Source organism: Urtica dioica, chromosome 1 (assembly GCF_054948205.1).
Source record: "Urtica dioica subsp. dioica isolate 48M chromosome 1, U.dioica_male_clone48M_v1_H2, whole genome shotgun sequence".
Classification (NCBI taxonomy): domain Eukaryota; kingdom Viridiplantae; phylum Streptophyta; class Magnoliopsida; order Rosales; family Urticaceae; genus Urtica; species Urtica dioica.
The window spans coordinates 54,429,987-54,502,075 of record NC_142756.1 but is presented as its reverse complement, the minus strand read 5'-3'; the positions used below and the strand labels follow the sequence as shown (position 1 = coordinate 54,502,075).

General features: G+C 42.3%; 4 long non-coding RNA genes across 4 annotated transcripts; all 4 read left to right on the top strand.

Annotated features, from left to right (window-relative positions):
- The first annotated feature begins 18,947 nt into the window (after nucleotides 1–18,947).
- LOC149408131 (uncharacterized) lies at nucleotides 18,948–24,004 on the top strand. The gene is made up of 3 exons (XR_016301676.1): nucleotides 18,948–19,253; nucleotides 20,497–20,620; nucleotides 23,818–24,004. It is a non-coding gene; the product is annotated as an uncharacterized LOC149408131 (long non-coding RNA).
- Nucleotides 24,005–25,793: 1,789 nt separating this feature from the next.
- On the top strand, nucleotides 25,794–28,642 carry LOC149408130 (uncharacterized). Its single transcript, XR_016301669.1, has 3 exons — nucleotides 25,794–26,162; nucleotides 27,406–27,529; nucleotides 28,540–28,642. It is a non-coding gene; the product is annotated as an uncharacterized LOC149408130 (long non-coding RNA).
- Nucleotides 28,643–30,302: 1,660 nt separating this feature from the next.
- Nucleotides 30,303–43,445, top strand: LOC149408129 (uncharacterized). The gene is made up of 3 exons (XR_016301655.1): nucleotides 30,303–30,884; nucleotides 32,128–32,251; nucleotides 43,259–43,445. It is a non-coding gene; the product is annotated as an uncharacterized LOC149408129 (long non-coding RNA).
- Nucleotides 43,446–57,648: 14,203 nt separating this feature from the next.
- On the top strand, nucleotides 57,649–59,651 carry LOC149408128 (uncharacterized). Its single transcript, XR_016301797.1, has 4 exons — nucleotides 57,649–57,995; nucleotides 58,436–58,574; nucleotides 59,171–59,229; nucleotides 59,433–59,651. It is a non-coding gene; the product is annotated as an uncharacterized LOC149408128 (long non-coding RNA).
- Nucleotides 59,652–72,089: the final 12,438 nt, after the last annotated feature.

The window sequence follows — 72,089 nt, the reverse complement described above, 5'->3', positions numbered from 1 at the left end:
GAGGAGCGAGCTCGATTCGAGGAGCGAGCTCGTCTCCTGGAGATGCGTAGGTTTGACGCGAGGAGTGCCAACCGCCTTTGCGGAGTCGGAGCCCGTCTCGAGGAGCGAGCTCGACTCGAGGGGCGAGCTCGACTCGAGGAGCGAGCTCGAGTTGGGGAGCGAGCTCGACTCAAGGAGCGAACTGGACTCAAGTAGCGAACTCGACTTGAGGGACGAGCTCGACTCGAGGAGCGAGATCGACTTGGGGAGCGAGCTCGACTCGAGGAGCGAATCTGGACTCAAGGAGCGAACTCGACTTGAGGGGCGAGCTCGATTCGAGGAGCGAGCTCGACTTGAGGGGCGAACTCGACTCGAAGAGCGAACTTGAGCTCGACTCAATGAGCGAACTCGAATTGAGGATCGAGCTCGACTCGAGGAGCGAACTCAACTCGAGGAGCGAATTGGACTCAGGGAGCGAGCTCGATTTGAGGAGTGAAATTGAGCTCGACTCAAGGAGCGAACTCGACTTGAGGAGCGAACTGCGCTCGAGGAGCGAGCTCGACTCGAATAGCGAACTTGAGCTCGACTCAAGGAGCGAACTCGACTTGAGGAGCGAACTGTGCTCGAGGAGCGAGCTCGACTGGAGGAGCGAGCTCGTCTCGAAGAGCGAACTTGAGCTCGACCTCAAGGAGCGAACTCGACTTGTGGAGCGAACTGCGCTCGAGGAGCGAGCTCGACTGGAGGAGCGAGCTCGACTCGAAGAGCGAACTTGAGCTCGACTCATGGAGCGAACTCGACTTGAGGAGCAAACTGCGCTCGAGGAGCGAGCTCGACTGGAGGAGCGAGCTCGTCTCGAAGAGCGAACTCGACTTGAGGAGCGAACTTGAGCTCGACTCAAGGAGCGAACTCGACTTGAGGAGCGAACTGCGCTTCGAGGAGCGAGCTCGACTGGAGGAGCGAGCTCATCTCGAAGAGCGAACTTGAGCTCGACTCGAGGATCGAACTCGACTTGAGGAGCGAGCTGCGCTCGAGGAGCAAGCTCGACTGGAGGAGCGAGCTCGACTCGAAGAGCGAACTTGAGCTCGACTCAAGAAGCGAACTCGACTTGAGGAGCGAACTTGAGCTCGACTCAAGGAGCGAACTCGACTTGAGGAGCGAACTTGAGCTCGACTCATGGAGCGAACTCGAGTTGAGGAGCAAACTGCGCTCGAGGAGCGAGCTCGACTGGAGGAGCGAGCTCGGCTCGAAGAGCGAACTCGACTTGAGGGACGAGCTCGACTCGAGGAGCGAGCTCGACTTGGGGAGCGAGCTCGACTCGAGGAGCGAATCTGGACTCAAGGAGCGAACTAGACTTGAGGGGCGAGCTCGATTCGAGGAGCGAGCTCGACTTGAGGGGCGAACTCGACTCGAAGAGCGAACTTGAGCTCGACTCAATGAGCGAACTCGAATTGAGGATCGAGCTCGACTCGAGGAGCGAACTCAACTCGAGGAGCGAATTGGACTCAGGGAGCGAGCTCGATTTGAGGAGTGAAATTGAGCTCGACTCAAGGAGCGAACTCGACTTGAGGAGCGAACTGCGCTCGAGGAGCGAGCTCGACTGGAGGAGCGAGCTTGACTCGAATAGCGAACTTGAGCTCGACTCAAGGAGCGAACTCGACTTGAGGAGCGAACTGCGCTCGAGGAGCGAGCTCGATTAGAGGAGCGAGCTCGTCTCGAAGAGCAAACTTGAGCTCGACTCAAGGAGCGAACTCGACTTGTGGAGCGAACTGCGCTCGAGGAGCGAGCTCGACTGGAGGAGCGAGCTCGACTCGAAGAGCGAACTTGAGTTCGACTCATGGAACGAACTCGACTTGAGGAGCAAATTGCGCTCGAGGAGCGAGCTCGACTGGAGGAGCGAGCTCGTCTCGAAGAGCGAACTTGAGCTCGACTCAAGGAGCGAACTCGACTTGAGGAGCGAACTTGAGCTCGACTCAAGGAGCGAACTCGACTTGAGGAGCGAACTGCGCTTCGAGGAGCGAGCTCGACTGGAGGAGCGAGCTCGTCTCGAAGAGCGAACTTGAGCTCGACTCAAGGATCGAACTCGACTTGAGGAGCGAGCTGCGCTCGAGGAGCAAGCTCGACTGGAGGAGCGAGCTCGACTCGAAGAGCGAACTTGAGCTCGACTCAAGGAGCGAACTCGACTTGAGGAGCGAACTTGAGCTCGACTCAAGGAGCGAACTCGACTTGAGGAGCGAACTTGAGGTCGACTCATGGAGCGAACTCGAGTTTAGGAGCAAACTGCGCTCGAGGAGCGAGCTCGACTGGAGGAGCGAGCTCGTCTCGAAGAGCGAACTTGAGCTCGACTCAAGGAGCGAACTCGACTTGAGGAGCGAACTGCGCTTCGAGGAGCGAGCTCGACTGGAGGAGCGAGCTCGTCTCGAAGAGCGAACTTGAGCTCGACTCAAGGATTGAACTCGACTTGAGGAGCGAGCTGCGCTCGAGGAGTGAGCTCGACTGGAGGAGCGAGCTCGACTCGAAGAGCTGTTGTCAATGGTGCCCACAAGAAGAGTTGTAGTCTTTATTTTGAACATTTGATGTAATAAAGTCTCATGAAGACTCTTGCTTGTAATTGCCTATTCATTCATTAATAAAGTTGAAACGTTCATTCAATCTTCCTTGTCTGAAGCTTTATGATAAAACCATAGTCTTTTAGTCCATAAACAAACTTAACAACTTACGAAGAGACAAATGTAGATTTGCATGAACAAACTCTTCGTAGTTTGCTTAAAACGATATATTCGCAATCTTAGGGTCAAAGGACTATTGACCTCAGTATGATTGTTAGAAGAATCTATGATGTCTGGTTATGAGGCATTGAGAGTTAGGAACTCTATAGTTCTTCTAGGTATCTTCCGAAGGTACTGAATTGACCAGTGCACTTCTAGAGACAAGATAAGAACAAACCATTTAACCTCTTATGTCTCGAAGTCAGTATGTATGAATTGCATCATGCTTACCTTAATCCTGAAATGAGACATGCCATTTCACACCTTAGTATTCTCATTTGAGAAAGTCAAAGTTCGGACTCACTATGTGATTCCGAACAAGGCCTATTGGTGAAGTACTAAGTTGTGAGTCTGTCATGAGTAACTTTGTGAAGTTCTCATAGATATGGAATTCATGTACAAGATTGCTGAAATGCAATGTATGTCACCTCATGCTTTGTTCCTTGGAGTGTGAATAAATGAACTGGCCAGTGTCCAAATTGAGTCTTGACTCTTTTGGATGAAACAATGTGACTTGTTAGCTCCTCGTCAATACATAGTTTCTAACTTATTCACAAGCGACAAAGGAGTTGAGGAAATAACAGCTAGAAGGGTAAAATGGTAATTTAGTAAATCCCGACTAGCTGATGACATTCATGAAGGGTAAACATAGATAATATTCAGTGGATCCGCTCATCATAATTAGGTCGAATTCTTGAGTAGAAAATAAATTCATTTGAACCGAGAGATTTTCAGTGTCAGCTCTTTAGTGGAGTCAGTTGGCATTAAGCTAAACTTGGAAAAGGTTTGTGAACTTTTGAGTCCAAGTGTTTAGCTAAAGCTTTGTTCATTTGGGTCCATGAGGTCACTGTCACGAATCACATCGATAGGAATAGTTAAACTGGAAGCTAAGCCAAAACAAGAACGAAAATAGTTAAAAGGGTATTTTTGTCTTTTGAGACAAAGGATGAAATGAATGTCAATAAATTTTTTGACAAGGTCATTTTGTGACATGTTTCACTCGGCCATGACTTGATCATTGGGCCTTGTGAATTAATTTCATTTCATGAGAATTTTATGGAAAATTCTTAATGGGCTTTTCTTATGTTGTTATGAACAAATGAAGAAAAATCTAGAAGGCTTTCTAGAAGTCATAGGCGCCCAAATACCCAAAGAGAGAGAATTTATTTTGTGCATAAATCTATTTAGATACTTGCCAAAAGAAAAAGAGGAAACAAATTGCATAAGGATGCATATAGAATTTCGGCCATAAGAGTAAAAGGCAAGCCAAGGAACAAAAAAGGAAACAAATCCTAGCCTTCTAGAAGGCTGCCTTGGGCGCCTAAGAGGAATGGGAAATAAGGGTTATTTTGCTCATGAATATGTGATATGCTATAGAAGAGGAAACTACCTTATTGAAGGTGAGACCTCTCCTATAAATAGGAGCCTCATTTCCTCACAATTCATTCATCCAAGTTTAAGAGATTTGAGAGACTCTCTCTCTAGAACTTGGCCGAAGTCCTCTTCTCTCTCTCTCTAGTTTATTTTCGGTTTTCTCTTGTCTTGGCACCTAGGTCCTCACTCGACCTAGTCTTTAGCTCTGCGACTTTGAGACTCGTTCTTAAGTCGTAGTGTTTAAAAGTGCCCACTCACTGATTCCTTCTTTTCGAGTGATTTAGTGATAGAAACTTTCGTGGTTGCTCGAGTTGCCGAGGAAAGAAAGAGAGACGTGCTGCGAGGGGAGACGAGCGTTGCAACTTTCCAAAAGCTTCTACAAGGTTCAAGCTTCAAGAAAGGTTAGTAACTTTAATAGCTCATATTAGTTTTTATTTACATGCACATGCTCTTGTCTAGGTTAGTAAAAACTAGTTTTACTTAAAAAGAAAATTTTTAAAATTCCGCCGCTTAACGAAGCGTTAAACTTTTTCTCAAACCCTAGATCGATTCCAACAAATGGTATCAGAGCTATGGTCAAAGGAATGCATGTGCATGTTTTTAAATTATGAGCTTGAAAATCGTTTTCAAAAGTTTACTAATTTTGTGACAAGTTAGAATTGTAATCTTAGATTTTTTTTAATTTATTGCTCATGCCTTTAAATTAAAAACCATGTTGATTTTCTATGAGTTTGGGATGATGTTAAAACACATTAGAATCAGTTCTAAAAGTTTTTAATTTTTTATATTGAAAAACGTGTTTTAAAGGTTTGAGAATTTTCGAGTAAATTTTGTGACTAGTTTTATTTTCTTGCTAGTTTCGTTTATTTACTTGAATCGTTTTATGCATGTTGTTATTTCTTTTATTCTATGTTATTACCCTGCTAATAAAACACAAATAAAAGCTTTAAACAACTTCATAAAACGTTCCGTTACACTCGATTCTTTTTCGCACCTAAAAGGACGAAGCTTTAATTTATTTCTTTTTCTTCGAGCTGGAATGTAAACCCGCATTAAAAGCGGCATAACTCTCTGCTCAGAAGTCTAAATTTAATGATTCTTGAATCAAATTAAAGCTCTGTCTGTCCTCTATCCAATGCCACCGATTTCGGCTCAAAAGGACATCGGAGCCGCCAGTTATGGCGATTTTACTCCGAGGTGCGCGGCTGTCTGAAACTCCAGTTTTTTAGAAATCCGGATTTTCGAACCCCACTACCATGAGTTATAGAACTCTAATGAGAAAATTTTCTTGAGCAAAAATGTTTTTCATATGATTATAAACATGATGTGTAAAGATTAAAAGTTTTGATTTTTGAAAGATTAATTGAAATTGTTTTTTTTACAAAACTAGTTTGAATTTTGAAAAACCGTTTTCAGTTTCAAACTTGAAAATATTTTGTCATCCAAATCAAATAAGTTTTCAAAATGTTTTCAAAACTATATCTATATCACATATGTTCAAAATCTATATGCTCTTGAAAATTTGAGTGGGAGGTCTCCTTGTAGACAAGCCGAAAAATAAAAGGATGTGTAATCTCAAACTTTCAAGTGTTCGAGTGAGTTGAAGTTCACACTTCCCTCACGCACTTTCCCGAAATAGAAAATAGGAAAAGATCGAGTATGTCCCTTGTGCCTTTATGCACTAATACTGCTCTGAACATGTCGATCTAGGATTCTCTTCTAGTTGTCCGCTCTGTCGCTCTCTAACTAGGAAATTTGTTTCCGAACTTATAAGAGTCGATGAACCAACTCCAAAAACTAAGTGGGAGGGTTATATTCGTTGTTTGTAACCCGCGATCCCCAACACTAGTGAAAGATGCAATAACGTGGGACTAAGAGCCGCTCTTGCGACCCTCACTCAAATGTGAGTACTCCAAGGCGTTATTGCTTCGATCATTGCTCAATGAGCTACGTCCGAGAGTGATGCAATGATGGCAAGGCCTCCCCTTGGGGGATTGTTTTTCAAAGCTGATCTTTTGGACTAAGTGGTTGATTGCACACTTAGGCTCAATCCCTAGTATCCTTCCTTAAGGCTCTGCGAAAGGATGTGAGTGATCAAACCAATTTACAAGGTGGCTAGTCAAAATGATGTACTGACATCTTGGCTTAGCATTAATGATGTGTCATTTACTTATAAAAGGAGATTTTTTGCGGCCTTCTCTTGAGGGAGTAAATTATCGTTTGGTTTATAACACCTTTGGGTTTTACAAAAGTCTTAATGAAACTTAAATCCTAAACCAAAGACTAATCATAAACTTGTTTCAACTTAAATAGGCAACATGTCTCTCAAACATCTCTCAATCTTTCTTTCCTCGATCAAACTCGAAAACGAAAACTACGTAGATTCGAAACGTAACCTCGACATAATACCTACCGTTAACAAGCACAAATGGGTACTCACCACCCCGTGTCCTCCTCTGACGAATGATGATTCAACTCAAGAGGACAATGACGCCTTAGCGGCCTGGCTTCGATCCGATGAGATTGTGAGGTGCTATATCTTGGCATCTATGAACAATATGCTGAAAGAGCAACATCATGACTTCGAGACTGCCGCTGACATGCTCTACAATCTCCTTGAGATATTTGGAGGGCAAAGGCGTCAAACAAGGCTACAAGCAGTCCGACAGTTTATGAACTGTCATATGCAGGCTAGGACTCCTGTTGGAGACTTCATGATACGGATCATTAGTTTTCTGAATAAAATGGAAATCCTAGGATCTGAGACTGATGGGAAGAATATCATAGATATGATCTTAGAAACTCTCCCCGCATCTCTTGATACCTCCAAGATGAACTACTCCAAAACAAGCTAGAGTACACTGTTACCAAGCTTATGGAGGAACTTCACACTGCTGTAGGTCTCACTAAGAAAAAGAGGAATCAAGGAGAGGCACATGCTACTGAGCAAAAAGCCTCCGCCTCTGGAACTGTGAAGAGACCTTACAAAGCCGATAAAAAGAACTGTCCTGCCTATCTCAAAGCAAAGGAACATAGTATTGTACTAGTTACTGAAGAATGCTTAGTAGCTGATAATGTATCAACGTGGATTCTTGACTCCGCTGCTACTAACCATATTTGTTGTTCCTTGAATGGTTTCAAGAAAACCAAAAGCTTAGAGGAAGGCGAGTTCTGTTTCAAATGGGGTGATGGGAGCCTGGTGTCCGCGAAGGCTGTGGGATCCGTGACGCTGTCTTTTGAAGACCGCACTTTAAACTTGAATAATGTTTATTTTGTTCCTACCTTTGGGAAGAACTTAATATCCGTTGCTCGCCTTCGTGAGCAAGATTATTGTTTAAAGTTCATTAAGAATGGAATTCGTATTTCGTTTCCTGATAATTCTTTTGTCACTGATGCATGTATGAAGAATGCTCTTTTCTACATCTATCCCACTAAACCTTCTCTTTTAGACACCGAAATAGATAATGATCTAATTAGGGAACCGAAGAGGATCAAACTTTCTGAATCCTCCGATCTAACAAAATCAACATACCTCTGGCACTTAAGACTTGGTCATATCAGTCTAGATAGGATTAAGAGACTTATGAGGGATGGTCCACTCCAAGCCTCTGCAATAGGTTCACTACCTACTTGTGAATCCTGCATAGAAGGAAAAATGACTAAGCGACCTTTCTCCGATAAGGGTCGAAGAGCCACTGAGTTGCTGGAACTAATACATTCTGATGTATGTGGTCCGCTCAACCAACAGGCACGTGGAGGATACGAATACTTCGTTACCTTCACTGATGATTACTCAAGATATGGGTTTGTCTATTTGCTTAAACACAAATCCGAGACCTTTAACGTATTTAAGGTCTTTAGGGCTTTAGTGGAAAAGCAAACTGGCAAAGTGATCAAAACCCTTCGATCTGATCGAGGTGGTGAGTATATGTCTGGAGAGTTCGATGACTTTCTTAAAGAAGAAGGTATCGCTTCTCAGCTTACCGCACCTGGCACACCTCAACAAAACGGAGTGTCAGAGAGAAGAAACCGAACTCTTATGGAGATGGTTAGATCAATGATGAGTTACTCATCACTCCCGCTTTCCTTTTGGGGATATGCCCTCGAAACAGCCGCCTACATTCTGAACCAAGTTCCGTCCAAGACGGTTCCTGGTACTCCTTATGAACGATGGACTGGCCGTAAAGTGAATCTTGGCCGCATCCGAATTTGGGGTTGCCCTGCACACGTGCTGAGGCAAAAGACTAGCAAGTTGGCTAGTAGGTCAGAATTGTGCCTGTTTGTAGGATATCCGAAGGAAACCAAAGGTTTTACTTTCTATAGTCCCGAGGACGATAAGACTTTCGTTAGCACGAATGCTTGTTTCCTTGAGGAGGACTTTATGAAGGATGCGAAACCTAGAAGCAAAATTGTGCTTGAAGAAAAGTTGGGTGAGGAAGCTTCTACCTCATCTGTAAGAACTGTTCTTACCCCAACTGAAACACAACCTAACTCATCAGAATCTCGTCAAGTAGTACTTAGACGTAGTGGGAGGGCTATTCAAAAGCCTGACAGGTACATGTCTTATGGAGACTCTCTTGTAGCCGTCTCCGACATGGATGACCCTGTTTCCTATAGCCAGGCGATGGCTTGTTCTGAATCAAACCTTTGGCTTGACGCCATGAAAGTTGAAATGCACTCGATGTATGTCAACAAAGTCTGGAAACTTGTAGACCTTCCTGAAGGGATTAAACCCGTAGGGTGTAAGTGGATATACAAGAAGAAAAGGGGTCCTGATGGGAACGTCGAGACGTTCAAAGCACGACTTGTGGCGAAGGGTTATACCCAACAAGAAGGGATTGACTATGAAGAAACCTTCTCACCAGTCGCGATGCTTAAATCCATCCGCATACTCCTATCCATAGCTGCAGCTCTCGACTATGAGATCTGGCAAATGGATGTCAAGACAGCCTTTCTGAATGGCAATCTTGACGAGCGCATTTACATGGCTCAACCAGACGGTTTCGTGGATAAAAGTCAAGAGACCAAGGTTTGTGAGTTGCTTAAATCCATTTATGGACTAAAGCAAGCATCTAGGTCATGGAATATTAGATTCGATGAAACTGTAAAGAGCTTCGGCTTTGAACAGTCAATAGATGAGCCTTGTGTTTACAAGTTAATACACGAAGGCAAAGTTGTGTTTCTGGTACTATATGTCGATGATATACTACTCATTGGTAATGACGTGGGTAAGTTATCTGAGGTTAAGGTCTGGCTGGCAAAGCAATTCGATATGAAGGATCTAGGAGAAGCTGCATACATTCTGGGAATCCAAATCTTTCGAGATAGGAAAAACCGGACCCTGTCGCTCTCTCAAGCATCTTATATTGATAAGGTGATGGATCGCTTCTCGATGCAAGACTGCGAGAGGGGTCAAACACCCTTTAGGCATGGAGTTTCACTCTCTAAGGACCAGTCTCCCAAGACTGCACAAGAGATTGAAGACATGAGGAAAATTCCTTACGCCTCTGCCGTGGGAAGCCTCATGTATGCTATGCTTTGCACCCGACCTGATATATGTTTCGCCGTTGGCGTAGTTAGTCGTTTCCAATCCAACCCTGGACCCGAGCACTGGATTTCTGTTAAGCATGTTCTTAAGTATCTTCGAAGAACTAGGAACTTGATGCTTACATACTCAGGTACTGACCTGACTATGACGGGATACACCGACTCCGATTTTCAAGCGGATAAGGATTCCAGGAAATCCACTTCGGGATCTGTGTTCATCCTTAATGATGGAGCTGTCGTGTGGAGGAGTATTAAGCAATCTTGCATTGCTGACTCTACAATGGAGGCAGAATATGTGGCTGCTTGTGAAGCATCCAAAGAGGCTGTATGGCTTAAGAAATTCCTTAAGTATTTGGAAGTTGTTCCAAACGTCGACGAGCCCATGACCCTTTATTGTGATAATAGTGGGGCTGTCGCTAACTCAAAGGAACCTAGAAGCCATAAGCGCTCTAAGCATATTGAGAGGAAATACCATTTGATTCGAGAGATCGTGCAGCGCGGAGACGTGGAAGTGAAGAAGATCTCAACGGTGGACAACCTCGCAGATCCATTCACCAAGGCCCTAGCGAACAAGGTCTTCGACCAACATCGTGAGGGATTAGGCATGAAGGACTACACACACCTTCTTTGAGTCAAGTGGGAGTTTGTTGTCAATGGTGCCCACAAGAAGAGTTGTAGTCTTTATTTTGAACATTTGATGTAATAAAGTCTCATGAAGACTCTTGCTTGTAATTGCCTATTCATTCATTAATAAAGTTGAAACGTTCATTCAATCTTCCTTGTCTGAAGCTTTATGATAAAACCATAGTCTTTTAGTCCATAAAAAAACTTAACAACTTACGAAGAGACAAATGTAGATTTGCATGAACAAACTCTTCGTAGTTTGCTTAAAACGATATATTCGCAATCTTAGGGTCAAAGGACTATTGACCTCAGTATGATTGTTAGAAGAATCTATGATGTCTGGTTATGAGGCATTGAGAGTTAGGAACTCTATAGTTCTTCTAGGTATCTTCCGAAGGTACTGAATTGACCAGTGCACTTCTAGAGACAAGATAAGAACAAACCATTTAACCTCTTATGTCTCGAAGTCACTATGTATGAATTGCATCATGCTTACCTTAATCCTGAAATGAGACATGCCATTTCACACCTTAGTATTCTCATTTGAGAAAGTCAAAGTTCGGACTCACTATGTGATTCCGAACAAGGCCTATTGGTGAAGTACTAAGTTGTGAGTCTGTCATGAGTAACTTTGTGAAGTTCTCATAGATATGGAATTCATGTACAAGATTGCTGAAATGCAATGTATGTCACCTCATGCTTTGTTCCTTGGAGTGTGAATAAATGAACTGGCCAGTGTCCAAATTGAGTATTGACTCTTTTGGATGAAACAATGTGACTTGTTAGCTCCTCGTCAATACATAGTTTCTAACTTATTCACAAGCGACAAAGGAGTTGAGGAAATAACAGCTAGAAGGGTAAAATGGTAATTTAGTAAATCCCGACTAGCTGATGACATTCATGAAGGGTAAACATAGATAATATTCAGTGGATCCGCTCATCATAATTAGGTCGAATTCTTGAGTAGAAAATAAATTCATTTGAACCGAGAGATTTTCAGTGTCAGCTCTTTAGTGGAGTCAGTTGGCATTAAGCTAAACTTGGAAAAGGTTTGTGAACTTTTGAGTCCAAGTGTTTAGCTAAAGCTTTGTTCATTTGGGTCCATGAGGTCACTGTCACGAATCACATCGATAGGAATAGTTAAACTGGAAGCTAAGCCAAAACAAGAACGAAAATAGTTAAAAGGGTATTTTTGTCTTTTGAGACAAAGGATGAAATGAATGTCAATAAATTTTTTGACAAGGTCATTTTGTGACATGTTTCACTCGGCCATGACTTGATCATTGGGCCTTGTGAATTAATTTCATTTCATGAGAATTTTATGGAAAATTCTTAATGGGCTTTTCTTATGTTGTTATGAACAAATGAAGAAAAATCTAGAAGGCTTTCTAGAAGTCATAGGCGCCCAAATACCCAAAGAGAGAGAATTTATTTTGTGCATAAATGTATTTAGATAGTTGCCAAAAGAAAAAGAGGAAACAAATTGCATAAGGATGCATATAGAATTTCGGCCATAAGAGTAAAAGGCAAGCCAAGGAACAAAAAAGGAAACAAATCCCAGCCTTCTAGAAGGCTGCCTTGGGCGCCTAAGAGGAATGGGAAATAAGGGTTATTTTGCTCATGAATATGTGATATTCTATAGAAGAGGAAACTACCTTATTGAAGGTGAGACCTCTCCTATAAATAGGAGCCTCATTTCCTCACAATTCATTCATCCAAGTTTAAGAGATTTGAGAGACTCTCTCTCTAGAACTTGGCCGAAGTCCTCTTCTCTCTCTCTCTCGTTTATTTTCGGTTTTCTCTTGTCTTGGCACCTAGGTCCTCACTCGACCTAGTCTTTAGCTCTGCGACTTTGAGACTCGTTCTTAAGTTGTAGTGTTTAAAAGTGCCCACTCACTGATTCCTTCTTTTCGAGTGATTTAGTGATAGAAACTTTCGTGGTTGCTCGAGTTGCCGAGGAAAGAAAGAGAGACGTGCTGCGAGGGGAGACGAGCGTTGCAACTTTCCAAAAGCTTCTACAAGGTTCAAGCTTCAAGAAAGGTTAGTAACTTTAATAGCTCATATTAGTTTTTATTTACATGCACATGCTCTTGTCTAGGTTAGTAAAAACTAGTTTTACTTAAAAAGAAAATTTTTAAAATTCCGCCGCTTAACGAAGCGTTAAACTTTTTCTCAAACCCTAGATCGATTCCAACAAGAGCGAACTTGAGCTCGACTCAAGGAGTGAACTCGATTTGAGGAGCGAACTGCGCTCGAGGAGCGAGCTCGACTGGAGGAGCGAGCTCGACTCGAGGAGCGAGCTCGACTTGGGGAGCGAGCTCGACTCGAGGAGCGAATTTGGACTCAAGGAGCGAACTCGACTTGAGGGGCGAGCTCGATTCGAGGAGCGAGCTCGACTTGAGGGGCAAACTCGACTCGAGGAGCGAACTCAACTCGAGGAGCGAACTCAACTCGAGGAGAGAATTAGACTCAGGGAGCGAGTTCGATTTGAGGAGCGAAATTGAGCTCGACTCAAGGAGCGAACTTGACTTGAGGAGCGAACTGCGCTCGAGGAGCGAGCTCGACTGGAGGAGCGAGCTCGACTCGAATAGCGAACTTGAGATCGACTCAAGGAGCGAACTCGACTTGAATAGCGAACTGCGCTCGAGGAGCAAGCTCGACTGGAGGAGCAAGCTCGTCTCGAAGAGCGAACTTGAGCTCGACTCAAGGAGCGAACTCGACTTGTGGAGCTAACTGCGCTCGAGGAGCGAGCTCGACTGGAGGAGCGAGCTCGACTCGAAGAGCGAACTTGAGCTCGACTCATGGAGCGAACTCGACTCGAGGAACAAACTGCGCTCGAGGAGCGAGCTCGACTGGAGGAGCGAGCTCGTCTCGAAGAGAAAACTTGAGCTCGACTCAAGGAGCGAACTCGACTAGAGGAGCGAACTTGAGCTCGACTCAAGGAGAGAACTCGACTGGAGGAGCGAACTGCGCTTCGAGGAGCAAGCTCGGTTGGAGGAGCGAGCTCGTCTCGAAGAGCGAACTTGAGCACGACTCAAGGATCGAACTCGACTTGAGGAGCAAGCTGCGCTCGAGTAGCGAGCTCGACTGGAGGAGGGAGCTCGACTCGAAGAGCGAACTTGAGTTCGACTCAAGGAGCGAACTCGACTTGAGGAGCGAACTGCGCTCGAGGAGCGAGCTCGACTGGAGGAGCGAGCTCGACTCGAAGAGCGAACTTGAGGTCGACTCAATGAGCAAACTCGACTTGAGGAGCGAATTGCGCTCGAGGGGCGAGCTCGACTGGAGGAGCGAGCTCGTCTCGAAGAGTGAACTTCAGCTCGACTCAAGGAGCGAACTCGACTTGAGGAGCGAACTGCACTCGAGGAGCGAGCTCGACTGGAGGAGCGAGCTCGACTCGAAGAGCGAACTTGAGTTCGACTCAAGGAGCGAACTCGACTTGAGGAGCGAACTGTGCCCTAGGAGCGAGCTCGACTGGAGGAGCGAGCTCGTCACGAAGAGCGAACTTGAGCTCAACTCAAGGAGCGAACTCGACTTGAGGAGCGAACTGCGCTCGAGGTGCGAGCTCGACTGGGGGAGCGAGCTCGTCTCGAAGAGCGAACTTGAGCTCGACTCAAGGAGCGAACTCGACTTGAGGAGCGAACTGCGCTCGAGGAGCGAGCTCGACTGGAGGAGCGAGCTCGACTCGAAGAGCGAACTTGAGCTCGACTCAAGGAGCGAACTCGACTTGAGGAGCGAACTGCGCTCGAGGGGCGAGCTCGACTGTAGGAGCGAGCTCGTCTCGAAGAGCGAACTTGAGCTCGACTCAAGGAGCGAACTCGACTTGAGGAGCGAACTTGAGCTCGACTCAAGGAGCGAACTCGACTGGAGGAGCGAGCTCGACTCGAAGAGCGAACTTGAGCTCGACTCATGGAGCGAACTCGACTTGAGGAGCAATACGCGCTCGAGGAGCGAGCTCGACTGGAGGAGCGAGCTCGTCTCGAAGAGCGAACTTGAGCTCGACTCAAGGAGCGAACTCGACTTGAGGAGCGAACTTGAGCTCGAGGAGCGAACTCGACTGGAGGAGCGAACTCGACTGGAGGAGCGAGCTCGTCTTGAAGAGCGAACTTGAGCTCGACTCAAGGAGCGAACTCGACTTCAGGAGCGAACTGCACTCGAGGAGCGAGCTCTGTTTTGAATGGTGCCCACAAGAAGAGTAGTAGTGTCTATTTGTGTACATTTGATGAAATATAGTCTTACGAAGACTCTTGCTTGTAATTGCTTATTCATTAATAAAGTTGAAACGTTCATTCATTCTTTCTTTGTTTGTTTGAAGCTTTATGATAAAACCTTAGTCTTTTAGTCCATAAACAAACTTAACAACTTACGAAGAGACAAATGTAGATTTGCATGAACAAACTCTTCGTAGTTTGCTTAAAACGATATATTCGCAATTTTAGGGTGAAAGGACTATTGACCTCAGTACGATTATTAGAAGAATCTATGATGTCTGGTTATGAGGCATTGAGAGTTAGAGACTCTATAGTTCTTCTAGGTATCTTCCGATGGTACTGAATTGACCAGTGCACTTCTAGAGACAAGATAAGAACAAACCATTTAACCTCTTATGTCTCGAAGTCACTATGTATGAATTGCATCATGCTTACCTTAATCCTGAAATGAGACATGCCATTTCACACCTTAGTATTCTCATTTGAGAAAGTCAGAGTTCGGACTCACTATGTGATTCCGAACAGGGCCTATTGGTGAAGTACTAAGTTGTGAGTATGTCATGAGTAACTTTGTGAAGTTCTCATAGATATGGAATTCATGTACAAGATTGCTGAAATGCAATGTATGTCACCTCGTGCTTTGTTCCTTGGAGTGTGAATAAATGAACTGGCCAGTGTCCAAATTGAGTCCCGACTCTTTTGGATGAAACAATGTGACTTGTTAGCTCCTCGTCAATACATTGTTTCTAACTTATTCACAAGCGACAAAGGAGTTGAGGAAATAACAGCTAGAAGGGTAAAATGGTAATTTAGTAAATCCCGACTAGCTGATGACATTCATGAAGGGTAAACATAGATAATATTCAGTGGATCCGCTCATCATAATTAGGTCGAATTCTTGAGTAGAAAATAAATTCATTTGAACCGAGAGATTTTCAGTGTCAGCTCTTTAGTGGAGTCAGTTGGCATTAAGCTAAACTTGGAAAAGGTTTGTGAAATTTTGAGTCCAAGTGTTTAGCTCTAGCTTTGTTCATTTGGGTCCATGAGGTCACTGTCACGAATCACATCGATAGGAATAGTTAAACTGGAAGCTAAGTCAAAACGAGAACGAAAATAGTTAAAAGGGTATTTTTCTCTTTTGAGACAGAGGATGAAATGAATGTCAATAAATTTTTTGACAAGTTCATTTGATGACTTAATGTCACTCGGCCATGACTTGATCATTGGGCCTTGTGAATTAATTTCATTTCATAAGAATTTTATTGAAAATTCTTAATGGGCCTTTTTTCATGTTCTCATGAATAAATGAAGAAGCTTCTAGAAGCTCCTTCTAGAGACATGTTGGCCACCCAACATACCTAAGGAAAGAGAGTTTATTTTATGCCTAAATGTATTTAGATACTTGCCAAAAGAAAAAGAGGAAAAAAATTTGCATATGCATGCATAAGGGAATCGGCCATGTTGAGAAAAAAGGCAAGCCATGAACAAAATTGGAAACAAATCAAGGCTTCTAGAAGCCTTGTGTTGGCCGAGTGTCTCAAAGGGAAAAAGTGGAAATTGGCTCATGAATATGTGATATTCTATAGAAGAGGAAACTACCTTATTGAAGGTGAGACCTCTCCTATAAATAGGAGCCTCATTTCCTCACAATTCATTCATCCAAGTTTAAGAGATTTGAGAGACTCTCTCTCTAGAACTTGTGGCCGAAAATCCTCTCTCTCTCTCTCTAGTTTATTTTCGATTTTTCTTGTCTTGGCACCTTGGTCCTCACTCGACCTAGTGTTTAGCTCTGCGACTTCAATACTTGTTCTTAAGTCGTAGTGTTTAAAAGTGCTCACTCACTGATTCCTTTTATTTCGAGTGATTTAGTGATAGAAACTATCGTGGTTGCTCGAGGTGCCGAGGAAAGAAAGAGAGACGTGCTGCGAGGGGAGACGAGCGTTGCAAACTTTCCAAAATCTTCTTCAAAGTTCAAGCTTCAAGAAAGGTTAGTAAACTCTTAGCTCATATTGATTTTTAATTACATGTACTTGCTTCTTTGTCTAGGTTAGTAATAACTGTTTTTACTTGAAAAGAAATTTTTTAAAATTCTGCCGCTTCCCGAAGCGTTTAATCTTTTTCTTAAACCCTAGATCAATTCCAACAAGCTCGACTCGAAGAGCGAGCTTGAGCTCAACTCAAGGAGCGAACTCGACTTGAGGAGCGAACTGTGCTCGAGGTGCGAGCTCGACTGGGGGAGCGAGCTTGTCTCGAAGAGCGAACTTGAGCTCGACTCAAGGAGCGAACTCGACTTGAGGAGCGAACTGCGCTCGAGGAGCGAGCTCGACTGGGGGAGCGAGCTCGTCTCGAAGAGCGAACTTGAGCTCGATTCAAGGAGCGAACTCGACTTGAGGAGCGAACTGCGCTCGAGGAGCAAGCTCGACTGGAAGAGCGAGCTTGACTCGAAGAGCAAACTTGAGCTCGACTCAAGGAGCGAACTCGACTTGAGGAGCGAACTTGAGCTCGACTCAAGGAGCGAACTCGACTTGAGGAGCGAACTGGGCTCGAGGAGCGAGCTCGACTCGATGCCGGCCTCGTTGAGCTTGCTCTGGTGAGCGACCGAGCTCGCCGAGTTAGGTCGACCTAAGCCTCTTCCTGGAAGTGGGGAGCTTAAGGTTTTTACCTCTCTTTTTTTTTCTTTTTTTTTTGGCTGTGAATTCTTGTACGTCCATGATGAATAAAAACTTTTTTTTTCAAGTGGGTAAAAGAGACCGCAAACTTTATTTTTTATTTATTTTTGCTGACAGGTAACATCCTTGAACAGTGGCACATAGGCCTTTATTGAATAAGGGAAAACAGAGCAATAAAAGGGGGGGGGGGGGCTTGATCACTGATGGTATTGCCTCAAGTGTTCGGCGTTCCACGGGTGCCGGATTGGAGTTCCGTCCGTGTGCTCGATGTAGTAGGTCCCGTCGTTTATGACTTGTCGGACTTTGTACGGTCCTTCCCAATTTGGGCCTAGGACTCCGGCGCCTTGCACTTGGGTGTTTTGGAACACGCGTCTGAGTACAAGGCTGCCGACGGCGAAGATCCGCCTTTTGACTTTGGCGTTGTAGTATCTCACGACCTTTCGTTTTTGTGCAGCGAGTCTGGTGAGAATCTCGGATCTTTTCTCGTCGATTAGATCCAATTTGAGGCGCATGGCTTCCTCATTTTCTTTTTCGTCAAAAGTGTCAACCCGATAGGTGGGGACTTCTACTTCCACGGGGACCACCGCTTCAACCCCAAAAGCTAGGGAGAAGGGGGTCTCTCCGGTGGCGTTTCAAACGGTCATTCGATAGGCCCATAAGAATGTCTTGCTTATCCCTAGTTGGGCGCAGATCTCTCTAACCCTCGCGTTGTCGATTTGCGCACCGTTATCGGTCACGATTGACGCGGGGATGCCGTGGCGGCATATTATGGACTTCTATATGAAGTTCGTAGTGTTGGCCTCGGTGATCCTGGCCAGAGGCTCGGCTTCGACCCACTTGGTAAAGTAGTCGATAGCGATGATGGCGTATTCGTATTGTCTCGGAGCTTTGGGAAGCTTTCCGATAATATCTACGGCCCATTTTGTGAAGGGGCGTGGAACAACGATGCTACTTAGGGGAGATGGCGGCTGTCGTGGAACGTTGGAGAAACGTTGACACTTGTCGCACTTTCTCGCCCAGTCGTAGGCGTCTTTTTTCATTGTTTGCCAGAAATAGCCTTGCCGAAGCGCTTTTAGCGCGAGGGACCTTCCAACGGCGTGGTTTCCGCAAAGGCCTTCTGTAAGGACAAGCTTCTGCGTCACTCGTATTTGGAGATTTGGAAGTAAATAACGAGTTTCCGTTGTTACAACTAAATTTTCGAGTGAATTATACTCCAATGGATTTATCGAATTAATTTTAAATATATTAAGGTTATGGAAATCTCGGAATAAATAAAGGAATTATCGAGTTTAACTCGATTAATAAATTAATTCCGAGGAAACATTCCGGAAATTAATTTAAGAAATAAATTATGAAGGACGAGAATTAATTCCGAGAAACCTTAAATATATTTAAATTATTCGAGAACGAACGAGAAAATTCTCGGTTCGAATCATATAATTATAATCCGTTCGGTGATGGATTTAATTAAATAATTATATGAAAAGGACGTGGTTGTAACAATTTTAAGGGACCCATTTGAAAGGAAACAAGAAAAAGATGTTGGATTGTAATTAAAAGGATAAGTTTGAGCTTGCCTCGTCATCACACATGTGTCATGGTTTACCCTTGCCAACACAACACATAACTTGGTCAATTACTTTGCCATTAAGTTTTCATGGCCGAGTAAAACTAAGTGCATCCACCAAAAGAAAAACAAAACCCACCAGCCCAAAAGAGCGAGCAAACCCACGCGAAAAAAAAAAGAAAGAAAGCACACGAGCGAGAGAAAGAAAGGAAAAAGAAGAAGAAGGAGAGATAGCCGAGAGACAGAGCTCGGGGAAGAGAAAGGCCGAGAGAGAGCAGAAGAGAGCTAGAGAGCGAGTGAGCGAGACTGAGAAGGAGACCGACCGAGGGAGAGGAACGTGACCACCAGCACCAGCCCGTAACCCCAGCTCCGTGCGCGCGCCATCCAGCCAGCCACCGAGCCCTAGCGCCACCTGCGCGCGGACGAGAAGGAGCGAGCGCCGCCGAGGACGCCGGACTGAGAGGAATCGCCGGTGAGAGGAGGAGGGATTTCATCTGGGTGATTCGATTCTTCAGGCTAGGTAAAGGGATTCTTCACCCCAATTTTAATTGAATCTGATTTAGGGTTCTGTTATTTGGAATTGGGGCTTTTGGTTGTGAGTTAGGATTTCGGTGATGATTCCTCTGATTATGGTGGTGTTCTTGGTTTTGGACGGGTTTGGTTGTGGATTAAGTCTTGGCCGTGTGGTTTTGGTTCTGGCCGTGTGACTGAGATTAGTTCTTTTGGGTTTCTTTGGACGAGTTATTGTTATTTTTTGTGATATTGTTGCGAGTTGTGTTTAGTGTTAATCTCGGTCTAGGTGGGCGGCATAGGTCTCGGGGCAGCGGTTCGGGACGGCGAGGGCGCTGTCCAAGAGTGTCAGAGCTGCTGCGCGGGTGACGACGGAGCAGGGCTGGTCAGCGAGGTTCATCGGCTCGGTTGGGACGAGCTGTTGGGCCGAGGACGGCAACAACGCTGTGGCGGCTCTCAGGGGGCTGTTTATGGCAGTCTCTGCCCGGTGTTAGCGAGTCGAAATTTCCCGAGTCTCGACTCGTGCTAGTGCGAACCTATAATTATTTTTGTTGGGTCGTTCTAGATTATGAGAATTGCGATATAATATCAATATGTATGTTTTGTAATTAAGCTCGTTTAATATAAGTTAGTAAGAAAAATAAATTAATATGTGTCATTATTAAACTCGTTGATTATTCACGTAATTATTTAGTATATTTATCTTAATTACGTATTAAAAATCGAGTTCGACTATAAGCTCGACTCTTTTAATTTGGAAAAAGAATATCAACAAGAAATGTTTTATTTACGTTCTCAAACGTTATAACTTGTCAATAAAAAGAGACAAGTCATAAAATATTTTCTAAACCACATTTGAGAAGTGTCGGTTTGAGTTATTTTCATATAACTTACGTATTCTATAGATTGTTAGTAAGAGTTTCTTTATACGTTCTTTTCTTTTAGTTTCGACCTTCGGGAACCTATCCTAAGCAATGGGCTTTGTCCCGTCAAAAGAATAGGTGGTCGAATAGCGGGGTGTTTCTTAGCCTAGATCAGGGAAGTTGTTAAGTTCTTAGGCGTCGATTCTTTCCCGTCTCTGTTCTGTCATGTATTCCCTGATGTTTGTTTTTTTAGACGCTCTGAGTAGCGTGACTAGGAGAACGTTTTGAATACGTTTTATATGAGCTCTCTTTTCAGTAGAAGTAGGTACATTAGTAGATCAATGGACGAGATACTGAGTATGCTCGATGTTCGATCTTTCTCTTCGATAGATAAGTCCAGAGTGCTATCAGGATTAGCAGGAGAAGCTTACGAGGACTGGGTTATACGTGAAGTTAAGAAGAATCCTTTTATCTGGAAGAGAAGAATTCAGGATTCGAAAGAATCGTTATCCGGGTAAGTGGATTTTAGGCACCTACAATATCGAGAAATATTATATATATCTTTATATATATACATATATTGTACGTGCATTTTCTATATGCTTTCTAGTAAGCAAGAGTAAGATAAACCAAAAGACAATTCACTATCAAGATTAAGGGCTTTAAGCCGCTAACGAATTGGGAAACGGAATTAGTCCGGCTAACAAAAATGGCTAGAGGTAACTAGGAACCCGAGCCTTTGCTATGTGTTTAGTTAGCCACCTTCCAGAGATCCAGTCCTAGTGAACTGGATTATGAGAGACTGAAGTTAAGACTCGTATTCAAAAGCGATAATATTATGATAGGATCTTTGGGAGTCGCATCTCAAGATCTTATAAGTCACGAGTTAATAAGCGAAAAGAATATATGGTAAGATCGGGATTAAACCCGAATTAAGCAGTCTCTCATGTTAAGTTAATTAAAGAGAAAACATAGAATGGTACCGCCTCCGACATATACCCCTTGTTAGCAGGTACCTATTATGCTTCGTGCTGGTACCACATGGGGATTAGGCAGGAGACTGTGCACCCTCATGTCTGGCGCCAATAAGACATGTGTCGTGCGGATATCATTAAGGGATCCCGAGAAGGAAATGTATTGTATGATGGGAATTGCCGGGACCTAAGCTGGCATATTCTCAAGTAAGAGGAGTTATCGGGACCTAAGCTGGTAATTCCATAGATTATGATAAAAGAATGTTATGATGTGAATCACCGGGACCTAAGCTGGTGAATTCTTAAGTAAGATGAATCTCTCGGGACCTAAGCTGAGTGATTCCTAAGCAGGATGAATCTATCGGGACCTAAGCCGATTGATTCTCAAGTAAGGTGGATTTATCGGTGTTGTCAATGGTGCCCACAAGAAGAGTTGTAGTCTTTATTTTGTACATTTGATGTAATAAAGTCTCATGAAGACTCTAGCTTGTAATTGCCTATCTATTCATTAATAAAGTTGAAACGTTCATTCAATCTTCCTTGTCTGAAGCTTTATGATAAAACCTTAGTCTTTTAGTCCATAAACAAACTTAACAACTTACGAAGAGACAAATGTAGATTTGCATGAACAAACTCTTCGTAGTTTGCTTAAAACGATATATTCGCAATCTTAGGGTCAAAGGACTATTGACCTCAGTATGATTGTTAGAAGAATCTATGATGTCTGGTTATGAGGCATTGAGAGTTGGAGACTCTATAGTTCTTCTAGGTATCTTCCGAAGGTACTGAATTGACCAGTGCACTTCTAGAGACAAAATAAGAACAAACCATTTAACCTCTTATGTCTCGAAGTCACTATGTATGAATTGCATCATGCTTACCTTAATCCTGAAATGAGACATGCCATTTCACACCTTAGTATTCTCATTTGAGAAAGTCAATGTTCGGACTCACTATGTGATTCCGAACAAGGCCTACTGGTGAAGTACTAAGTTGTGAGTCTGTCATGAGTAACTTTGTGAAGTTCTCATAGATATGGAATTCATGTACAAGATTGCTGGAATGCAATGTATGTCACCTCATGCTTTGTTCCTTGGAGTGTGAATAAATGAACTGGCCAGTGTCCAAATTGAGTCCTGACTCTTTTGGATGAAACAATGTGACTTGTTAGCTCCTCGTCAATACATTGTTTCTAACTTATTCACAAGCGACAAAGGAGTTGAGGAAATAACAGCTAGAAGGGTAAAATGGTAATTTAGTAAATCCCGACTAGCTGATGACATTCATGAAGGGTAAACATAGATAATATTCAGTGGATCCGCTCATCATAATTAGGTCGAATTCTTGAGTAGAAAATAAATTCATTTGAACCGAGAGATTTTCAGTGTCAGCTCTTTAGTGGAGTCAGTTGGCATTAAGCTAAACTTGGAAAAGGTTTGTGAACTTTTGAGTCCAAGTGTTTAGCTCAAGCTTTGTTCATTTGGGTCCATGAGGTCACTGTCACGAATCACATCGATAGGAATAGTTAAACTGGAAGCTAAGTCAAAACAAGAACGAAAATTGTCGAAAGGGTATTTTTGTCTTTTGAGACATAAGGATGAAATGGATGTCAATAAATTTTGACAAGTTCATTTGATGACTTAATGTCACTCGGCCATAATATGATTAACTGGGCCTTGTGAATTAATTTCATTTCATAAGAATTTTATTGAAAATTCTTAATGGGCCTTTCTCATGTTGTCATGAACAAATGAAGAAGCTTCTAGAAGCTCCTTCTAGAGAGACTTGGGCGCCTACCCTAATAGAGAAATAGGAGAGTTTATTTTGTGCATAAATGTATTTAGATACTTGCCAAAAGAAAAAGAGGAAACAAATTTCCTCCAAGAGGAAAGTGGGAATCGGCCAAGTGAGAGACAAGGCAAGGCCTTGAACAAAATTGGAAACAAATCAAGGCTTCTAGAAGCCTTGAGTTGGCCGAGTGTCTCAAAGGGAAAAAAGAGGAAATTGCTCATGAATATGTGATATTCTATAGAAGAGGAAACTACCTTATTGAAGGTGAGACCTCTCCTATAAATAGGAGCCTCATTTCCTCACATTTCATTCATCCAAGTTTAAGAGATTTGAGAGACTCTCTCTCTAGAACTTGGCCGAAAATCCTCTCTCTCTCTCTCTCTAGTTTATTTTCGATTATTTCTTGTCTTGGCACCTAGGTCCTCACTCGACCTAGTGTTTAGCTCTGCGACTTCGAGACTCGTTCTTAAGTCGTAGTGTTTAAAAATGCCCACTCACTGATTCCTTCTTTTCGAGTGATTTAGTGATAGAAACTTTCATGGTTGCTCGAGGTGCCGAGGAAAGAAAGAGAGACGTGCTGCGAGGGGAGACGAGCGTTGCAACTTTCCAAAAGCTTCTACAAGGTTCAAGCTTCAAGAAAGGTTAGTAAACTTCATAACTCATATTGGTTTTTAATTACATGTACTTGCACTTGTCTAGGTTAGTAAAAACTGTTTTACTTGTAAAAGAAAAATTTTAAAATTCCGCCGCTTAACGAAGCGTTAATTATTTTCTCAAACCCTAGATCGATTCCAACAATCGGGACCTAAGACGATACTTCCGCAAGTTATGAAAAGATATGATCTCATGTTATGTATTGTTTATGTGTTATGTGTATTGTGCATTAGATATGTAGATATCCGCTTACTGAGTCTTTCGACTCACAGTTATTATCTTGATATTGTAGATAAAGGAAGGGCTAAAGAAGATTGAGCAGAGCATCAGCGAAACCGGTAAGTAAGTAGGCGTGTGTATGTACGGCTGCCGACCTGTGGCTAAGTCAAGGGCGAATGAGTCTGTTTTGTTTTTAAAAAGAGACGAGTCTTTTTGTTTGTAAAGTTTTAAATAGTATGTTGTAGAAAAAACGAAAAATTCGCCCATAGTTTTGAGACGTTTATGTAAATATTTTAAAAGTTTTCTAGAAAATGTTTTCCGGAAGCGCTTCCACCAAGGTTTTTATGAATTTTATTTATGTTAAGTAAGATACGAAGATCTCTGCCGCGGCTCGTAGGCGAGCTAAGACTCGCGGGTCGTGACAGAATTTTTGGTATCAGAGCCTAGGTTGAGCCGTTTCTGTAGACTTGTGGTCGTACATACACTAACTTACTTACTTATAAGTCAGCTGATGTTTAAGATAGCCTTATCTATAATATCTTGTTGAGTCTTTGTGAAAGATAGCGGTTACATTAGGATAACCGTATGCTTACCCAATCCTACTCTTAGGTGAAGTAAGGATTAAGAATGGGACCTAAGAAGCGAACGCAGACGGATCTTTCACAAGAAATGACTGAAATTAGCAGGGCTTTAGAGCCTCAAGCAGAAGATGCTCGTCGAAGAGATGCTCAAATAGAAGAGCAGAACAGGTATCACGCAACTTATTGCGCGAATGAATGAGCAACAACCTCCACAGGGTCAACGAGACCCTGAACCCCAGGTGCATCGACCAGAACAAACTGGAGGACAAGGTGAGAACATGCCAAATGTGAATGTGAATTTAGGTGGTCTGAATGTGCAAGCGCCACCACAAGCTCCAGCTATGGCACCAGATGAGGTTCCGCTGTTCCAGATTCCGATAATGGCACCGACTGTCGGGGAGCCTGTATATGAGCGTTTTCGTAAGAAGAAACCACCGACTTTCGATGGAGATGCTGATCCTTCCCTTGCGGAAAATTGGATTAAAAGGATCCAACAGATCTTCACGTACATGCAACTTACAGATGCTGAGAGGGTTGCATGTGCTGTGAACCAGTTGGAACTTGAAGCTCGAAGCTGGTGGGAGGTAATCGCAGTTTATGATGAAGTGAATTCCTGGTTAGTTATATCTAACCGTTAGGAAGTGACTATTTCAAGTCACCACTGTAGTTTGAGTATGATACGTGTGTGGACTTTAAGACCAGAATCAGTTTGTTATTCATCAAGCGATGACACGTTTAGAAGAAGGTATATCCTCTCTTGTTTTCTGAACATGGAAAATTATCTGGAAGCTCGATAGTGTGATGCAGAAAGAGTACCCTGCTTTGCTTTAAGTTTCGAGGACGAAACTAACTTAAGGGGGTAGGGATTGTAAGGACAAGCTTCTGCGTCACTCGTATTTGGAGATTTGGAAGTAAATAACGAGTTTCCGTTGTTACAACTAAATTCTCGAGTGAATTATACTCCAATGGATTTATCGAATTAATTTTAAATATATTAAGGTTATGGAAATCTCGGAATAAATAAAGGAATTATCGAGTTTAACTCGATTAATAAATTAATTCCGAGGAAACATTCCGGAAATTAATTTAAGAAATAAATTATGAAGGACGAGAATTAATTCCGAGAAACCTTAAATATATTTAAATTATTCGAGAACGAACGAGAAAATTCTCGGTTCGAATCATATAATTATAATCCGTTCGGTGATGGATTTAATTAAATAATTATATGAAAAGGACGTGGTTGTAACAATTTTAAGGGACCCATTTGAAAGGAAACAAGAAAAAGATGTTGGATTGTAATTAAAAGGATAAGTTTGAGCTTGCCTCGTCATCACAGATGTGTCATGGTTTACCCTTGCCAACCCAACACATAACTTGGTCAATTACTTTACCATTAAGTTTTCATGGCCGAGTAAAACTAAGTGCATCCACTAAAAGAAAAACAAAACCCACCATCCCAAAAGAGCGAGCAAACCCACGCGGAAAAAAAAAGAAAGAAAGCACACGAGCGAGAGAAAGAAAGGAAAAAGAAGAAGAAGGAGAGATAGCCGAGAGAGAGAGCTCGGGGAAGAGAAAGGCCGAGAGAGAGAAGAAGAGAGCTAGAGAGCGAGTGAGCGAGACTGAGAAGGAGAGCGACCGAGGGAGAGGACGCGTGACCACCAGCACCAGCCCGTGACCCCAGCTCCGTGCGCGCGCCATCCAGCCAGCCACCGAGCACTAGCACCACCTGCGCGCGGACGAGAAGGAGCGAGCGCCGCCGAGGACGCCGGACTGAGAGGAATCGCCGGTGAGAGGAGGAGGGATTTCATCTGGGTGATTCGATTCTTCAGGCTAGGTAAAGGGATTCTTCACCCCAATTTTAATTGAATCTGATTTAGGGTTCTGTTATTTGGAATTGGGGCTTTTGGTTGTGAGTTAGGATTTCGGTGATGATTCCTCTGATTATGGTGGTGTTCTTTGTTTTGGACGGGTTTGGTTGTGGATTAAGTCTTGGCCGTGTGGTTTTGGTTCTGGCCGTGTGACTGAGATTAGTTCTTTTGGGTTTCTTTGGACAAGTTATTGTTATTGTTTGTGATATTGTTGCGAGTTGTGTCGAGTGTTAGACTCGGTCTAGGTGGGCGGCATAGGTCTCGGGGCAGCGGTTCGGGACGGCGAGGGCGCTGTCCAAGAGTGTCGGAGCTGCTGCGCGGGTGACGACGGAGCAGGGCTGGTCAGCGAGGTTCATCGGCTCGGTTGGGACGAGCTGTTGGGCCGGGGACGGCAACGACGCTGTGGCGGCTCTCAGGGGGCTGTTTATGGCAGTCTCTGCCCGGTGTTAGCGAGTCCAAATTTCCCGAGTCTCGACTCGTGCTAGTGCTAACCTATAATTATTTTTGTTGGGTCGTTCTAGATTATGAGAGTTGCGATATAATATCAATATGTATGTTTTGTAATTAAGCTCGTTTAATATAAGTTAGTAAGAAAAATAAATTAATATGTATCATTATTAAACTCGTTGATTATTCACGTAATTATTTAGTATATTTATCTTAATTACGTATTAAAAATCGAGTTCTACTATAAGCTCAACTCTTTTAATTTGAAAAAAGAATATCAACAAGAAATGTTTTATTTACGTTCTCAAACGTTATAACTTGTCAATAAAAAGAGACAAGTCATAAAATATTTTCTAAACCACATTTGAGAAGTGTCGGTTTGAGTTATTTTCATATAACTTACGTATTCTATAGATTGTTAGTAAGAGTTTCTTTATACGTTATTTTCTTTTAGTTTCGACCTTCGGGAACCTATCCTAAGCAATGGGCTTTGTCCCGTCAAAAGAATAGGTGGTCGAATAGCGGGGTGTTTCTTAGCCTAGATCAGGGAAGTTGTTAAGTTCTTAGGCGTCGATTCTTTCCCGTCTCTGTTCTGTCATGTATTCCCTGATGTTTGTTTTTTTAGACGCTCTGAGTAGCGTGACTAGGAGAACGTTTTGAATACGTTTTATATGAGCTCTCTTTTCAGTAGAAGTAGGTACATTAGTAGATCAATGGACGAGATACTGAGTATGCTCGATGTTCGATCTTTCTCTTCCATAGATAAGTCCAGAGTGCTATCAGGATTAGCAGGAGAAGCTTACGAGGACTGGGTTATACGTGAAGTTAAGAAGAATCCTTTTATCTGGGAGAGAAGAATTCAGGATTCGAAAGAATCGTTATCCGGGTAAGTGGATTTTAGGCACCTACAATATCGAGAAATATTATATATATCTTTATATATATACATATATTGTACGTGCATTTTCTATATGCTTTCTAGTAAGCAAGAGTAAGATAAACCAAAAGACAATTCACTATCAAGATTAAGGGCTTTAAGCCGCTAACGAATTGGGAAACGGAATTAGTCCGGCTAACAAAAATGGCTAGAGGTAACTAGGAACCCGAGCCTTTGCTATGTGTTTAGTTAGCCACCTTCCAGAGATCCAGTCCTAGTGAACTGGATTATGAGAGACTGAAGTTAAGACTCGTATTCAAAAGCGAGAATATTATGATAGGATCTTTGGGAGTCGCATCTCAAGATCTTATAAGTCACGAGTTAATAAGCGAAAAGAATATATGGTAAGATCGGGATTAAACCCGAATTAAGCAGTCTCTCATGTTAAGTTAATTAAAGAGAAAACATAGAATGGTACCGCCTCCGACATATACCCCTTGTTAGCAGGTACCTATTATGCTTCGTGCTGGTACCACATGGGGATTAGGCAGGAGACTGTGCACCCTCCTGTCTGGCGCCAATAAGACATGTGTCGTGCGGATATCATTAAGGGATCCCGAGCAGGAAATGTATTGTATGATGGGAATTGCCGGGACCTAAGCTGGCATATTCTCAAGTAAGAGGAGTTATCGGGACCTAAGCTGGTAATTCCATAGATTATGATAAAAGAATGTTATGATGTGAATCACCGGGACCTAAGCTGGTGAATTCTTAAGTAAGATGAATCTCTCGGGACCTAAGCTGAGTGATTCCTAAGCAGGATGAATCTATCGGGACCTAAGCCGATTGATTCTCAAGTAAGGTGGATTTATCGGGACCTAAGACGATACTTCCGCAAGTTATGAAAAGATATGATCTCATGTTATGTATTGTTTATGTGTTATGTGTATTGTGCATTAGATATGTAGATATCCGCTTACTGAGTCTTTCGACTCACAGTTATTATCTTGATATTGTAGATAAAGGAAGGGCTAAAGAAGATTGAGCAGAGCATCAGCGAAACCGGTAAGTAAGCAGGCGTGTGTATGTACGGCTGCCGACCTGTGGCTAAGTCAAGGGCGAATGAGTCTGTTTTGTTTTTAAAAAGAGACGTGTCTTTTTGTTTGTAAAGTTTTAAATAGTATGTTGTAGAACAAACGAAAAATTCGCCCATAGTTTTGAGACGTTTATGTAAATATTTTAAAAGTTTTCTAGAAAATGTTTTCCGGAAGCGCTTCCACCAAGGTTTTTATGAATTTTATTTATGTTAAGTAAGATACGAAGATCTCTGCCGCGGCTCGTAGGCGAGCTAAGACTCGCGGGTCGTGACAGAATTTTTGGTATCAGAGCCCAGGTTGAGCCGTTTCTGTAGACTTGTGGTCGTACATACACTAACTTACTTACTTATAAGTCAGCTGATGTTTAAGATATCCTTATCTATAATATCTTGTTGAGTCTTTGTGAAAGATAGCGGTTACATTAGGATAACCGTATGCTTACCCAATCCTACTCTTAGGTGAAGTAAGGATTAAGAATGGGACCTAAGAAGCGAACGCAGACGGATCTTTCACAAGAAATGACTGAAATTAGCAGGGCTTTAGAGCGTCAAGCAGAAGATGCTCGTCGAAGAGATGCTCAAATAGAAGAGCAGAACAGGTATCACGCAACTTATTGCGCGAATGAATGAGCAACAACCTCCACAGGGTCAACGAGACCCTGAACCCCAGGTGCATCGACCAGAACAAACTGGAGGACAAGGTGAGAACATGCCAAATGTGAATGTGAATTTAGGTGGTCTGAATGTGCAAGCGCCACCACAAGCTCCAGCTATGGCACCAGATGAGGTTCCGCTGTTCCAGATTCCGATAATGGCACCGACTGTCGGGGAGCCTGTATATGAGCGTTTTCGTAAGCAGAAACCACCGACTTTCGATGGAGATGCTGATCCTTCCCTTGCCGAAAATTGGATTAAAAGGATCCAACAGATCTTCACGTACATGCAACTTACAGATGCTGAGAGGGTTGCATGTGCTGTGAACCAGCTGGAACTTGAAGCTCGAAGCTGGTGGGAGGTAATCGCAGTTTATGATGAAGTGAATTCCTGGTTAGTTATATCTAACCGTTAGGAAGTGACTATTTCAAGTCACCACTGTAGTTTGAGTATGATACGTGTGTGGACTTTAAGACCAGAATCAGTTTGTTATTCATCAAGCGATGACACGTTTAGAAGAAGGTATATCCTCTCTTGTTTTCTGAACATGGAAAATTATCTGGAAGCTCGATAGTGTGATGCAGAAAGAGTACCCTGCTTTGCTTTAAGTTTCGAGGACGAAACTAACTTAAGGGGGTAGGGATTGTAAGGACAAGCTTTTGCGTCACTCATATTTGGAGATTTGGAAGTAAATAACGAGTTTCCGTTGTTACAACTAAATTCTCGAGTGAATTATACTCCAATGGATTTATCGAATTAATTTTAAATATATTAAGGTTATGGAAATCTCGGAATAAATAAAGGAATTATCGAGTTTAACTCGATTAATAAATTAATTCCGAGGAAACATTCCGGAAATTAATTTAAGAAATAAATTATGAAGGACGAGAATTAATTCCGAGAAACCTTAAATATATTTAAATTATTCGAGAACGAACGAGAAAATTCTCGGTTCGAATCATATAATTATAATCCGTTCGGTGATGGATTTAATTAAATAATTATATGAAAAGGACGTGGTTGTAACAATTTTAAGGGACCCATTTGAAAGAAAACAAGAAAAAGATGTTGGATTGTAATTAAAAGGATAAGTTTGAGCTTGCCTCGTCATCACACATGTGTCATGGTTTACCCTTGCCAACCCAACACATAACTTGGTCAATTACTTTGCCATTAAGTTTTCATGGCCGAGTAAAACTAAGTGCATCCACCAAAACAAAAACAAAACCCACCAGCCCAAAAGAGCGAGCAAACCCACGCGGAAAAAAAAAGAAAGAAAGCACACGAGCGAGAGAAAGAAAGGAAAAAGAAGAAGAAGGAGAGATAGCCGAGAGAGAGAGCTCGGGGAAGAGAAAGGCCGAGAGAGAGCATAAGAGAGCTAGAGAGCGAGTGAGCGAGACTGAGAAGGAGAGCGACCGAGGGAGAGGACGCGTGACCACCAGCACCAGCCCGTGACCCCAGCTCCGTGCGCGCGCCATCCAGCCAGCCACCGAGCCCTAGCGCCACCTGCGCGCGGACGAGAAGGAGCGAGCGCCGCCGAGGACGCCGGACTGAGAGGAATCGCCGGTGAGAGGAGGAGGGATTTCATCTGGGTGATTCGATTCTTCAGGCTAGGTAAAGGGATTCTTCACCCCAATTTTAATTGAATCTGATTTAGGGTTCTGTTATTTGGAATTGGGGCTTTTGGTTGTGAGTTAGGATTTCGGTGATGATTCCTCTGATTATGGTGGTGTTCTTGGTTTTGGACGGGTTTGGTTGTGGATTAAGTCTTGGCCGTGTGGTTTTGGTTCTGGCCGTGTGACTGAGATTAGTTCTTTTGGGTTTCTTTGGACAAGTTATTGTTATTGTTTGTGATATTGTTGCGAGTTGTGTCGAGTGTTAGACTCGGTCTAGGTGGGCGGCATAGGTCTCGGGGCAGCGGTTCGGGACGGCGAAGGCGCTGTCCAAGAGTGTCGGAGCTGCTGCGCGGGTGACGACGGAGCAGGGCTGGTCAGCGAGGTTCATCGGCTCGGTTGGGACAAGCTGTTGGGCCGGGGACGGCAACGACGATGTGGAGGCTCTCAGGGGGCTGTTTATGGCAGTCTCTGCCCGGTGTTAGCGAGTCGAAATTTCCCGAGTCTCGACTCGTGCTAGTGCTAACCTATAATTATTTTTGTTGGGTCGTTCTAGATTATGAGAGTTGCGATATAATATCAATATGTATGTTTTGTAATTAAGCTCGTTTAATATAAGTTAGTAAGAAAAATAAATTAATATGTATCATTATTAAACTCGTTGATTATTCACGTAATTATTTAGTATATTTATCTTAATTACGTATTAAAAATCGAGTTCGACTATAAGCTCGACTCTTTTAATTTGGAAAAAGAATATCAACAAGAAATGTTTTATTTACGTTCTCAAACGTTATAACTTGTCAATAAAAAGAGACAAGTCATAAAATATTTTCTAAACCACATTTGAGAAGTGTCGGTTTGAGTTATTTTCATATAACTTACGTATTCTATAGATTGTTAGTAAGAGTTTCTTTATACGTTTTTTTCTTTTAGTTTCGACCTTCGGGAACCTATCCTAAGCAATGGGCTTTGTCCCGTCAAAAGAATAGGTGGTCGAATAGCGGGGTGTTTCTTAGCCTAGATCAGGGAAGTTGTTAAGTTCTTAGGCGTCGATTCTTTCCCGTCTCTGTTCTGTCATGTATTCCCTGATGTTTGTTTTTTTAGACGCTCTGAGTAGCGTGACTAGGAGAACGTTTTGAATACGTTTTATATGATCTCTCTTTTCAGTAGAAGTAGGTACATTAGTAGATCAATTGACGAGATACTGAGTATGCTCGATGTTCGATCTTTCTCTTCCATAGATAAGTCCAGAGTGCTATCAGGATTAGCAGGAGAAGCTTACGAGGACTGGGTTATACGTGAAGTTAAGAAGAATCCTTTTATCTGGAAGAGAAGAATTCAGGATTCGAAAGAATCGTTATCCGGGTAAGTGGATTTTAGGCACCTACAATATCGAGAAATATTATATATATCTTTATATATATACATATATTGTACGTGCATTTTCTATATGCTTTCTAGTAAGCAAGAGTAAGATAAACCAAAAGACAATTCACTATCAAGATTAAGGGCTTTAAGCCGCTAACGAATTGGGAAACGGAATTAGTCCGGCTAACAAAAATGGCTAGAGGTAACTAGGAACCCGAGCCTTTGCTATGTGTTTAGTTAGCCACCTTCCAGAGATCCAGTCCTAGTGAACTGGATTATGAGAGACTGAAGTTAAGACTCGTATTCAAAAGCGAGAATATTATGATAGGATCTTTGGGAGTCGCATCTCAAGATCTTATAAGTCACGAGTTAATAAGCGAAAAGTGTTGGAAATGATATAGGGTTTAAGAAAAAGATTAAACGCTTCGGGAAGCGGCGGAATTTTAAAAAATTTCTTTTCAAGTAAAAACAGTTTTTACTAACCTAGACAAAGAGCAAGTACATGTAATTAAAACCTATTATGAGTATAGAAGTTTACTAACCTTTCTTGAAGCTTGAACTTTGTAGAAGCTTTTGGAAAGTTTGCAACGCTCGTCTCCTCGCAGCACGTCTCTCTTTCTTTCCTCAGCACCTCGAGCAACCACGATAGTTTCTATCACTAAATCACTCGAAATAAAAGGAATCAGTGAGTGGGCACTTTTAAACACTACGACTTAAGAACGAGTCTTGAAGTCGCAGAGCTAAACTCTAGGTCAAATGAGGACCTAGGTGCCAAAACAAAATCGAAAATAAACTAGAGAGAGAGAGAGGAGTTCGGCCAAAGTTCTAGAGAGAGAGTCTCTCAAATCTCTTAAACTTGGATGAATGAAATGTGAGGAATGAGGCTCCTATTTATAGGAGGAGGATTACCTTCAAAAGGTAGTTTCCTCTTTTCCTATTGCCTTGCACGTCCAACATGCCTCATGAAGGCTTAAGATTTGTTTCCTCATTTGATTTCCTCTTAGTCGGCCGAAAATGCACTTTCCTTCTTAAGGAAATTTGTTTCCCCTTTTTTCTTTTGGCAAGTATCTTCATACATCAATGCACAAAATAAACTCTCTTTCCCACTATGGCATGAACGAAATTCAGCCTTATTTTCTTTGGGTTGGACGAAATTTGAGCTTCTAGAAGGAGCTTCTAGATGTTTCTTCATTTGTTCATGACAACATAAGAAAAGCCCATTAAGAATTTTCAAGTAAAATTCTATGAAATAAAATTAATCCTCAAGGCCCAATTACACTAATATGGCTGAGTAATATTTATTTCATTTGTCATCATATGACAATGTCAAAAAAATTTATTGACATTTTTTTCGTCCTATGTCCAAAAAGACAAAAATACCCTTTTGACAATTTTCGTAAAACTGTCTCATTCTTGTTTTGACTTAGCTTTCAGTTTAACTATTCCTACTCGATGTGATTCGTGACAGTGACCTCATGGACCCAAATGAACAAAGCTTGAGCTAAACACTTGGACTCAAAAGTTCACAAACCTTTTCCAAGTTTAGTTTAATGCCAACTGACTCCACTAAAGAGTTGACACTGAAAATCTCTCGGTTCAAATGAATTTATTTTCTACTCAAGAATTCACCTAATTATAATGAGCGGATCCACTGAATATTATCTATGTTTACCCTTCATGAATGTCATCAGCTAGTCGGGATTTACTAAATTACCATTTTACCCTTCTAGCTGTTATTTCCTCAACTCCTTTGTCGCTTGTGAATAAGTTAGAAACAATGTATTGACGAGGAGCTAACAAGTCACATTGTTTCATCCAAAAGAGTCAGGACTCAATTTGGACACTGGCCAGTTCATTTATTCACACTCCAAGGAACAAAGCATGAGGTGACATACATTGCATTTCAGCAATCTTGTACATGAATACCATATCTATGAGAACTTCACAAAGTTACTCATGACAGACTCACAACTTAGTACTTCACCAATAGGCCTTGTTCGGAATCACATAGTGAGTCCGAACTTTGACTTTCTCAAATGAGAATACTAAGGTGTGAAATGGCATGTCTCATTTCAGGATTAAGGTAAGCATGATGCAATTCATACATAGTGACTTCGAGACATAAGAGGTTAAATGGTTTGTTCTTATATTGTCTCTAGAAGTGCACTGGTCAATTCAGTACCTTCGGAAGATACCTAGAAGAACTATAGAGTCCCCAACTCTCAATGCCTTATAACCAGACATCATAGATTCTTCTAACAATCATACTGAGGTCAATAGTCCTTTGACCCTAAGATTGCGAATATATCGTTTTAAGCAAACTACGAAGAGTTTGTTCATGCAAATCTACATTTGTCTCTTCGTAAGTTGTTAAGTTTGTTTATGGACTAAAAGACTAAGGTTTTATCATAAAGCTTCAAACAAAGAAAGAATGAATGAACGTTTCAACTTTATTAATGAATAGATAGGCAATTACAAGCAAGAGTCTTCATGAGACTTTATTACATCAAATGTACAAAATAAAGACTACAACTCTTCTTGTGGGCACCATTGACAACAAACTCCCACTTGACTCAAAGAAGGTGTGTGTAGTCCTTCATGCCTAATCCCTCACGATGTTGGTCGAAGACATTGTTCGCTAGGGCCTTGGTGAATGGATCTGCGAGGTTGTCCACCGTTGAGATCTTCTTCACTTCCACGTCTCCGCGCTGCACGATCTCTCGAATCAAATGGTATTTCCTCTCAATATGCTTAGAGCGCTTATGGCTTCTAGGTTCCTTTGAGTTAGCGACAGTCCCACTATTATCACAATAAAGGGTCATTGGTTCGTCGACGTTTGGAACAACTTCCAAATACTTAAGGAACTTTTTAAGCCATACAGCCTCTTTGGATGCTTCACAAGCAGCCACATATTCTGCTTCCATTGTGGAGTCAGCAATGCAAGATTGCTTAATACTTCTCCACACAACAGCTCCACCATTAAGGATGAACACAGATCCCGAAGTGGATTTCCTGGAATCCTTATCCGCTTGAAAATCGGAGTCGGTATATCCCGTCATAGTCAGGTCAGTACCTGAGTATGTAAGCATCAAGTTCCTAGTTCTTCGAAGATACTTAAGAACATGCTTAACAGCAATCCAGTGCTCGGGTCCAGGGTTGGATTGGAAACAACTAACTATGCCAACGGCGAAACATATATCAGGTCTAGTGCAAAGCATAGCATACATGAGGCTTCCTACGGCAGAGGCGTAAGGAATCTTCCTCATGTCTTCAATCTCTTGTGCAGTCTTGGGAGACTGGTCCTTAGAGAGTGAAACTCCATGCCTAAAGGGTGTTTGACCCCTCTTGCAGTCTTGCATCGAGAAGCGATCCATCACCTTATCAATATAAGATGCTTGAGAGAGAGACAGGGTCCGGTTTTTCCTATCTCGAAAGATTTGGATTCCCAGAATGTATGCGGCTTCTCCTAGATCCTTCATATCGAATTGCTTTGCCAGCCAGACCTTAACCTCAGATAACTTACCCACGTCATTACCAATGAGTAGTATATCATCGACATATAGTACCAGAAACACAACTTTGCCTTCGTGTATTAACTTGTAAACACAAGGCTCATCTATTGACTGTTCAAAGCCGAAGCTCTTTACAGTTTCATCGAATCTAATATTCCATGACCTAGATGCATGCTTTAGTCCATAAATGGATTTAAGCAACTCACAAACCTTGGTCTCTTGACCTTTATCCACGAAACCGTCTGGTTGAGCCATGTAAATGCGCTCGTCAAGATTGCCATTCAGAAAGGCTGTCTTGACATCCATTTGCCAGATCTCATAGTCGAGAACTGCAGCTATGGATAGGAGTATGCGGATGGATTTAAGCATCGCGACTGGCGAGAAGGTTTTTTCATAGTCAATCCCTTCTTGTTGGGTATAACCCTTCGCCACAAGTCGTGCTTTGAACGTCTCGACGTTCCCATCAGGACCCCTTTTCTTCTTGTATATCCACTTACACCCTACGGGTTTAATCCCTTCAGGAAGGTCTACAAGTTTCCAGACTTTGTTGACATACATCGAGTGCATTTCAACTTTCATGGCGTCAAGCCAAAGGTTTGATTCAGAACAAGCCATCGCTTGGCTATAGGAAACAGGGTCATCCATGTCGGAGACGGCTACAAGAGAGTCTCCATAAGACATGTACCTGTCAGGCTTTTGAGTAGCCCTCCCACTACGTCTAAGTACTACTTGACGAGATTCTGATGAGTTAGGTTGTGTTTCAGTTGGGGTAAGAACAGTTCTTACAGATGAGGTAGAAGCTTCCTCACCCAACTTTTCTTCAAGCACAATTTTGCTTCTAGGTTTTGCATCTTTCATAAAGTCCTCCTCAAGGAAACGAGCATTCGTGCTAACGAAAGTCTTATCGTCCTCGGGACTATAGAAAGTAAAACCTTTGGTTTCCTTTGGATATCCCACAAACAGGCACAATTCTGACCTACTAGCCAACTTGCTAGTCTTTTGCCTTAGCACATGTGCAGGGCAACCCCAAATTCGGATGTGGCCCAAACTTACTTTACGGCCAATCCATCTTTCATAAGGAGTATCAGGAACCGTTTTAGATGGAACTTGGTTTAGAATGTAAGCGGCTGTTTCGAGGGCATATCCCCAAAAGGAAAGCGGGAGTGATGAGTAACTCATCATCGATCTAACCATCTCCATAAGAGTTCGGTTTCTTCTCTCTGACACTCCGTTTTGTTGAGGTGTGCCAGGTGCGGTAAGCTGAGAAGCGATACCTTCTTCTTTAAGAAAGTCATCGAACTCTCCAGACATATACTCACCACCTCGATCAGATCGAAGGGTTTTGATCACTTTGCCAGTTTGCTTTTCCACTAAAGCCCTAAAGACCTTAAATACGTTAAAGGTCTCGGATTTGTGTTTGAGCAAATAGACAAACCCATATCGTGAGTAATCATCAGTGAAGGTAACGAAGTATTCGTATCCTCCACGTGCCTGTTGGATGAGCGGACCACATACATCAGAATGTATTATTTCCAGCAACTCAGTGGCTCTTCGACCTTTATCAGAGAAAGGTCGCTTAGTCATTTTTCCTTCTATGCAGGATTCACAAGTAGGTAGTGAACCTATTGTAGAGGCTTGGAGTAGACCATCCCTCACAAGTCTCTTAATCCTTTCTAGACTGATATGACCAAGTCTTAAGTGCCATAGGTGTGTTGATTTTGTTAGATCGGAGGATTCAGAAAGTTTGATCCTCTTTGGCTCCCTAATTAGATCATTATCTATTTCGGTGTCTAAAAGAGAAGGTTGGGTTGGATAGATGTAGAAAAGAGCATTCTTCATACATGCATCAGTGACAAAAGAATTATCAGGAAACGAAATACGAATTCCATTCTTAATGAACTTTAAACAATAATCTTGCTCACGAAGACGAGCAACGGATATTAAGTTCTTCCCAAAGGTAGGAACAAAATATACATTATTCAAGTTTAAAGTGCGGTCTTCAAAAGAAAGCGTCACGGATCCCACAGCCTTTGCAGACACCAGGCTCCCATCACCCCATTTGAAACAGAACTCGCCTTCCTCTAAGCTTTTGGTTTTCTTGAAACCATTCAAGGAACAACAAATATGGTTAGTAGCAGCGGAGTCAAGAATCCACGTTGATACATTATCAGCTACTAAGCATGCTTCGGTAACTAGTACAATACTATGTTCCTTTGCTTTGAGATTGGCAGGACAGTTCTTTTTATCGGCCTTGTAAGGTCTCTTCTTAGTTCCAGAGGCGGAGGCTCTTTGCTCAGTAGCATGTGCCTCTCCTTGATTCCTCTTTCTCTTAGTGAGACCTTCAGCAGTGTGAAACTCCTTCATAAGCTTGGTAACAGTGTACTCTAGCTTGTTTATGGAGTAGTTCATCTTGGCGGTATCAAGAGATGCGGGGAGAGTTTCTAAGATCATATCTATGATATTCTTCCCATCAATCTCAGATCCTAGGATTTCCATTTTATTCAGAAAACTAATGATCAGTATCATGAAGTCTCCAACAGGAGTCCTAGCCTGCATATGACAGTTCATAAACTGTCGGACTGCTTGTAGCCTTGTTTGACGCCTTTGCCCTCCAAACATCTCAAGGAGATTGTAGAGCATGTCAGCGGCAGTCTCGAAGTCACGATGTTGCTCTTTCAGCATATTGTTCATAGATGCCAAGATATAGCACCTCACAATCTCATCGGATCGAAGCCAGGCCGCTAAGGCGTCATTGTCCTCTTGAGTTGAATCATCATTCGTCAGAGGAGGACACGGGGTGGTGAGTACCCATTTGTGCTTGTTAACGGTAGGTATTATGTCGAGGTTACGTTTCGAGTCTATGTAGTTTTCGTTTTCGAGTTTGTTCGAGGAAAGAATGAAAGAGAGAGAGTTGGGAGACATATTGCCTATAAAAGTTGAAACAAGTTTATGATTAGTCTTTGGTTTAGGATTTAAGTTTGTTTAAGACTTTATAAAATCCAAAGGTGTTATGAACGAAATGACACTTTACTCCTTCGAGGGAAGGCCGCAACGAGTCTCCTTTCATAAGTAAATGACTCATCATTAATGCATAGCCAAGATGTCAATACATCAATTTTGACTAGCCACCTTGTAAATTGGTTTGATCACTCACATCCTTTCGCAGGGCCTCGAGGGAGGATTACTAGGGATTGAGTCTAAGTGTGTAACCAACCACTTAGTCCAAAAGATTGACTTTGAAAAACAATCCGCCGAGGGGAGGTCTTGTCATCATCGTCTCACTCTCGGACGTAGCTCATTGAGCAATGATCAGAGCAAAGCGCCCTTGAGTACTCTCATTTAAGAGAGGGCCACGAGGGTGACTCTTAGTCCGGCGACACTTGCACTTTTCATTAGTGTTGGGGATCGTGGGTTACAAACAACAAGTATAACCCTCCCACTTAGTTTTTGGAGTTGGTTCATCGACTCTTTTAACTTCGGAAACAAATTTCCTAGTTAGAGAGCGACAGAGCGGACAACTAGAAGAGAATCCTAGATCGACATGTTCAGAGCAGTATTAGTGCATAAAGGCACAAGGTACATACTCGATCTTTTCCTATTTTCTATTTCGGGAAAGTGCGTGATGGAAGTGTGAACTTCAACTCACTCGAACACTTGAAAGTTTGAGATTACACATCCTTTTATTTTTCGGCTTGTCTACAAGGAGACCTCCCACTCAAATTTTCAAGAGTATATAGATTTTGAACATATGTGATATAGATATAGTTTTGAAAACATTTTGAAAACTTATTTGATATGGGTGACAAAATATTTTTCAAGTTTGAAAGTGAAAACGGTTTTTCAAAATTCAAACTAGTTTTGTAAAAACTCAATTTCAATTAATCTTTCAAAAATCAAAACTTTTAATCTTTACACATCATGTTTATAATCATATGAAAAACATTTTTTCTAAAGAAAATTTTCTCATTAGAGTTCTATAACTCATGGTAGTGGGGTTTGAAAATCCGGATTTCTAAAAAACTGGAGTTTCAGACAGCCGCGCACCTCGGAGTAAAATCGCCATATCTGGCGGCTCCGATGTCCTTTTGAGCCGAAACCGGTGGCATTGGACAGAGGACAGACAGAGCTATAATTGGATTCAAGAATCATTAAATTTAGATTTCTGAGCAGAGAGTTATGCCACTTTTAATGTGGGTTTACTCCAGCTCGAAGAAAAAGAAGTAAATTAAAGCTTGGTCCTTTTTAGGTGCGAAAAAGAATCGAGTGTAACGGAACGTTTTATGAAAGTTGTTAAAGCTTTTATTTGTGTTTTTATTAGCAAGGTAATAACAAGGCATAAAAGAAATAACAACAAGCGTAAAACGATTCAAGTAAAAATAAGAAACTAGCAAGATAACAAAACTAGTCACAAAATTTTACTCGAAATTTCTCAAACCTTTAAAACACGTTTTTCAATATAAAAAATTAAAAACTTTTAGAACTGATTCTAATGTGTTTTAAAAACATCCCAAAATCATAGAAAAACAACATGGTTTTTAATTTAAAGGCATGAGCAATAAATTAAAAAAAAAATCTAAGATTACAATTCTAACTTGTCACAAAATTAGTAAACTTTCGAAAACGATTTTCAAGCTCATAATTTTAAAAACATGTACATGCATCTCTTTGACCATAACTCTGATACCATTTGTTGGAAATGATCTAGGGTTTAAGAAAAAGATTAAACGCTTCGGGAAGCGGCGGAATTTTAAAAAATTTCTTTTCAAGTAAAAACAGTTTTTACTAACCTAGACAAAGAGCAAGTACATGTAATTAAAACCTTTTATGAGTATAGAAGTTTACTAACCTTTCTTGAAGCTTGAACTTTGTAGAAGCTTTTGGAAAGTTTGCAACGCTCGTCTCCTCGCAGCACGTCTCTCTTTCTTTCCTCAGCACCTCGAGCAACCACGATAGTTTCTATCACTAAATCACTCGAAATAAAAGGAATCAGTGAGTGGGCACTTTTAAACACTACGACTTAAGAACCAGTCTTGAAGTCGCAGAGCTAAACTCTAGGTCAAATGAGGACCTAGGTGCCAAAACAAAATCGAAAATAAACTAGAGAGAGAGAGAAAGGAGTTCGGCCAAAGTTCTAGAGAGAGAGTCTCTCAAATCTCTTAAACTTGGATGAATGAAATGTGAGGAATGAGGCTCCTATTTATAGGAGGAGGATTACCTTCAAAAGGTAGTTTCCTCTTTTCCTATTGCCTTGCACGTCCAACATGCCTCATGAAGGCTTAGGATTTGTTTCCTCATTTGATTTCCTCTTAGTTGGCCGAAAATGCACTTTACTTCTTAAGGAAATTTGTTTCCCCTTTTTCTTTTGGCAAGTATCTTCATACATCAATGCACAAAATAAACTCTCTTTCCCACTATGGCATGAACAAAATTCAGCCTTATTTTCCTTGGGTTGGACGAAATTTGAGCTTCTAGAAGGAGCTTCTAGATGTTTCTTCATTTGTTCATGACAACATAAGAAAAGCCCATTAAGAATTTTCAAGTAAAATTCTATGAAATAAAATTAATCCTCAAGGCCCAATTACACTAATATGGCTGAGTAATATTTATTTCATTTGACATCATATGACAATGTCAAAAAAATTTATTGATATTTTTTTCGTCCTATGTCCAAAAAGACAAAAATACCCTTTTGACAATTTTCGTAAAACTGTCTCGTTCTTGTTTTGACTTAGCTTTCAGTTTAACTATTCCTACTCGATGTGATTCGTGACAGTGACCTCATGGACCCAAATGAACAAAGCTTGAGCTAAACACTTGGACTCAAAAGTTCACAAACCTTTTCCAAGTTTAGCTTAATGCCAACTGACTCCACTAAAGAGTTGACACTGAAAATCTCTCGGTTCAAATGAATTTATTTTCTACTCAAGAATTCACCTAATTATAATGAGCGGATCCACTGAATATTATCTATGTTTACCCTTCATGAATGTCATCAGCTAGTCGGGATTTACTAAATTACCATTTTACCCTTCTAGCTGTTATTTCCTCAACTCCTTTGTCGCTTGTGAATAAGTTAGAAACAATGTATTGACGAGGAGCTAACAAGTCACATTGTTTCATCCAAAAGAGTCAGGACTCAATTTGGACACTGGCCAGTTCATTTATTCACACTCCAAGGAACAAAGCATGAGGTGACATACATTGCATTTCAGCAATCTTGTACATGAATACCATATCTATGAGAACTTCACAAAGTTACTCATGACAGACTCACAACTTAGTACTTCACCAATAGGCCTTGTTCGGAATCACATAGTGAGTCCGAACTTTGACTTTCTCAAATGAGAATACTAAGGTGTGAAATGGCATGTCTCATTTCAGGATTAAGGTAAGCATGATGCAATTCATACATAGTGACTTCGAGACATAAGAGGTTAAATGGTTTGTTCTTACATTGTCTCTAGAAGTGCACTGGTCAATTCAGTACCTTCGGAAGATACCTAGAAGAACTATAGAGTCCCCAACTCTCAATGCCTCATAACCAGACATCATAGATTTTTCTAACAATCGTACTGAGGTCAATAGTCCTTTGACCCTAAGATTGCGAATATATCGTTTTAAGCAAACTACGAAGAGTTTGTTCATGCAAATCTACATTTGTCTCTTCGTAAGTTGTTAAGTTTGTTTATGGACTAAAAGACTAAGGTTTTATCATAAAGCTTCAAACAAAGAAAGAATGAATGAACGTTTCAACTTTATTAATGAATAGATAGGCAATTACAAGCAAGAGTCTTCATGAGACTTTATTACATCAAATGTACAAAATAAAGACTACAACTCTTCTTGTGGGCACCATTGACAACAAAAAGAATATATGGTAAGATCGGGATTAAACCCGAATTAAGCAGTCTCTCATGTTAAGTTAATTAAAGAGAAAACATAGAATGGTACCGCCTCCGACATATACCCCTTGTTAGCAGGTACCTATTATGCTTCGTGCTGGTACCACATGGGGATTAGGCAGGAGACTGTGCACCCTCCTGTCTGGCGCCAATAAGACATGTGTCGTGCGGATATCATTAAGGGATCCCGAGCAGGAAATGTATTGTATGATGGGAATTTCCGGGACCTAAGCTGGCATATTCTCAAGTAAGAGGAGTTACCGGAACCTAAGCTGGTAATTCCATAGATTATGATAAAAGAATGTTATGATGTGAATCACCGGGACCTAAGCTGGTGAATTCTTAAGTAAGATGAATCTCTCGGGACCTAAGCTGAGTGATTCCTAAGCAGGATGAATCTATCAGGACCTAAGCTGATTGATTCTCAAGTAAGGTGGATTTATCGGGACCTAAGACGATACTTCCGCAAGTTATGAAAAGATATGATCTCATGTTATGTATTGTTTATGTGTTATGTGCATTGTGCATTAGATATGTAGATATCCGCTTACTGAGTCTTTCGACTCACAAGTATTATCTTGATATTGTAGATAAAGGAAGGGCTAAAGAAGATTGAGCAGAGCATCAGCGAAACCGGTAAGTAAGTAGGCGTGTGTATGTACGGCTGCCGACCTGTGGCTAAGTCAAGGGCGAATGAGTCTGTTTTGTTTTTAAAAAGAGACGAGTCTTTTTGTTTGTAAAGTTTTAAATAGTATGTTGTAGAAAAAACGAAAAATTCGCCCATAGTTTTGAGACGTTTATGTAAATATTTTAAAAGTTTTCTAGAAAATGTTTTCCGGAAGCGCTTCCACCAAGGTTTTTATGAATTTTATTTATGTTAAGTAAGATACGAAGATCTCTGCCGCGGCTCGTAGGTGAGCTAAGACTCGCGGGTCGTGACAGAATTTTTGGTATCAGAGCCTAGGTTGAGCCGTTTCTGTAGACTTGTGGTCGTACATACACTAACTTACTTACTTATAAGTCAGCTGATGTTTAAGATAGCCTTATCTATAATATCTTGTTGAGTCTTTGTGAAAGATAGCGGTTACATTCGGATAACCGTATGCTTACCCAATCCTACTCTTAGGTGAAGTAAGGATTAAGAATGGGACCTAAGAAGCGAACGCAGACGGATCTTTCACAAGAAATGACTGAAATTAGCAGGGCTTTAGAGCGTCAAGCAGAAGATGCTCGTCGAAGAGATGCTAAAATAGAAGAGCAGAACAGGTATCACGCAACTTATTGCGCGAATGAATGAGCAACAACCTCCACAGGGTCAACGAGACCCTGAACCCCAGGTGCATCGACCAGAACAAACTGGAGGACAAGGTGAGAACATGCCAAATGTGAATGTGAATTTAGGTGGTCTGAATGTGCAAGCGCCACCACAAGCTCCAGCTATGGCACCAGATGAGGTTCCGCTGTTCCAGATTCCGATAATGGCACCGACTGTCGGGGAGCCTGTATATGAGCGTTTTCGTAAGCAGAAACCACCGACTTTCGATGGAGATGCTGATCCTTCCCTTGCGGAAAATTGGATTAAAAGGATCCAACAGATCTTCACGTACATGCAACTTACAGATGCTGAGAGGGTTGCATGTGCTGTGAACCAGCTGGAACTTGAAGCTCGAAGCTGGTGGGAGGTAATCGCAGTTTATGATGAAGTGAATTCCTGGTTAGTTATATCTAACCGTTAGGAAGTGACTATTTCAAGTCACCACTGTAGTTTGAGTATGATACGTGTGTGGACTTTAAGACCAGAATCAGTTTGTTATTCATCAAGCGATGACACGTTTAGAAGAAGGTATATCCTCTCTTGTTTTCTGAACATGGAAAATTATCTGGAAGCTCGATAGTGTGATGCAGAAAGAGTACCCTGCTTTGCTTTAAGTTTCGAGGACGAAACTAACTTAAGGGGGTAGGGATTGTAAGGACAAGCTTCTGCGTCACTCGTATTTGGAGATTTGGAAGTAAATAACGAGTTTCCGTTGTTACAACTAAATTCTCGAGTGAATTATACTCCAATGGATTTATCGAATTAATTTTAAATATATTAAGGTTATGGAAATCTCGGAATAAATAAAGGAATTATCGAGTTTAACTCGATTAATAAATTAATTCCGAGGAAACATTCCGAAAATTAATTTAAGAAATAAATTATGAAGGACGAGAATTAATTCCGAGAAACCTTAAATATATTTAAATTATTCGAGAACGAACGAGAAAATTCTCGGTTCGAATCATATAATTATAATCCGTTCGGTGATGGATTTAATTAAATAATTATATGAAAAGGACGTGGTTGTAACAATTTTAAGGGACCCATTTGAAAGGAAACAAGAAAAAGATGTTGGATTGTAATTAAAAGGATAAGTTTGAGCTTGCCTCGTCATCACACATGTGTCATGGTTTACCCTTGCCAACCCAACACATAACTTGGTCAATTACTTTGCCATTAAGTTTTCATGGCCGAGTAAAACTAAGTGCATCCACCAAAAGAAAAACAAAACCCACCAGCCCAAAAGAGCGAGCAAACCCACGCGAAAAAAAAAAGAAAGAAAGCACACGAGCGAGAGAAAGAAAGGAAAAAGAAGAAGAAGGAGAGATAGCCGAGAGACAGAGCTCGGGGAAGAGAAAGGCCGAGAGAGAGCAGAAGAGAGCTAGAGAGCGAGTGAGCGAGACTGAGAAGGAGACCGACCGAGGGAGAGGAACGTGACCACCAGCACCAGCCCGTAACCCCAGCTCCGTGCGCGCGCCATCCAGCCAGCCACCGAGCCCTAGCGCCACCTGCGCGCGGACGAGAAGGAGCGAGCGCCGCCGAGGACGCCGGACTGAGAGGAATCGCCGGTGAGAGGAGGAGGGATTTCATCTGGGTGATTCGATTCTTCAGGCTAGGTAAAGGGATTCTTCACCCCAATTTTAATTGAATCTGATTTAGGGTTCTGTTATTTGGAATTGGGGCTTTTGGTTGTGAGTTAGGATTTCGGTGATGATTCCTCTGATTATGGTGGTGTTCTTGGTTTTGGACGGGTTTGGTTGTGGATTAAGTCTTGGCCGTGTGGTTTTGGTTCTGGCCGTGTGACTGAGATTAGTTCTTTTGGGTTTCTTTGGACGAGTTATTGTTATTTTTTGTGATATTGTTGCGAGTTGTGTTTAGTGTTAGACTCGGTCTAGGTGGGCGGCATAGGTCTCGGGGCAGCGGTTCGGGACGGCGAGGGCGCTGTCCAAGAGTGTCAGAGCTGCTGCGCGGGTGACGACGGAGCAGGGCTGGTCAGCGAGGTTCATCGGCTCGGTTGGGACGAGCTGTTGGGCCGAGGACGGCAACAACGCTGTGGCGGCTCTCAGGGGGCTGTTTATGGCAGTCTCTGCCCGGTGTTAGCGAGTCCAAATTTCCCGAGTCTCGACTCGTGCTAGTGCTAACCTATAATTATTTTTGTTGGGTCGTTCTAGATTATGAGAGTTGCGATATAATATCAATATGTATGTTTTGTAATTAAGCTCGTTTAATATAAGTTAGTAAGAAAAATAAATTAATATGTATCATTATTAAACTCGTTGATTATTCACGTAATTATTTAGTATATTTATCTTAATTACGTATTAAAAATCGAGTTCGACTATAAGCTCGACTCTTTTAATTTGGAAAAAGAATATCAACAAGAAATGTTTTATTTACGTTCTCAAACGTTATAACTTATCAATAAAAAGAGACAAGTCATAAAATATTTTCTAAACCACATTTGAGAAGTGTCGGTTTGAGTTATTTTCATATAACTTACGTATTCTATAGATTGTTAGTAAGAGTTTCTTTATACGTTCTTTTCTTTTAGTTTCGACCTTCGGGAACCTATCCTAAGCAATGGGCTTTGTCCCGTCAAAAGAATAGGTGGTCGAATAGCGGGGTGTTTCTTAGCCTAGATCAGGGAAGTTGTTAAGTTCGTAGGCGTCGATTCTTTCCCGTCTCTGTTCTGTCATGTATTCCCTGATGTTTGTTTTTTTAGACGCTCTGAGTAGCGTGACTAGGAGAACGTTTTGAATACGTTTTATATGAGCTCTCTTTTCAGTAGAAGTAGGTACATTAGTAGATCAATGGACGAGATACTGAGTATGCTCGATGTTCGATCTTTCTCTTCCATAGATAAGTCCAGAGTGCTATCAGGATTAGCAGGAGAAGCTTACGAGGACTGGGTTATACGTGAAGTTAAGAAGAATCCTTTTATCTGGAAGAGAAGAATTCATGATTCGAAAGAATCGTTATCCGGGTAAGTGGATTTTAGGCACCTACAATATCGAGAAATATTATATATATCTTTATATATATACATATATTGTACGTGCATTTTCTATATGCTTTCTAGTAAGCAAGAGTAAGATAAACCAAAAGACAATTCACTATCAAGATTAAGGGCTTTAAGCCGCTAACGAATTGGGAAACGGAATTAGTTCGGCTAACAAAAATGGCTTGAGGTAACTAGGAACCCGAGCCTTTGCTATGTGTTTAGTTAGCCACCTTCCAGAGATCCAGTCCTAGTGAACTGGATTATGAGAGACTGAAGTTAAGACTCGTATTCAAAAGCGAGAATATTATGATAGGATCTTTGGGAGTCGCATCTCAAGATCTTATAAGTCAAGAGTTAATAAGCGAAAAGAATATATGGTAAGATCGGGATTAAACCCGAATTAAGCAGTCTCTCATGTTAAGTTAATTAAAGAGAAAACATAGAATGGTACCGCCTCCGACATATACCCCTTGTTAGCAGGTACCTATTATGCTTCGTGCTGGTACCACATGGGGATTAGGCAGGAGACTGTGCATCCTCCTGTCTGGCGCCAATAAGACATGTGTCGTGCGGATATCATTAAGGGATCCCGAGCAGGAAATGTATTGTATGATGGGAATTGCCGGGACCTCAACTGGCATATTCTCAAGTAAGAGGAGTTACCGGGACCTAAGCTGGTAATTCCATAGATTATGATAAAAGAATGTTATGATGTGAATCACCGGGACCTAAGCTGGTGAATTCTTAAGTAAGATGAATCTCTCGGGACCTAAGCTGAGTGATTCCTAAGCAGGATGAATCTATCGGGACCTAAGCTGATTGATTCTCAAGTAAGGTGGATTTATCGGGACATAAGACGATACTTCCGCAAGTTATGAAAAGATATGATCTCATGTTATGTATTGTTTATGTGTTATGTGCATTGTGCATTAGATATGTAGATATCCGCTTACTGAGTCTTTCGACTCACAGTTATTATCTTGATATTGTAGATAAAGGAAGGGCTAAAGAAGATTGAGCAGAGCATCAGCGAAACCGGTAAGTAAGTAGGCGTGTGTATGTACGGCTGCCGACCTGTGGCTAAGTCAAGGGCGAATGAGTCTGTTTTGTTTTTAAAAAGAGACGAGTCTTTTTGTTTGTAAAGTTTTAAATAGTATGTTGTAGAAAAAACGAAAAATTCGCCCATAGTTTTGAGACGTTTATGTAAATATTTTAAAAGTTTTCTAGAAAATGTTTTCCGGAAGCGCTTCCACCAAGGTTTTTATGAATTTTATTTATGTTAAGTAAGATACGAAGATCTCTGCCGCGGCTCGTAGGCGAGCTAAGACTCGCGGGTCGTGACAGAATTTTTGGTATCAGAGCCCAGGTTGAGCCGTTTCTGTAGACTTGTGGTCGTACATACACTAACTTACTTACTTATAAGTCAGCTGATGTTTAAGATAGCCTTATCTATAATATCTTGTTGAGTCTTTGTGAAAGATAGCGGTTACATTAGGATAACTGTATGCTTACCCAATCCTACTCTTAGGTGAAGTAAGGATTAAGAATGGGACCTAAGAAGCGAACGCAGACGGATCTTTCACAAGAAATGACTGAAATTAGCAGGGCTTTAGAGCGTCAAGCAGAAGATGCTCGTCGAAGAGATGCTAAAATAGAAGAGCAGAACAGGTATCACGCAACTTATTGCGCGAATGAATGAGCAACAACCTCCACAGGGTCAACGAGACCCTGAACCCCAGGTGCATCGACCAGAACAAACTGGAGGACAAGGTGAGAACATGCCAAATGTGAATGTGAATTTAGGTGGTCTGAATGTGCAAGCGCCACCACAAGCTCCAGCTATGGCACCAGATGAGGTTCCGCTGTTCCAGATTCCGATAATGGCACCGACTGTCGGGGAGCCTGTATATGAGCGTTTTCGTAAGCAGAAACCACCGACTTTCGATGGAGATGCTGATCCTTCCCTTGCGGAAAATTGGATTAAAAGGATCCAACAGATCTTCACGTACATGCAACTTACAGATGCTGAGAGGGTTGCATGTGCTGTGAACCAGCTGGAACTTGAAGCTCGAAGCTGGTGGGAGGTAATCTCAGTTTATGATGAAGTGAATTCCTGGTTAGTTATATCTAACCGTTAGGAAGTGACTATTTCAAGTCACCACTGTAGTTTGAGTATGATACGTGTGTGGACTTTAAGACCAGAATCAGTTTGTTATTCATCAAGCGATGACACGTTTAGAAGAAGGTATATCCTCTCTTGTTTTCTGAACATGGAAAATTATCTGGAAGCTCGATAGTGTGATGCAGAAAGAGTACCCTGCTTTGCTTTAAGTTTCGAGGACGAAACTAACTTAAGGGGGTAGGGATTGTAAGGACAAGCTTCTGCGTCACTCGTATTTGGAGATTTGGAAGTAAATAACGAGTTTCCGTTGTTACAACTAAATTCTCGAGTGAATTATACTCCAATGGATTTATCGAATTAATTTTAAATATATTAAGGTTATGGAAATCTCGGAATAAATAAAGGAATTATCGAGTTTAACTCGATTAATAAATTAATTCCGAGGAAACATTCCGGAAATTAATTTAAGAAATAAATTATGAAGGACGAGAATTAATTCCGAGAAACCTTAAATATATTTAAATTATTCGAGAACGAACGAGAAAATTCTCGGTTCGAATCATATAATTATAATCCGTTCGGTGATGGATTTAATTAAATAATTATATGAAAAGGACGTGGTTGTAACAATTTTAAGGGACCCATTTGAAAGGAAACAAGAAAAAGATGTTGGATTGTAATTAAAAGGATAAGTTTTAGCTTGCCTCGTCATCACACATGTGTCATGGTTTACCCTTGCCAACCCAACACATAACTTGGTCAATTACTTTGCCACTAAGTTTTCATGGCCGAGTAAAACTAAGTGCATCCACCAAAAGAAAAACAAAACGCACCAGCCCAAAAGAGCGAGCAAACCCAAGAGAGACTCGATTGGGATGGTTCCCAACCCGTCTTCGGCGATACCGGATCCGAGGCGAGCTAAGGCGTCGGCCTCGGAGTTCTCTTCTCGCGGGATCTGGACGATCTCGAACCAGGAGAAAGCATCTAGCTTGGCATTTGCCTTTGCCAAGTAGGCGATCATGTTAGGTTCTTTGGCAACGTAATCGCCTTTAATCTAATTTACGGTTAACTGCGAGTCACAGTGTATTCGTAAATTCTGTACGTTGAGCTTTTGAGCGAGCTCTAGCCCTACGATGAGGGCTTCGTACTCGGCCCCATTGTTTGAGGCCTGGAACCCGTAGTGGAGGGCGTAACTTAACTTTTCTCGGTCGGGATTTGTCTAAATCACGCCGGCGCTTGCTCCTTGGGCATTAGATGCTCCGTCTACGTGTAGTTCCCAGATGGGACCCGTAGGGTCGACCTTTCTCTTTCGAGCCGACCAATCGTCGGTCGAGCCATCTTCTGCTCTTCCCATGTCGGGAGTGTAGGAGAATTCTGCCACGAAATCAGCTAAGGCTTGAGCCTTTATTGCCGGCCGCGGATGAAACTCAATCCCGTACTCGCTCAATTCTTGAGACCAGATCGCCATGCGACTCGATGTTCCCTTTTGAAGAGCCTTACCGATTGGGTGTCCGGTCTGGACAACGATTGGGTGAGCCTGGAAGTATGGGCGTAGCTTTTTGGCGGCTACGAGGAGAGCAAGAGAGAGCTTCTCTATCTCTGTATAACGCGTTTCGGCGTCGAGTAGGGCTTTGCTTATGTAGAAGATGGGCCATTGAGCCCTGTCTTCTTCACGGATCAGCACAGCGCTCACATCTCGTTCGGAGACGGCGAGGTAGATGTAAAGCGTCTCGCCTTCTTTTGGCTTGGAGAGGAACGGGGGTTTCCCGAAGTAGGCCTTCATTTCTTGGAAGGCCGTTTCGCACTCGTCCGTCCATTCAAAGCCGTCCGTCTTCTTAATTGCTTTGAAGAACGGTTGACACTTGTCGGTTGCTCTGGCCACAAAACGCGCTAGGGCGACAATCCGACCGGTCAGACTTTGGACTTCCTTGACACATCACGGGGACTTCATGTCAAGGAGTGCCTTGATTTTCTCGGGGTTCGCTTTGATGCCTCGACGGCTAACTATGTAGCCCAGGAACTTCCCGGACTTGACCCCGAACACACATTTGTTGGGGTTGAGCTTCATTTTGTACCGGCGGAGGATTAAGAACATCTCCCTCAGGTAGTCTACGTGGTTGTAGCCAACAGGCTTTTAACGAGCATGTTGTCCACGTATACTTCCATGGTCTTGCCGATTAGGTCGGCAAAGATCCGGTTTACCAATCGTTGGTAAGTAGCTCCTGCATTCTTAAGGCCGAAAGGCATGACCTTGTAGCAGTAGAGGCCGCGATCAGTGACAAAGGTTGTCTTGATCTGGTCGGGCTCGTGCATTCGTATCTGGTTTCAGCCCGAGTAGGCGTCCATGAAACTTAGTAGTTCATGTCCTGCCGTGGCGTCGACCAGTTGTTCGATGCGTGGGAGTGGAAAGCAATCTTTCGGGCAGGCTTTGTTAAGACCACATTGGCCACCCACTTCGGGTACTTGGCTTCTCGGATGAAACCAGCGGAGAGAAGTTTTTCGACTTCCTTGTTTATTGCTAGGTACCGTTCGGGGTTGAACGCACGTCTAGCTTGTACCTTTTCAGCGATGGTTTTATCGTCATTCAATCGGTGCACAATCACATCGGGGTCTATGCCGGGCATGTCTGCATGTGTCCATGCAAAGGCATCCTTAAACTCCCGAAGGAAGGCCGCGAGTTGAGTTTTGATGGCGAGAGGGAGTTGTGCACCGATCTTTACTACCTGGTCACGTTTAGCTTCGTCGAGAACGATCGAAGTGAGATCGTAGGGGGTGTCAACTTTCAACCTCTCGAGATCGTCGTGGGGGTCTAATTCCCCGAGTTGCCGTGCGTCTTTTTGATCACATGGGTAGTCGTCTTCCAGTTGGTAGATCGTGTTAACCCTCTTTTCAGCGGGCTTGCCGTCCACGCCTTGGACGTAGCATATCCTTGCCTGGGTCTGATCACCGGCCATGACGCCAATTCCCTCTTTGGTGAGGAATTTCACTAACAGGTGATAAGTGGAAGTGATAGCCCTTAGTCCGTTCAACGTGGGTCGCCCAATGATAACATTGTAGGGCGACTCCTGGTCGACCACAAGAAAGGGGACCATGTGAACGACTTCGATGCCTCCGGCAGTTCCGAAGGTGACTGGAAAATTGATGATTCCTTCAGTCATGACCTTTTCTCCTGTGAATCCAAACAGGGGTGTCTGAGTTGGGACAGGGTGGAGCCCCCCGAGCTTCATGCGCTCGAGGGTGGTGTTAATGATTATATCGGCTGCGCTGCCGTTATCAATAAGAACTCTTTTTACCAAGTTGTTGGCCACCTGGGCCTTAAGGACTATAGCGTCATTGTGCGGGTGCACAACTCGCTTGGCCTCTTCATTAGTGAATTGTATCGTCTCGTAAGGTACGGATGGAGGTTCCTCGTAGGTGAGGTTAACCTGCCCGGCAAGGCCTTCATGGGAGGCAGCTCTGAGGAGCTTTTTCCTTTGACGGGCCGAGTCCCCGTCTTGCAAGCTACCTAGTATGGTGGTGACGACGTGGAGTTGCGCATCAGCCGTAGCTATGACCGCCGTGCGGTCGGTGTTTGGGTTGGTCCCTCCACCTTTTTCAGGCTGTGGCCTGTTGCCGGTGGGGGCTGCCGCTCCTACCAAGCGAAGGAGAAACTCTTTGAGTTCCCCTTTTGGATTAACGTCTCAATTTGTTTCCTAAGATGGAAGCACTGAGCGGTCGTGTGACCGTAATCCCGGTGGAACTCGCAATAGGGGGACCGGTCGCGAGACGCGGGGTTGCCTCTTATTGGAGCCGGAGCGACGAACTTGTCACGCGCCACAGCGTAGATTTGCTCTACCGGGGCGTTCAAGGTAGTGTAACCCGAGTAGTCTCTGAAATTGCTCGCGAGACGTATGGGGTCGGCTATCGGAAGCTTGACCTCCCTTGTTTATCCTCTTACGGGGATTGCCAGGCTCGTTGCCGGACTCGTCCCGACGGCGGGAGATTCGGTTACTGCTCCTGCGGCCGTCGAGGTAATCTTCTAGCCCCATAAAGGTTTTGGCTCGGTTCATTAACTCGGCCATCGTAGAAGGGACTCTGCCGACGACGAACTTTAGGAAGTCTCCAGTGCGCAAGCCCTCGATTATGGCCGTAATCGCGTCAGTGTCGTCAAAGCGGTCGACCTTGTTCGATTCTGTGGTGAATCGAGTGAGATACTGTCTCAAGGACTCGTTATTCTCTTGCCTGATTGACCATAAGTACATCTTGGTCTTCTTTTGGACCATGGATGTAGCAAACCGTGCCAGGAACACGTCCTTCAGGTCTTTGAACGATTGGACGCTCCCTGGTCTTAGATTCTTAAACCACCCGAAACCGGGTCCGGTGAGGGTAAGACTAAAAGCTTGGCATAGAGCCCCAGGTGAGATGCCCTGCATCGTCATCGAAGTCTCGTAATGTTGGATGTGATACGTGGGATCAGATTTCCCATTGTATGGAGGGAGATTCGGGAGTTTGAAGTTTCCCGTGCACACCTCAGCAAGGATTTGGGCGGTGAAGGGAGAGGAATGTTCTTCCATGACCCCGTATGTATCACCGGCGAAGCCGCCTTCACGCAGGTCGCGCACCTCGTTACGGAGGTTGTGAATCATGGTGACGACGTCGAGGCCAGTGTTGGGGGTCGCTCCTTGTTCAGGTGGAGTCACCTGTCGCCTTTCGTTCGACCCTTGAGCCGTGCGAGGTTCCCCATTGATTGGGGCCGTAGGGTTGTGACCCTTACGAGCGCTCAACCTCTCTCTGAGGTCTTCGCCATGGTTGTTCCGTTGGGCGGTAAGTCGATCTCTAAGATCCGGCCCAGCGGTATGGGGGTGCGAGCTCCGGGCCATGCGCCTTACTCGCCGAACTGTTGTACTAGGACATTGCCTCTTTGACCGAGTCGGTCATGGGCTGAACGTCGGGAGGTCTCCTCCTGAGAGGAGACCGGTATTGCTTTTGTTTTCGACGGACCGGCTTCAATCTCAACAGGGCGTTCCCCGTCCTTGGTGAGAGAAGTCTCGACGTCCGCCGAAATTTCCAAGCCTTCACAGTCGGGGTCACAATCAGGTCCCTCGTCCATGAGGTCCTCAGATTCCCCTGGGGGGAGCCGTGTGCAGGCGCCTTACCCGCCAGTTGGCGGTGGTACCTTGCATTGGCTATCTTTAGCCGGCGGATTTTCTCCTCCATCTCAAGGATACGGTCGTCCCGACTGTCCTGAAGAGGAGGGGGGAGTGGGAGTGGGGCTCTCGTCGTTGAGAGACTCCTCATCGCCTTGCGCTCGGGAGTGCAGGAAGTATTTTTTCACCGCGGTTGCATTTTCGGGGTTGTTCACGCCCTCAGAACGAACGGGTGGTTGACCACTCATGTCTTTCTCGAGTCGAGAAGAAAGGGGTCGAACTGTAGAAGGGATTTCGGGCCGTGTAAGTCGGGAAGTCCCCTCCTTCTAGCGCCAAAATGTTGTCGCACGAAAATGAACAACGATTAGATACCTCGGGCGGTTCGATCCAAGGCCGGACCAAGTGATCGCGCCCGGGCCAAAAACGGGAGCTCGTAGACCGAGCTGCACCCTCCAAACCCTGAGGTGTGTTTTGGGGGGTGTGACCGTGCCAAAGGTTGGCTGCCTACGTATCCTATAGTAGGGATCAGGTCAGAACGTAGTTCAATTTGTGTGGGGAGGCTATCTTGGGCTCGGAGGCTTTGTGAATCCAAGGCTTTAGGGCAGGACCCGGCTCGTAGCTTCTAGCGAAGGCTTTAGAGGGGTCGCGTGCTCGTAGCTCGGAGTTCTAGCTCAAGGGCCAAGAAGCAGGAGGGCAGTATGTACTGCAGAGGCTCGGGTCGCAGAAGAGGAGCGCGCTCCCTCTCGTGGAGGGGGGTCCTTGACTTTCTGAGCCGAGAGAGGAGGAGGAGTGAGCGCTCTTGGAAATGTCACAAGAGGGCGAGAGAGAGTTCTCGAGAGAAGAGAAGTGTTCTTGGCATCAACCAGGATATAAGTTGTGTCCAAGAAACGGGGTCCTTTTTCCTTCCCCAAGGGGGGGGGGGGGTATTTATAGTGTTTGAGGGGAGGCCTTGGGCCGGCCCCTTGAGGCCCACTGGGTGGCCGGGAGCGAGGCGCGCGAGGCCACACACCGAAGAGGGCGCAGGGCGCGTGGGACATGTCGCCTGGACGGGCGTGGGGCGTACCAGGCGCGGAACTTGGCCGGGCGCGGCGTGCCCGGCAGCGGGTGTGCCCGGCCGAGGTGGCAAGAACGCTCGGCCAAGGTGGCGAAGGCGCTCGGCCCTGGTGGCGGAGCTGGCGAAGGCGCTCGACCGAGGTGGCCGAGTTGGCGAAGGCACTTGACCGAGGTGGCCGAGCTGGCGAAGGCGCTCGACCAAGGTGGCCGAGCTGGCGAAGGCGCTCGACCGAGGTGGCCGAGCTGGCGAAGGCGCTCGACCGAGGTGGCCGAGCTGGCGAAGGTGCTCGATCGAGGTGGCCGAGCTGGCGAAGGTGCTCGATCGAGGTGGCGGGAACACCCGGCTGAGGCCGCAGGGGCGCTCGGCCGTGGTGCCAAGGCGCGCGCAGGCCGGGAGGCCGGGGTGCGCGCGCGGGCCGGGAGGCCGGGGTGCGCGCGCGGGCCGGGAGGCCGGGGTGCAGAGTGCGCGCGAGCCAGGCGCGATAGGGCGCGCTGAGGCCCATTGGGCCGGGGGCCTCAAGGCCGGGGGCGTAGGTGCGCGCGCACCGGCCGTGTCGGGCCGTGGGCGCATCGGGGCGTTCGGGCCTGGTGGGCCGGGGCCTGTTGGGCTTCCGGCCGGCAAAGCCCGGCCGGCATCGAATTGTTTTTGAATTTCCGGTGTTCTGAAAACGACCGGTAACAGAAATTACCCCCAATTTTTTCATTCGTAAACCTCATTTGCTTTATGCTTCTATCTCTACTTTCCGACTGTCTCTATGAATCCCAAATTCATAATCGACCTCCATAGGCCTCACCGCCAATCGACAACACTAAGTCGCCTCTCACTGCTCTCCGCCAATCCCGAATTTGGGTTAGTCTCTCTCTCTCTCTCTCTCTCTCTATATATATATATATATATATATATATATATCTATCTATCTATCTCTGATATTAACCACAAATTTATCTTCAACTTCTTTGTAAATATGTAATTTAGATTTTAGTCCATCGGATTTTGTGATTTTGCTGTGTTTATTTAGGGTTTGGCTTTGTGGTGTTTTGGGTCTGCATTTTATTCGAGATAATTTATGGACTCCTGTGGCTTCTTTTTGTAGGTGAGAATTCAACATGGGCAAGAATCAGCAGGGATAGCGAGAGTGAGAGCGTGACTGGGTCACACTGAAATAGAGCGAAAGAGAGAAAGAGCCAGAGTGGGGGAGAGATGGACGCAGATAGAGAGTGAGAAAGGATCGTCGCCGAAATCTGTTCACCAAGGGATTTAGTGGTTTTAGTGAGGAAAAAGGTAATATATTCGGATTTCTACTCCTATGGTTTGGATTTCAGAGTCAGGGTTCTAGGGATGTGATTTTGGAATTTCAAATTGAATTGGGGCTTTTGCTCGCTTATGCCTGGAGCCCAAATTTTGATGGTTGCAAATAAAGTCTTATTTTCCATGGAAAAATTGAGGCCGTATTACTATTATCTGATAACTTAGGGTATGTTTGGTTGGATGGAATCAAGCTGGAATGGAATGGAATGGAAAGACAAAAAATACATTGCATTGTTTGGTTTGCTTAATTTTATGAGAATCGTCATTCTGTAGAATGGTCATTCAGTCATTTTGATGTAATCCCTATTACCCCAGTAAGTGGGAGGAATCCCTTATTCCATCAATAAAAATTCAAATTTCCCAAATTACCCAATCAGTACTTTTCAAAATAATTTTATATATCATATTCCTATACACTATTTTTCAATCTCGTTTCACTTCATTGACGACTCTTGTAAAATACCCTGTTGACTAGCAAAGTACTCCGGTTATATTCTCCGGCAACTGGAAAAGTATTCCGGTCACACATCCCGGGGAAATTCTGGGCGAGGTGGGAGTTGATGGAGGTGATGGTTTTTTTTTCTAACTTGCTTTTCAGGCCCGAACATCGACAACTCCGGCGACTGAAAAATTGCTCTGATCATGCTCTCCGGCGAACTTCTTGGAAAGGTGGGAGTTGTGGGCGATATATAATTTTTTTTTCTAACTTCCTTTTCAGGCCCGAAAAATCGGGATGAGACAGCGCACTTCTTCTTTGATGCTCTTGACAAGAACTTGCAGAAAAAAAAAGACAAAGAATTTACCCATTTTTTTTTCAAATATGCCTAAACCTATTTTTAATAAGATGTATTTACTGGACTATTTATTTTTGATGTTTTGGATTACTAGATGTATTCCTTTGTTGAACAATATGATTTCGTTGAGTTACAGATTTTGATTTATTAAAATAGTTCTTTGTTGAAGAAATGGGTTTGCAATATTATCAAACGAGGAAGATGAATTATGAGGATATTTTTGTCCAAGCAAATATAAGATAGGAAGATGGATACATCAGAATATTATATATTTGTAATATGTGTAAAACATCGAGATCTTAAATATTAAAGTTCATCGTAATTGTTGCAGTTTAAATTGAGAGGTAATGTTTTAGCCTTAGTTTTTTTACAGCCTTTTTTGCTTCTGTCTTTATCTTTGGACATCATGCATCATTGATTATTGTCAGTTTTAGTTCAACAGTTTGTTATTGAGATCGTTAAAGCATTTTCTGTTTCATGGACCAATGCTTGTTTTATTTTTCATTGACGTGTATTCGAGTATTGGATTGGTCATCATATGACGTCATGAGCCTCGTCTAGCCTTGCTTTCCTGCTCCGGCCAATAGACTGGTCCATTTTGTCGGTGAGTTATTTGGGTGCTCAAATCACACAACACCTATTTGTTGAAATGCCTTACTCAAATGCTTTTTTCTCTTTAGAATTTAATAGGTTTGTATGTTAGGTGGGTATTTCTGCTTTTTGTTTTAAGTCTCGATCTTGAATGTTAATTCTAGTTCATTTAGAACTTAAAGATGCGTTGTGAGTTGATTTCGTTCTTGTTGATGATGACGGGTTTAGTTATTCCTAGCGCTTTTTGGTTGAGAAAAAAGAGTTACTCGCTATTTTATAGAGACAATTTTTTTTTTTCTCGAATAAGTCATACAATTCACACACTATTCCCTTCAATTTATTTCTCATAGATCCGAATTTGAGACTGGATCCGAATTTATTTCTCTCTTTTCTCTTGTTTATATAGCATTGAATCTCTTTTGTTGTAATTTGTAACGGAACTTCGATGTAAAGGTTAGCAAGGACACTGCTGCGATTAACAGAGAGCTCCAAACTTTGGAGAAGCAGTCTGTTGTCGAGGGACATTTCACTGAGCTGATTACTGAGGCAATGAAATCATATGACCAGACCTTTTTCAATCAAATATTTCAAGGTAATAACATAATATGAGTACCTAGAATGGTGTCGTATTTCAGCATTCTAAAATATGATATTACATTTCTTCATAGTGTTGATAACTCTTACAATAGAAGGATTTGTAATTTCAATTTTCCTTGTTTTATTTAAAGTACTTCTACCTCAGTTTCACCTATTCAATTCAATTTAGTACCTAGCAAATCGATTTTTTTTCTAGCTTATGATAATTGGGAATTTCTGGTGTATTATTTGCTGAAATTGAATACGTATTTATACACATATAGTTAGGAAAATCTTAGGATATCAGAAGCTCTAGAAACCCTACTTTGTATTTTCACAATATAAATACAATTATTGAATGGGATGACCTTAACTAAAAATGGTGCATTCAATTTAACTTATATAATAATATGAATGAATAATTTTGTCTGGTATATATTTTCTCATACATACCATCCTGTTTCTATTATTTTTTTTTCATCTAGCTTAGATTTTGTATACTTGTGCAAGCATTTTCTGCCATGATATGTATTGTTTTATTTTCTGTGCTAATGAAGCAATAATGCAGCCCTCAAGTTTATTTCTTAAGTCATGGCTTATGCTCAATTTTAGGTAATAGTGGTGGCCCTGCCTGCAACGACCAATGGGAGTGCATTGGTGTGGCATTTCAGGTAAAACTTATGTCATACTGTTTGATTTTCCCTTTCTTGTTCTTTGGGTTTCCTCACTAAAGACCTTTGAATGGATTGTGAAAAACAAATTATACTTGGTATATTTGGATATTATTATTATGTGTTTGTATGCTACACTGATATTTATGTAAATGAGATTTATTATTGATTTGATGGTTGTGTCCGCCATCTCCCGCCTTTAGGTTGGCCTCCTCATGTCTCGCCGGCAGCGTCGCTGTGAAATCTCTGATAAATAACGAGCTCCGAGAAGGTGAGGTCTCCAATTCCATAATGATTTGGTACATTTTGTGAACGTCTTGACTTTTGAATGCCATACTTGTAATTTATTGTGGAAGTTTTAGAATTTGTTGTGTGTTTGACATACTTGTAATGAAATGAGATTTATGATTGATTTATTGAAATATGAGTTTTTTTTTTTTGGAAATTATTAGGTGTTTTTTGGATATTTATTTATTATAAATGTATTTTATTTATATTTATTTAAATATATGTTTTTAGTAAAAAAAATTGTCTACATAAATAAGATGTAGTCTATATTGTTAAAATATAACTTCATGAATATAAACTACACCTAAAAGATGTAGTCTTCAACATAAAAGACTGAAGTTACAGACAAATAGATAAGACTCCAGTGCAATAGATGCCACAAAAACACAGTAGTATGTCAAATTCAATTAATTAAAACTACTTTCTAAAGCTGTAGTGTTTATACACTTTTAACTTCAACAACTACATTTTAAAGATGTAGTCTTCAACAGAAAAGACTGGAGTCATAGGCAAAGAGATAAGACTCCAGTGCAATAGATGCCACAAAAACGCCGTAGTCTGTTTAATTGACTCAATTAAGACTATTTGTTAAAACTGTAGTTTTTTTTATCTTATGTAATTGAGTTCTATATAACTACAGCATAACGTTGTAGTATTTATAGATGCCACTTGTAAGACTACATCTAAACAATGTAGTTATATATTTTAACTACAGTCTTATAAAACAGATACACTACGGCCAAACACTGGAGTCATAATCAAAGAGATAAGACTCCAGTGCAATAGATGACAGTCAGTAAACTGTAGTGGATTTAAAATGACTACAGCGTTCGGCAGTAGTTAGAGGCTAAATTTCTGGTAGTGAAGGAGTTTTTGCTTCGATCATTGCTCAATGAGCTACGTCCGAGAGTGACATGATGATGACAACGCCTCCCCTTGGGGGATTGTTTTTCAAAGTTGACCTTTTGGACTAAGTGGTTGGTTGCACACTTAGGCTCAATCCCTAGTAATCCTCCCTTGAGGCTCTGCAAAAGGATGTGAGTGATCAATCCAATTTAAAAGGTGGCTAGTCAAAATAGATGTATTGACATCTTGGCTTAGCATTAATGATGTGTCATTTACTTATAAATGGATATTTTTTGCAGCCTTCTCTTGAGGGAGTAAATTATCGTTTGGTTTATAACACCTTTGGATTTTATAAAAGTCTTAATAAAGCTTAAATTCTAAACCAAAGACTAGTCATAAACTTGTTTAAACTTTTATAGGCAATATGTCTCTCAACCCTCTCTCAACCATTCTTTGCTCGAAAAAACTCGAAGGCGACAATTACGTCGACTGGAAACGTAACCTCGACATAGTCCTTACTGTCGACAAGCACAAATGGGTTCTCACCACCCCCTGTCCTCAAACGAATGAAGATTCGACGCAAGAGGAAAAAGACGCCCTGGTGGCCTGGCTTCGATCAGATGAGATTGCGAGGTGCTACATTCTGGCATCGATGAACAATGTGTTGCAACAACAACATCGTGATTACGAAACTGCCACCAATATGCTCTACAATCTCTATGAGATGTTTGGAGGGCATGGACGTCAAGCTAGGCAACAAGCGGTCCGACAATTCATGAACTGTCGTATGAAGGATGGAACTCCCGTTAGAGATCATATGATGCTGATCATTAGCTATCTCAACGAAATGGAGATCCTTGGATCCGATATTGATGGGGAGACTAAAATAGATATGATCTTGGAAACTCTCCCCGAAACCTTTGATACCTTCAAGTTGAATTATTCCATGAACAAGCTGGAGTACACTGTTACCGAGCTCATGAAGGAACTTCAAACCGCTGAGGCACTCACTAAGAAAAAGAGGGCTCAAGGAGAAGTAAATGCTACTGCCTCCACCTCTGGATCTAAGAAGAGACCTCGCAATGCCGAGAAGAAGAACCAACCTAAGGTTCAAACGAAGAAGAAGGCGCCAAAGGCTCCAAAGGTGGACAAGTCTAAAGACAAGTGCCACCACTGCAATGAGCCTGGTCACTGGCGTAGGAACTGTCCTGCCTACCTCAAAACCAAAGTAAAAGGTATTGTACTTGTTACTGAAGCTTGTTTAGTAGCTGATAATGTATCATCATGGATTATTGACTCTGCTCCTACTAACCATATTTGCTGCTCCTTGACTGGTTTTAGGAAAAGCAAAAGCTTAGAGGATGGTGACTTCTGCTTCAAGTGGGGTAATGGGAGCGTGGTGTCTGTGAAGGCTGTGGGATCCGTGAAGTTATCTTTTGAAGATCGAACTTTAAATTTGAATAATGTTTATTATGTTCCTTCCTTTGGGAAAAACCTAATATCTGTTGCTCAACTTTTCGAGCAAGATTATTATTTAAAGTTTATAAAGAATGGAATTCATATTTCTTTTTCTAATTCTTTTGTCACTGATGCATGTATGAAGAATGGTCTTTTCTACATTTATCGCACTCAACCTTTCATCTTATACACCGAAATAGATAATGATCTAATTAGGGAGCCAAAGAAGATCAAACTTTCTGAATCCTCCGATCTAACAAAATCAACATACCTATGGCACTTAAGACTTGGTCATATCAGTCTATATAGGATTAAGAGACATGTGAGGGACGGTCCACTCCAAGCCTCTGCAATAGGTTCACTACCTACTTGTGAATCCTGCATAGAAGGAAAAATGACTAAGCGACCTTTCTCCGATAAGGGTCGAAGAGCCACTGAGTTGCAGGAACTAGTACATTCCGATGTATGTGGTCCGCTCAGCCAACAGGCACGTGGAGGATACGAATACTTCGTTACCTTCAACGATGATTACTCACAATATGGGTTTGTCTATTTGCTCAAACACAAATCCGAGACCTTTAACGTATTTAAGGTCTTTAGGGCTTTAGTGGAAAAGCAAAATGGCAAAGTGATCAAAACCCTTCGATCTGATCGAGGTGGTGAGTATATGTCTGGAGAGTTCGATGACTTTCTTAAAGAAGAAGGTATCGCTTCTCAGCTTACCGCACCTGGCACACCTCAACAACACGGAGTGTCAGAGAGAAGAAACCGAACTCTTATGGAGATGGTTAGATCAATGATGAGTTACTCATCACTCCCTCTTTCCTTTTGGGGATATGCCCTTGAAACAGCCGCCTATATTCTGAACCAAATTCCGTCCAAAACGGTTCCTGGTACTCCTTATGAACGATGGACTGGCCGTAAAGTGAATCTTGGCCGCATCCGAATTTGGGGTTGCCATGCACACGTGCTGAGGCAAAAGACTAGTAAGTTGGCTAGTAGGTCAGAATTGTGCCTGTTTGTGGGATATCCAAAGGAAACCAAAGGTTTTACTTTCTATAGTCCCGAGGACGATAAGACTTTCGTTAGCACGAATGCTCGTTTCCTTGAGGAGGACTTTATGAAAGATGCAAAACCTAGAAGCAAAATTGTGGTTGAAGAAAAGTTGGGTGAGGAAGCTTCTACCTCATCTGTAAGAACTGTTCTTACCCCAATTGAAACACAACTAACTCATCAGAATCTCGTCAAGTAGTACTTAGACGTAGTGGGAGGGCTACTCAAAAGCCTGACAGGTACATGTCTTATGGAGACTCTCTTGTAGCCGTCTCCGACATGGATGACCCTGTTTCCTATAGCCAAGCGATGGCTTGTTCTGAATCAAACCTTTGGCTTGACGCCATGAAAGTTGAAATGCACTCGATGTATGTCAACAATGTCTGGAAACTTGTAGACCTTCCTGAAGGGATTAAACCCGTAGGGTGTAAGTGGATATACAAGAAGAAAAGGGGTCCTGATGGGAACGTTGAGACGTTCAAAGCACGACTTCTGGCGAAGGGTTATACCCAACAAGAAGGGATTGACTATGAAGAAACCTTCTCGCCAGTCGCGATGCTTAAATCCATCCGCATACTCCTATCCATAGCTGCAGCTCTCGACTATGAGATCTGGCAAATGGATGTCAAGACAGCCTTTCTGAATGGCAATCTTGACGAGCGCATTTACATGGCTCAACCAGACGGTTTCATGGATAAAGGTCAAGAGACCAAGGTTTGTGAGTTTCTTAAATCCATTTATGGACTAAAGCAAGCATCTAAGTCATGGAATATTAGATTCGATGAAACTGTAAAGAGCTTTGGCTTTGAACAGTCAATAGATGAGCCTTGTGTTTACAAGTCAATACACGAAGGTAAAGTTGTGTTTCTGGTACTATATGTCGATGATATACTACTCATTGGTAATGACGTGGGTAAGTTATCTGAGGTTAACGTCTGGCTGGCAAAGCAATTCGATATGAAGGATCTAGGAGAAGCCGCGTACATTCTGGGAATCCAAATCTTTCGAGATAGGAAAAACCGGACCCTGTCGCTCTCTCAAGCATCTTATATTGATAAGGTGATGGATCGCTTCATTAATAAAGTTGAAACGTTCATTCATTCTTTCTTTGTTTGAAGCTTATGATAAAACCTTAGTCTTTTAGTCCATAAACAAACTAAACAACTTACGAAGAGACAAATGTAGATTTGCATGAACAAACTCTTCGTATTTTTCTTAAAACGATATATTCGCAATCTTAGGGTCAAAGGACTATTGACCTCAGTATGATTGTTAGAAGAATCTATGATGTCTGGTTATGAGGCATTGAGAGTTGGGGACTCTATAGTTCTTCTAGGTATCTTCCGAAGGTACTGAATTGACCAGTGCACTTCTAGAGACAATATAAGAACAAACCATTTAACCTCTTATGTCTCGAAGTCACTATGTATGAATTGCATCATGCTTACCTTAATCCTGAAATGAGACATGCCATTTCACACCTTAGTATTCTCATTTGATAAAGTCAAAGTTCGGACTCACTATGTGATTCCGAACAAGGCATATTGGTGAAGTACTAAGTTGTGAGTATGTCATGAGTAACTTTGTGAAATTCTCATAGATATGGAATTCATGTACAAGATTGCTGAAATGCAATGTATGTCACCTCATGCTTTGTTCCTTGGAGTGTGAATAAATGAACTGGCCAGTGTCCAAATTGAGTCCTGACTCTTTTGGATGAAACAATGTGACTTGTTAGCTCCTCGTCAATACATTGTTTCTAACTTATTCACAAGCGACAAAGGAGTTGAGGAAATAACAGCTAGAAGGGTAAAATGGTAATTTAGTAAATCCCGACTAGCTGATGACATTCATGAAGGGTAAACATAGATAATATTCAGTGGATCCGCTCATCATAATTAGGTTGAATTTTTTAGTAGAAAATAAATTCATTTGAACCGAGAGATTTCCAGTGTCAACTCTTTAGTGGAGTCAGTTGGCATTAAGCTAAACTTGGAAAAGGACTTTTGAGTCCAAGTGTTTAGCTCAAGCTTTGTTCATTTGGGTCCATGAGGTCACTGTCACGAATCACATCGAGTAGGAATAGTTAAACTGGAAGCTAAGTCAAAACAATAGCGAAAATTGTCGAAAGGGTATTTTTGTTCTTTTGGACATAGGACAAAATGAATGTCAATAAATTTTTTTGACAAGGTCATTTGATGACAAATGAAACTTAAAACACTCAGCCATTAATAGTTTATTGGGCCTTGAGGATTAATTTCATTTCATAGAATTTTACTTGAAAATTCTTAATGGGCTTTTCTTATGTTGTCATGAACAAATGAAGAAACATCTAGAAGCTCCTTCTAGAAGCTCAAATTTCGTCCAACCCAAGGAAAATAAGGCTGAATTTCGTTCATGCCATAGTGGGAAAGAGAGTTTATTTTGTGCATTGATGTATGAAGATACTTGCCAAAAGAAAAAGAGGAAACAAATTTCCTTAAGAAGGAAAGTGCATTTTCGGCCAACTAAGAGGAAATCAAATGAGGAAACAAATCCTAAGCCTTCATGAGGCATGTTGGACGTGCAAGGCAATTGGAAAAGAGGAAACTACCTTTTGAAGGTAATCCTCCTCCTATAAATAGGAGCCTCATTCCTCACATTTCATTCATCCAAGTTTAAGAGATTTGAGAGATCTAGAACTTTGGCCGAACTCCTCTCTCTCTCTCTCTAGTTTATTTTCGATTTTGTTTTCGCACCTAGGTCCTCATTTGACCTAGAGTTTAGCTCTGCGACTTCAAGACTCGTTCTTAAGTCGTAGTGTTTAAAACTGCCCACTCACTAATTCCTTTTCTCTCGAGTGATTTAGTGATAGAAACTTTCGTGGTTGCTCGAGGTGCCGAGGAAAGAAAGAGGGACGTGCTGCGAGGGGAGACGAGCGTTGCAACTTTCTAAGAGCTTCTCAAAGATCAAGCTTCAAGAAAGGTTAGTAAACTTCTTAGCTCATAATAGTTTTTAATTACGTGTACTTGCTCTTTTGTCTAGGTTAGTAAAAACTGTTTTTACTTGTAAAAGAAAATTTTTAAAATTCCGCCGCTTACCGAAGCGTTAATTATTTTCTTAAACCCTAGATCGATTCCAACAAATGGTATCAGAGCTATGGTCAAAGATATGCATGTACATGTTTTCAAAATTATAAGCTTGAAAATCGTTTTCGAAAGTTTACTAATTTTGTGACAAGTTAGAATTGTAATCTTAGATTTTTTTTAATTTATTGCTCTTGTCTTTAAATTAAAAAGCATGTTGATTTTCTATGAGTTTGGGATGTTTTTAAAACACATTAGAATCAGTTCTAAAAGTTTTTAATTTTTTATATTGAAAAACGTGTTTTAAAGTTTTGAGAAATTTCGGTAAATTTTGTGACTAGTTACTTTGTCTTTCTAGTTTCTTTTATTTACCGTATTCGTTTTATGCTTGTTGTTATTTCTTTTATGCCTTGTTATTACCTTGCTAATAAAACACAAATAAAAGCTTTAACAACCTTCATAAAACGTTCCGTTACACTCGATTCTTTTTCGCACCTAAAAAGGACCAAGCTTTAATTTATTTCTTTTTCTTCGAGCTGGAGTAAACCCGCATTAAAAGTGGAATAACTCTCTGCTCAGAAATCGAAATTTAATGATTCTTAAATCAAATTAAAGCTCTGTCTGTCCTCTGTCCAATGCCACCGGTTTCGGCTCAAAAGGACATCGGAGCCGCCAGATATGGCGATTTTACTCCAAGGTGCGCGGCTGTTCCGAAAGTCCAGTTTTTAGAAATCCGGATTTTCAAACCCCACTACCATGAGTTATAGAACTCTAATGAGAAAATTTTCTTGAGAAAAAATGTTTTTCATATGATTATACACATGATGTGTAAGATTAAAATGTTTTGATTTTGAAAGTTTAATTGAAATTGAGTTTTTTACAAAACTAGTTTGAATTTTGAAAAACCGTTTTCACTTTCAAACTTGAAAATATTTTGTCATCCAAATCAAATAAATTTTCAAAATGTGTTCAAAACTAAATCTATATCACATATGTTCAAAATCTATATGCTCTTGAAAATTTGAGTGGGAGGTCTCCTTGTAGACAAGCCGAAAAATAAAAAGATGTGTAATCTCAAACTTTCAAGTGTTCGAGTGAGTTGAAGTTCACACTTCCCTCACGCACTTTCCCGAAATAGAAAATAGGAAAAGATCGAGTATGTACCTTGTGCCTTTATGCACTAATACTACTCTGAACATGTCGATCTAGGATTCTCTTCTAGTTGTCCGCTCTGTCGCTCTCTAACTAGGAAATCTGTTTCCGAACTTATAAGAGTCGATGAACCAACTTCAAAAACTAAGTGGGAGGGTTATACTTGTTGTTTGTAACCCACGATCCCCAACACTAATGAAAAGTGCAAGTGTCGCCGGACTAAGAGTCACCCTCGTGGCCCTCTCTTAAATGAGAGTACTCAAGGGCGCTTTGCTCTGATCATTGCTCAATGAGCTACGTCCGAGAGTGGGACGATGATGGCAAGGCCTCCCCTTGGGGGATTGTTTTTCAAAGTTGACCTTTTGTACTAAGTGGTTGGTTGCACACTTAGACTCAATCCCTAGTAATCCTCCCTCGAGGCCCTGCGAAAGGATGTGAGTGATCAAACCAATTTACAAGGTGGCTAGTCAAAATAGATGTATTGACATCTTGGCTTAGCATTAATGATGTGTCATTTACTTATAAAAGGAGATTTTTTGCGGCCTTCTCTTGAGGGAGTAAATTATCGTTTGGTTTATAACACCTTTGGATTTTATAAAAGTCTTAATAAAACTTAAATCATAAACCAAAGACTAATCATAAACTTGTTTTAACTTACATAGGCAATATGTCTCTCAACCATCTCTCAATCTTTCTTTCCTCGATCAAACTCGAAAACGAAAACTACGTAGATTCGAAACGTAACCTCGACATAATACCTACCGTTAACAAGCACAAATGGGTACTCACCACCCCGTGTCCTCCTCTGACGAATAATGATTCAACTCAAGAGGACAAAGATGCCTTGGCGGCTTGGCTCTGCTCCGATCAGATTGTGAGGTGCTATATCTTAGCATCAATGAACAATGTGTTGCAACAACAACATCGTGACATCGAGACTGCCGCCGACATGCTCACCAATCTCCATGAGATGTTTGGAGGGCAAAGGCGTCAAGCAAGGCAAAAGCAGTCCGACAGTTTATGAACTGTCGCATGAAGGCTAGGACTCCTGTTGGAGACTTTATGATATTGATCATTAGTCATCTGAGAAAAATGGAAATCCTAGGATCTGAGATTGATGGGAAGAATGTCATAGATGTGATCTTAGAAACTCTCCCCGCATCTCTTGATACCTCCAAGATAAACTACTCCATTAACAAGCTAGAGTACTCTGTTACCAAGCTTATGGAGGAACTTCACACTGCTATAGGTCTCACTAAGAGAAAGAGGAATCAAGGAGAGGCACATGCTACTGAGCACAAAGCCTCCGCCTCTAGAACTGAGAAGGGACCTTACAAGGTCGATAAAAAGAACTGTCCCGCCTATCTCAAATCAAAGGAACATAGTATTGTACTAGTTACCGACGCATGCTTAGTAGCTGATAATGTATCAACGTGGATTCTTGACTCCACTGCTACTAACCATATTTGCTGTTCCTTGACTGGTTTCAAGAAAACCAAAAGCTTAGATGAAGGCGAGTTCTGTTTCAAATGGGGTGATGGGAGCCTGGTGTCTGCGAAGGCTGTGGGATCCGTGACGCTGTCTTTTGAAGACTGCACTTTAAACTTGAATAATGTTTATTTTGTTCCTACCTTTGGGAAGAACTTAATATCCGTTGCTCGTCTTCGTGAGCAAGATTATTGTTTAAAGTTCATTAAGAATGGAATTCGTATTTCGTTTCCTGATAATTCTTTTGTCACTGATGCATGTATGAAGAATGCTCTTTTCTACATCTATCCCACTAAACCTTCTCTTTTAGACACCGAAATAGATAATGATCTAATTAGGGAGCCAAAGAGGATCAAACTTTCTGAATCCTCCAATCTAACAAAATCAACATACCTCTGGCACTTGAGACTTGGTCATATCAGTCTAGATAGGATTAAGAGACTTGTGAGGGATGGTCCACTCCAAGACTCTGCATTAGGTTCACTACCTACTTGTGAATCCTGCATAGAAGGAAAAATGACTAAGCGACCTTTCTCCGATAAGGGTCGAAGAGCCACTGAGTTGCTGGAACTAATACATTCTGATGTATGTGGTCCACTCAACCAACAGGCACGTGGAGGATACGAATACTTCGTTACCTTCACTGATGATTACTCAATATATGGGTTTGTCTATTTGCTCAAACACAAATCCGAGACCTTTAACGTATTTAAGGTCTTTAGGGCTTTAGTGGAAAAGCAAACTGGCAAAATGATCAAAACCCTTCGATCGGATCGAGGTGATGAGTATATGTCTGGAGAGTTCGAAGACTTTCTTAAAGAAGAAGGTATCGCTTCTCAGCTTACCGCACTTGGCACACCTCAACAAAACGGAGTGTCAGAGAGAAGGAACCGAACTCTAATGGAAATGGTTAGATCAATGATGAGTTACTCATCACTCCCTTCTTCCTTTTGGGGATATGCCCTCGAAACAGCCGCTTAAATTCTGAACCAAGTTCCATCCAAAACGGTTCCTGGTACTCCTTATGAAAGATGGAATGGCCGTAAAGTTAGTTTGGGCCACATCCGAATTTGGGGTTGCCCTGCACACGTGCTGAGGCAAAAGACTAGCAAGTTGGCTAGTAGGTCAGAATTGTGCCTGTTTGTAGGATATCCGAAGGAAACCAAAGGTTTTACTTTCTATAGTCCCGAGGACGATAAGACTTTCGTTAGCACGAATGCTCGTTTCCTTGAGGAGGACTTTATGAAAGATCCGAAACCTAGAAGCAAAATTGTGCTGAAGAAAAGTTGGGTGAAGAAGCTTCTACCTCGTCTGTAAGAACTGTTCTTACCCCAACTGAAACACAACCTAACTCATCAGAATCTCGTCAAGTAGTACTTCGACGTAGTGGGAGGGCTACTCAAAAGCCTGACAGGTACATGTGTTATGGAGACACTCTTGTAGCCGTCTGTGACATGGATGATCCTGTTTCCTATAGCCAAGCGATGGCTTGTTCTGAATCAAACCTTTGGCTTGACGCCATGAAAGTTGAAATGCACTCGATGTATGCCAACAAAGTCTGGAAACTTGTAGACCTTCCTGAAGGGATTAAACCCGTAAGGTGTAAGTGGATATACAAGAAGAAAAGGGGTCCTGATGGGGACGATGAGACGTTCAAAGAACGACTTGTGGCGAAGGGTTATACCCAACAAGAAGGGATTGACTATGAAGAAACCTTCTTGCCAGTCACGATGCTTAAATCCATCCGCATACTCTTATCCATAGCTGCAGCTCACGACTACGAGATCTGGCAAATGGATGTCAAGACAGCCTTTCTGAATGGGAATCTTGACGAGCGCATTTACATGGCTCAACCAGACGGTTTCGTGGAAGAAGGTCAAGAGACCAAGTTTCGTGAGTTGCTTAAGTCCATTTGTGGATTAAAGCAAGCATCTAGGTCATGGAATATTAGATTCAATGAAACTGTAAAAAGCTTTTGCTTTGAACAGTCAATAGATGAGCCTTCTGTTTACAAGTTAATACACGAAGGCAAAGTTGTGTTTCTGGTACTATATGTCGATGATATACTACTCATTGGTAATGACGTGGGTAAGTTATCTGAGGTTAAGGTCTGGCTGGCAAAGCAATTCGATATGAAGGATCTAGGAGAAGCCGCGTACATTCTGGGGATCCAAATCTTTCGAGATAGGAAAAACCGGACCCCGTCGCTCTCTCAAGCATCTTATATTGATAAGGTGATGGATCGCTTCTCGATGGAAGACTCCAAGAAGGGTCAAACACCCTTTAGGCATGGAGTTTCACTCTCTAAGGACCAGTCTCCCAAGACTGCACAAGAGATTGAAGACATGAGGAACATTCCTTACGCCTCTGCCGTAGGAAGCCTCATGTATGCTATGCTTTGCACTAGACCTGATATATGTTTCGCCGTTGGTGTAGTTAGCCGTTTCCAATCGAACCCTGGACCCGAGCACTGGATTGCTGTTAAGCATGTTCTTAAGTATCTTCGAAGAACTAGGAACTTGATGCTTACATACTCAGGTACTGACCTGACTATGACGGGATATACCGACTCCGATTTTCAAGCGGATAAGGATTCCAGGAAATCCACTTCGGGATCTGTGTTCATCCTTAATGGTGGAGCTGTTGTATGGAGAAGTACTACGCAATCTTGCATTGCTGACTCCACAATGGAAGCAGAATATGTGGCTGCTTCTCAAGCATCCAAAGAGGCTGTATGGCTTAGAAAATTCCTTAAGTATTTGGAAGTTGTTCCAAACGTCGACGAGCCCATGACCCTTTATTGTGATAATAGTGGGGCTGTCGCTAACTCAAAGGAACCTCGAAGCCATAAGCGCTCTAAGCATATTGAGAGGAAATACCATTTGATTCGAGAGATCGCGCAACGCGGAGACGTGGAGGTGAAGTAGATCTCTGGCAGATCCATTCACCAAGGCCCTAGCGAACATGGTCTTCGACCAACTTCGAGAGGGATTAGGCATGTAGGACTACTCACATCTTCTTTGAGTCAAGTGGGAGTTTGTTGTCAATGGTGCCCACAAGAAGAGTAGTAGTGTCTATTTATGTACATTTGATGTCATATAGTCTTACGAAAACTCTTGCTTGTAATTGCTTATTTTTTAATAATAAAGTTGAAACGTTCATTTATTCTTTCTTTGTATGAAGCTTTATGATAAAACCTTAGTCTTTTAGTCCATAAACAAACTAAACAACTTACGAAGAGAGAAATGTAGATTTGCATGAACAATCTCTTCGTAGTTTGCTTAAAACGATATATTCGCAATCTTAGGGTCAAAGGACTATTGACCTCAGTATGATTGTTAGAAGAATCTATGATGTCTGGTTATGAGGCATTGAGAGTTGGGGACTCTATAGTTCTTCTAGGTATCTTCCGAAGGTACTGAATTGACCAGTGCACTTCTAGAGACAATATAAGAACAAACCATTTAACCTCTTATGTCTCGAAGTCACTATGTATGAATTGCATCATGC